The 65,741-nt window shown below is 44.5% G+C and overlaps 1 pseudogene; it reads left to right on the top strand.

Moving 5' to 3' along the window:
* The first annotated feature begins 30,057 nt into the window (after window positions 1–30,057).
* On the top strand, window positions 30,058–51,326 carry LOC137308991 (probable G-protein coupled receptor 139; annotated as a pseudogene).
* The last annotated feature ends 14,415 nt before the right edge of the window (window positions 51,327–65,741 follow it).

Consider the following 65,741-nt stretch of genomic DNA (forward strand, 5'->3'; position numbering starts at 1 on the left):
GAGATCGGTATCCGACCGACACCGGGTCTCTCGGATTGCGAGAGCCTGAAGTAGCAGCCTCAACAACAGCACAGGATCCCCGCTCTCTAATCCAGCCACTGACAATGGAGAGCTGCCGGTCCCGGCCTGAGCCGTGTCTGGGAGCTGCCTGTCGGTCTCTCTTTACTGAACGGGGCCGATTCTGGTGCAGCTCACACACAAACTCAGGAATCCCACTCCTGACAGATTCACTTCTTTAAACGTTGTTTAGATTCAGTGAATTGGGATTTAATTCAATCCTCATCTGCCCTCTGCTCTGTCAGTTCCGGACTTTATTCAAACCGATACTTGGAGCCAGTTGCTTCAACTGATCCACAGCAGCCCTGCGTCACCTCACAGCATTCCCAGGGGCTGCATTGATTCGGCCCGTGCGTGCATTTTATAAACGGAAAAAGAGACATCTGCAGCTTGTGATCGAATTTCACTTCATAGACTTGGAAATCTTCAGTCTATCGCTCTCCCAACTGAGCTATTTTGGGATTTGGTACAGGCATGTGTACATGAACACATCAGGGTAGATGGCAGCTCCCTCTCGATGAACGAGGCACCTCGGAGCAATGGGACCGAACAAACCCTGGATCCCATCCTTAACACAGCCAGGTAGATCCATATAGTACTTCGGTAAAAGGGAGGGTAATGGCTTCTTAGAAGTTATCAGGGAGTCTAATGGCTTCTTAGTGGCGATCCCGTAGAGCAAGAGGAACGCAGAGAGTGGAAGGGACAGTCAGGGGCTATCAGACAGTGTAAGGGAATCTCAGAGAGGGGAAGTGACTATCTGGGGGTATCAGACAGTGTAAGGGAATCTCAGAGAGGGGAAGTGACTATCTGGGGGTATCAGACAGTGTAAGGGAATCTCAGAGAGGGGAAGTGACTATCTGGGGGTATCAGAGATTGTAAGGGGATCTCAGAGAGGGGAAGTGACTATCTGGGGGTATCAGAGAGTGTAAGGGAATCTCAGAGAGGGGAAGTGACTATCTGGGGGTATCAGAGATTGTAAGGGAATCTCAGAGAGGGGAAGTGACTATCTGGGGGTATCAGAGATTGTAAGGGGATCTCAGAGAGGGGAAGTGACTATCTGGGGGTATCAGAGATTGTAAGGGGATCTCAGAGAGGGGAAGTGACTATCTGGGGGTATCAGAGATTGTAAGGGGATCTCAGAGAGGGGAAGTGACTATCTGGGGGTATCAGACAGTGTAAGGGAATCTCAGAGAGGGAAATGACTATCTGGGGGTATCAGAGATTGTAAGGGAATCTCAGAGAGGGGATGGGACAGTCAGAGAGTATCAGAGAGTGTAAGGGGATCTCAGAGAGGGGGTGGGACAGTCAGAGAATATCAGAGAGTGTAAGGGGATCTCAGAGAGGGGGTGGGATAGTCAGAGAGTATCAGAGAGTGTAAGGGGATCTCAGAGAGGGAAATGGACTGTCAGAGGGTATCAGAGAGTGTAAGGGGATCTCAGAGATTATCAGAAAGTGTAAGGGGGCTCAGGGCGTATCCATCGGTGAGGGACATTCAGCGGGTTTTAGAAAACGTAAAGAGCGCTGAAAAGGTTGAAAGAAGATAATGGACTCTCTGCGGATGTCAGAGAAGGTAAGAGACAGAGCACCACAGAGAACATAAGAATCTCAGGGAGAATAAAATATGGTAAGGGAGCTCAGGAGGGATCAGAGAGGCTGATGGATCCAGTGTTGTCATCTTCTAAATATTTGTCACCCAGTGTGAGATATAAAACGTAAACCACCGTTGAGTTCGCACCCATGACCGCCAAATTAAGAATCACACGCTCGACCAAATATGCCAGCCCGGCCTGTCGCAAACGTACCTCCCTGTCTATTATTGCAGTGAGGCAGATGTTGCTTTGCTTCAGGCGCTCAGTTTGCCATCTAATCCCAGGGGAACCGCCTTTTCACCTCCCGCTTTTCATTCTGGAGTCAGTACGATGTCTTTTACCTGTCATTCAGCCCTACGCTGAGCAGTATAGGAACATCGGGACAGGAGAAGACCATTCAGCCCATCGAACCTGCTACTCCATTCAATTAGATCATGGGTGATTTGTACATCAAATCTATTTACCCGCCTTGGACACATATCCCTTGGTACCCTTGCGGAACAAAGATCGACAGGTATCAGTCTTGAAAATTTGAATTGACCCAGAATCCTCAGCCTTTCGCACGAGTGATTCCTGATTTCTTGCCTGAATGGTCCAGCTCCAATTTTAAGATTAAGCCCCCTCATTATGGATTCCACCAAGAGAGAGAGAGAGAGATGACAACAAAAACCGGGATTGCACCAAGAACTTTTAGATTTTCAGTCTCGCGCTCTCCCAACTGAGCTATTTCTGCATTCTGTACATGCATTGTTTATTTTACATTGAAAAACACGTAAACGGAGATCTGATTTCCCTCTTGAAGAACGTAGCACAAGGAGGAATAGAACATAGGAATATAGGTACAGGAGTTGGCCATTCAGCCCCTTGAGCCCGCTCCGCCATTTGATAAGGTCATGGCTGATCTGTGATCTAACTCCATATACCTGCCTTTGACCCATATCCCTTAATGCCTTTGGTTGGCAAAAAGCTATCTATCTCAGGTTTAAAATTAGCAATTGAGCTAGCATTAATTGCCGTTTGCGGAAGAGAGTTCCAAACTTCTACCACCCTTTGTGTGTAGAAATGTTTTCTAATCTCACTCCTGAAAGGTCTGGCTCTATTTTTTAGACTGTGCCCCCTACTCCTAGAATCCACAACCAGCGGAAATATTTCTCTCTATCCACCCTATCTGTTCCCCTTAATATCTTATAAACTTCGATCAGATCACCACTTAACCTTCTAAACTCTAAAGAATACAATCACAATTTGTGTGATCTCTCCTCGTAACTTAACCCTTAAAGTCCGGGTATCATTCTAGTAAACCTACGCTGCACTCCCTCCAAGGCCAATATGTCCTTCCGAAGGCGCGGTGCCCAGAACTGCTCACAGTACTCCAGGTGCGGTGTAACCAGTGTTTTGTATAGCTGCAGCATAACTTCTACCCTCTTGTACTCCAGTCCTCTAGATATAAAGGCCAGCATTCCATTAGCCTTATTGATTATTTTCTGCACCTGTTCATGAAAATTCAATGATCTATGTACCTGAAACCCTAAGTCCCTTTGGACATCTACTGCTTTTAACGTTTTACTCCACTAGTCACATCCTACGAATGTGAATATCTACGCATTATCCTTAATCTATGTAGCCTTTCACTCAGCCAACTTCCTAACCAAGTCCGTTTAGAAAGCACCTTGTTCTATCCATTTTGGACCAAAATGGATGACCTCACATTTGCCAACGTTGAATTCCATTTTCCACAGTTTTGCCCATTCACCTAATCTATCAATATCGCTTTGTAATTTTATGTTTTCTTCTACACTGCTTACAATGCCACTCAACATTGTGTCATCGGCAAACTTAGATATGAGACTTCCTATTCCTTCATCTACGTCGTTAATAAATATCGTGAATAATTGAAGCCCAAAGACAGACTCCACTGATCACATCCTGCCAATATGAATACCTCCCCATTATCCCTACTCTATGTCACCTTTCGCTCAGCCAACTTCCTAACCAAGTCCGTACTTTTCCTTCGATCCCATGGACTTCTATCTTAGCTAACAGTCTCTTATGTGGGACTTTATCAAATGCCTTCTGGAAGTCCATATAAATAACATCCATTGACATTCACCTGTCCACTATGTTAGTCACCTCTTCAAAAAATTCAATCCTGTTTGTCAGGCACGACCTAACTTTCACAAATCCATGCTGCCTCTCTCTAATGAAATGTAAATTTTCGAGGTGTTCAGTCACCCTATCCTTAATTCTAGACTCCAGCATTTTCCCCACAACAGATGTTAGGTCAACTGATCTATAATTCCATGGTTTCCCTCTCTCTCCTTTCTTAAAAAGCGGAGTATCATGTGCAATTTTCCAATCTAAAGGGACGGTTCCTGAATCTAGAGAACTTTGAAAGATTATAGTTAGGGCATCTGCAATGTGTTCACCTACTTCCTTTAAAACCGTGGGATGGAAACCATCTGGTCCTGGGGATTTGTCACTCTTTCGTGCTATTATTTTCTTCATTACTGTTGTTTTACTTATGTTAATTTTATTGAGTCCCTTTTCCCAATTCAATATTAGTTTTCTTGGGATTTCCGGCATGCTATCCTCTTTTTCTACTGTAAATACTGACACAAAGTAATTATTCAACATGTTCGCCATTTCCCCATTGTCAATGACAATATCCCCACTTTCAGTTTTTAAGTGGCCAACACTGTTCCTGACCGCCCTCTTTTTCCTAATATAACTATAAAAGTTATTTGTTTTGGTTTTGATATCCCTTGCAAGTTTCTTTTCATATTCTCTTTTTGTAGCCCTTACTATCTGTTTTGTGACCCTTTGTTGATCTTTGTATCTTTCCCATTTGCCAGGATCTGTGCCATTTTTTGCCTTTTTGTATGCCCTTTCCTTATGTCTTATCTGTCCCTTACCTCTTTAGTTGTCCATGGCTGTTTTTTTATGGCAAGTAGAGCTCTTGCCCCTCAGGGGTATAAACCGGTTCTGTATCACGTCAAATGTTTCATTAAACATTTCCCACTGATCATCCGCCGTTTTACCCATTAACAGATTTGTCCAGTTTACTGTGGACAGTCTCTTTCTCATCCCATTGAAGTCCGCCTTACCCAAGTCTAGAATCGTAGCAGCTGATTCATTTTTTTTCTCTTTCAAACACTACCTTGAACTCAATCATGTTGTAATCGTTATTGGATAGATGTACACGCACAGTTAAGCTGTTAACTAAATCTGGTTCATTACACATTACTAAATCTAGCATGGCTTGCCCCCTTGTTGCCTCTAGGTTATACAGCTGGAGAAAACTATCCCGGACACACTCAAGAAATTCACTACCTTTCTAACAGTTGCTAGTCTGCTTTTCCCTATATATGTGAAAGTTAAAGTCCCTCATTGAGACAACTATGCCTTTGTTACACGTTGTCTAATCTCAGCATGTATACAATCTATCATTTCACTGCTGCTGCCAGGGGCCCTATACGTAATTCCCACTATAGTCTTAGATCCTTTCCTATTTCTCAATTCAACCCATAAGGTCTGTTGGCTGCTTACCTCGGATTATATCCGCCTTTATCATTGAAGTAATTTCATCCTTAATCATGAAGGCTACTCCTGCCCATCTTCCATTTTCCCTATCTCTCTTGTAGACCTTACACCCTGGTATATTTAGTTCCCAATCCTGACCATGCTGCATCCTGGGACCGAACAAACTATGGATCTGATTCTTAACACAGACTGTAGATACACGTGTAATTAAATCGCACTTGGCTACCAGACAGTTTAATGGCTTCTAAGAATGTATCACTGAGTCTACATGTTTCTTACTGCCGGTCCGGTGGGACAAGGGGATCGCAGAGGCTGCAAGGGGATCAACGGGCGCCTCATGGGTTTTCAAGAAGTTTGAAGGCTCTACGGGGTATCAAAGAGTTTACGACACAGTCAGAAGTTATCAGACAGGAACTGTCAGAGATTATCACAGAGAGTTGGACGGCTCGGGGCAAGGGGCACTCGGAGGGTATCAGAGAATGTGAAGGGCACGGAGAAGTTTCAAGACAACAGAGAGGGAGAGAAAATGCTGCTGAAACCCGGAATTGAATTCTTTAGAACTTCAATCTAATGCTGTCCCAACTGAGCTATTTCGGCGCTGCGAACATCCCCGCAATTCTCCTGGAGGACAGTGGGAATCGCAATGCAACCCTTCCCACAATCGCATCCTCGAAACCTCCATCCAGGTTTTTTCACTGTTGCAAGTTTCATCAACTTGTGCTACTTTTTAATTTGTTTTCAGCAGCAACTGAACACATTCTTTGCTTGGCCCACGACACAATGTGAAGAAAAACTGTCTATTGCACCCAGAGCGAAGCGGAGGACACTTTGCACTGGTATAAAATCATCGGGCGTGAAAGAGACGGTTTCAGCACGATGACACCAGGCCACAGTTAAGGTCAGTTAACGATTGCCGAGTGGTTCGAGGTTGGATTTGGAACTTCTGTACGTCTGCATTGCGTATTTTACAGATCTGCTTGGACAGCCACTCCCTTCAATTCTTCACTTACAGGGACAATTCGAATCCCAGTTCTTGTTTTCTCCTGGCGCTCTTCTGGGATTTAAACAAATGAATCGATGATATCAACCTGAACCTCCTCACGGACACGATATCGACTCAATGCTCAGCACATCTCAAACGTGCGGTCTAACCAAAGTTCTATGCAAGCTTAACGTTACGTTTTTGCTTTTGATTTCTGTCCCTTTAAAAATGAACCCCAGTGCTTGATTGGCCTTTTTATGGACTTATTAAATTTGTGTAGCTACTTTTAGTGATTATTGTATCTGGACCCCTAACTCCCTTTGCTCCATTATCCTGTTTATTCTTATATTATCCAAGTAGTATGTAGCCTCCTTATTCTACCGACCAAAATGCACCAGCTCACACTTACCTCAACTGAAATTCATTTGCCAATTACATGCTCATTTTGTCAGTTTATTTATGTCCTCTTCCAATTTGACGCATTCTTCCTTTGTATTAAGCGGCCGGGAATCATAGCTCACCCTCAAACCCTTCATACACAGACCCCCGTCTGCCACCCCGCTTGATCCAAGAGAAAATGCAATTAATTACATTCTTTACTAACAATGAAAGCTGAAACATCAGGGGAGTTCACAGAGTGATCGACACAGAGAGAAATACACTAAAGAGTTTATAAAATGTTACAGCAAAAACACGTGTATCTGTCTCTCTTTGTCATCCCCGGCCTGTGCTGTGTTCCTTGATAATGTGTGATACTGAGTCATACACAGAACGGGAAGAGCCAAGTCTCAGTCTCCCGCCTGTTCTGTGATACCTGATCTCAGCCAGTACGATACTGTGTTCCACACAGAATGGGAATGGACCATGTCCCAGGCCTGATCTGTGTTACCTGATCTTAACCACTGTGATACCAGAAACACTTGAACGCATTTCACTCTGGACTCTCTGTGTCTTACATTGTGACGTCTCCCTGGTGTGTCACGTTCCGTGTTTATAAATAATTCAATGTATTCCACTCCGTGTCCAACACTGTGAGGCCTCCCCTACCGTGTCAGCTTTCTGTGTTTATTAACGTCTCAATGTGTTTTCCTCCGTGTCCAACAGTCTTGATAATACAAATGAGAAACAGGCTGAATATACAATTTTCAGAGGGAGAGTGAAAGAGGAAATAAGAGTGGCAAAGAGAGAGTATGAGAATAGACTGTTGGCTAATAGGAATCCAAAAGTCTTCTATAGTCATATAAATAGCAAACCGGCAATAAGAGGATAGGGGACCAAAAAGAAGATCTCCGCATGGAGCCAGGGGGCATGGCTGAGGTATCAAAGGAGAATTTTGCATCTGTCTTTACCAAGGAGGAAGATGCTGTCAGAGACTCAGTAAAGGAAGGTGTAAGTGAGATAATGGATGGGCTAAAATTGATAAAGAGGATGTACTAGAAAGACTAGCTGTACTTCAAGTAGATAAGTCACCTTGTCCGAATGGGATCCATTCTAGGTAGCAGAGGGAAGTAAGGTGGAAATTGAGGAGGTGCTGGCCATGTTCTTGCAATAATCCTTAGATACGGGGGTGGTGCCAGAGGATTGGAGAATTGCAAACATGACACCCTTGTTTAGAAGCGTGTAAGGATAAACCGAGCAACTACAGGCCAGTCAGCTTAACCTCGGAGGTGGGAAAACTTTTAGAAACAATAATCAGGAACACAATTAACAGTCATTTGGACAAGTATGAAATAATTAAGGAAAGCCAGCACGGATTCATTAAAGGCAAATCGTGTTTAACTAGCTTGATTGAGCTTTTTGATAAGTTAACAGTGAGGGTTGATGAGGCCAATGCGGTTGATGTGGTGTATACCGACTTCCAAAGGGTGTTTGATAAAGTGCAACATAATAGGCTTGTCAACAAAATTGAAGCCCATGGAATAAAAGGGGCAGTGGCAGCATGGATAAGAAGTTGGCTCAGTGAAAGAAAACAAAGAGTTGTGGTGAATGGAGTTTTTCTGACTGGAGGAAGGTACACATTGGTGTCCTCCAGGGTTCGGTACTAGGGTCACTGCTTTTCTTGATATATTTTAATGACTTGGACTTGGGTGTACAGGGCATAATTTCCAATTTTGCAGATGATATAAAATTTGGAAGTGTAGTGAAGAGTGAGGAGGATAGTGATAGACTTCAAGAGGACAGAGACAGGCGGGTGGAATGAGCAGACACGTGGCAGATCAAGTTTAACTCAGAAGAGTTCTAACTGATACATTTTGGTAGAAAGAACGAGGAGAGGAATTAGAAACTAAAGGGTATAATTCTAAAGGGGGTGCAAGAACTGAGAGACCTGGGGATATATGTGGACAAATCATTGAAGGTGGTAGGACAGTTTTAGAAAGCGGTTAAAAAGACATACGGCATACTCGGGTTTATAAATAGAGGCACAGAGTACAAAGGCTAGGGAGTTATGATGAACCTTTATAAAACACTGGTTCGGCCACAATTAGAGTATTGTGTCCAATCCTGGGCACGACACTTTGGGAAGGATGTGAAGGCCTCAGAGCGGGCGCAGAAAAGACTTACTAGAACTGTTCCAGGGATGAAGGAATTCAGTTACATGGGTAGACTGGAGATGCTGGGGTTGTTCTCCTTAAAGCAGAGACGGTTGGAAGGAGATTTAATAGAGATATTCAAAATGCTGAAAGGTCTCGACAGAATAGATAGAGAGAAACTGTTTCCAATGGTGAAAGGTCAAGAACCAGAGGACATAGATTTAACGTGATTGGCAAAAGAATCAATGACGACATGAGGAAGAACTTCTTCACTCAGCAAGTGTTTATGATCTGGAATGCACTGCCTGAGGGGGTGGTGATTCTAACACTGTGAGGTCTCCCCCGATGTGTGATATTTCACTGTTTATAACAAGTGTAATTTATTGAACAGTCTCTTGGATCACATGGATCGTCAGACGGGGTCTGTGTGCAGAGGGTTTGAGGATGAGCTCTGATTCCCGCCCCCTTCTGGATTGAAAGGAGGAAAGAATAAACGAGAGAGAGACGCGATGTGAGAGATGGGATGATGGAACAATGTGTCCATGAACCTGGTTGGAGTGGCCAAACACAAGATTTCATCAGCCGAATATTAACATATTCTGAGCTCCGAGATCTGGGCGGGTCCCATTCTCCCGAAGTTAAGAATGAGCGGAAGGAGAAATTCCAGCCGGTTTCAATTTCCTTCGAAGCGATGTCACAAAATCCAAATTGAGATGGGGCCGAAATAGCTCGGTTGGGGCAGCCGAGTTCTTCAGATCGCTCAATCAACGCCCGGTCTCAGCAAAATGTGGTTATTTTCTTGTTTTTTGGGGCGATTCTCGCATTTAATTACACAGAAATTTTAAACGGCACTGGAGGCTCGGGGAAGGAATAGAGAGGTAGCAAGAATGAGAAATATTGTTAGTTTAATTACCTTTATTTCTCGATTTCCTTCTGCCCTTTTCACCGAATTTGTCTCTCTCGGTGCCAGGTCAACATTTGATTTGAAGCATTTTTCCTGAACTGATGCATTTTCCACATCTCGGGGCGGTCAGTCTGTCTGTTACTGCTTGTGATCATTATCCTGAACAAGCCGAGAGTTAAACCTTTATCATCAAACCGACAGAGAAATAACACAATGGGAAAAAAACTTGTCTCACATTGTTAGATACTGAGTGACACAGGTTGTAATGTGTATCAGTAAACATACCCGGATACTGAGTGACACAGGTTGTAATGAGTGTCAGTAAACATACCCGGATACTGAGTGACACAGGTTGTAATGTGTGTCAGTAAACATACCCGGATACTGAATGACACAGGTTGTAATGTGTGTCAGTAAACATACCCGGATACTGAGTGACACAGGTTGTAATGTGTGTCAGTAAACATACCCGGATACTGAGTGACACAGGTTGTAATGTGTGTCAGTAAACATACCCGGATACTGAGTGACACAGATTGTAATGTGTGTCAGTAAACATACCCGGATACTGAGTGACACAGGTTGTAATGAGTGTCAGTAAACATACCCGGATACTGAGTGACACAGGTTGTAATGTGTGTCAGTAAACATACCCGGATACTGAGTGACACAGGTTGTAATGTGTGTCAGTAAACATACCCGGATACTGAGTGACACAGTCATAGGGTCATAGGGTCATAGAGTTATACAGCACGGATAGAGGCCCTTCGGCCCATCGTGTCCGCGTCGGCCATCAAGCCCTGTCTACTCTAATCCCATATTCCAGCATTTGGTCCGTAGCCTTGTATGCCTTGGCATTTCAAGTGCTCATCCAAATGCTTCTTGAATGTTGTGAGGGTTCCTGCCTCCACAACCCTTTCAGGCAGTGAGTTCCAGACTCCAACCGCCCTCTGGGTGAAAAAGTTCTTTCTGAAATCCCCTCTAAACCTCCCGCCTTTTACCTTGAATCTATGTCCCCTTGTTATAGAACCCTCAACGAAGGGAAAAAGTTCCTTAGTATCCATCCTATCTGTGCCCCTCATAATTTTGTACACCTCAATCATGTCCCCCAACAGCCTCCTCTGCTCCAAGGAAAACAAACCCAATCTTCCCAGTCTCTCTTCATTGCTGAAGCACTCCAGCCCTGGTAACATCCTGGTGAATCTCCTCTGCACCCTCTCCAAAGCGATCACATCCTTCCTGTAGTGTGGCGACCAGAACTGCACACAGTACTCCAGCTGTGGCCTAACCAGTGTTTTATACAGCTCCATCATAACCTCCTTGCTCTTATATTCTATGCCTCGGCTAATAATGGCAAGTATCCCATATGCCTTCTTTACCACCTTATCTACCTGTTCCGCCGCCTTCAGGGATCTGTGAACTTGCGCACCAAGATCCCTCTGACCCTCTGTCTTGCCTAGGGTCCTCCCATTCATTGTGTATTCCCTTGCCTTGTTAGTCCCTCCAAAGTGCATCACCTCGCACTTTTCCAGGTTAAATTCCATTTGCCACTGTTCCGCCCATCTGACCAACCCATCTATATCGTCCTGCAGACTGAGGCTATCCTCCTCGCTATTTACCATCCTACCAATTTTTGTATCATCAGCGAACTTACTGATCATACCTTTTACGTTCATATCCAAGTCGTTAATGTAGACCACAAACAGCAAGGGACCCAGCACCGATCCCTGCGGTACCCCACTGGCCACAGGCTTCCAGTCACAAAAACAACCTTCGACCATCACCCTCTGCCTTCTGCCACTAAGCCAGTTTTGTATCCAAAGTGCCAAGGCACCCTGGATTCCATGGGCTCGTACCTTCTTGACCAGTCTCCTGTGCGGGACTTTATCGAAGGCCTTACTGAAATCCATGTATACCACATCCATTGTGTTACCCTCATCCACACGCCTAGTCACCCCCTCAAAAAATTCAATCAAATTAGTCAGACATGATCTTCCCTTGACAAAGCCATGTTGACTATCCCTGATTAATCCTTGCTTCTCCAAGTGGAGACTAATTTTGTCCTTCAGAATTTTTTCCAATAATTTTCCTACCACTGATGTTAGGCTCACTGGCCTGTAGTTCCCCGGTTTTTCCCTACTCCCCTTCTTGAATAATGGCACTACATTAGCGGTTCTCCAGTCCTCTGGCACATCCCCTGTGGCCAGAGAGGTTCTGAATATATGTGTTATAGCCCCTGCAATCTCCTCCTTTGCCTCACACAGTAGCCTGGGATACATTTCGTCCGGGCCTGGGGATTTATCCATTTTTAGGCCTGCTAAAACCGCCAATACCTCCTCCCGCTCGATGTTAATATGTTCGAGTATATCACAGTCCCCCTGCCATAGTGAAAACAGATGCAAAAAATTCAATTAGAACCCCTCCTACATCTGCCGGCTCCACACACAGATTGGCATTTTTGTCCCTAATGGGCCCTATTTTTTCCCTAGTCATCCTCTTACCCTTAATATACTTATAAAACATCTTAGGATTTTCCTTTATTTTGCTCGCCAGTGTTATTTCATGGCCCCTCCTTGATCTCCTAATTTCTTTTTTAAGTATCCCCCTGCACTTTTTGTACTCCTCTAGGGCTTCCTCCGTCTTTAGCCTTTTGTATCTGCCAAAAGCCCTCCTTTTTTTCCTAATCCATTCTCGTATATCCCCTGACATCCAAGGTTTCCTGGAGTTCTTGGAACCACCCTTGACCTTTACGGGAACATGTTGCCATTGTATGGTCTCAATCTCCCTTCTGAAAGACTCCCATTGCTCCAATGCGGATTTTCCTACAAGCAGCTGATCCCAGTCCATTTTGGCCAGATATCCTATTAAAATCGGCCTTCCCCCAATTTAGAACCTTTATTTCCGGCCCCTCCCTGTCCTTTTCCATGACCACCTTAAATCTCACCGAATTATGGTCACTGTCACCAAAGTGCTCACCTACTAGCACTTCTTCCAGTTGGCCGGCCACATTCCCTAGAATTAGGTCCAGTACCGCCCCCTCTCTTGTAGGACTTTCTGCATGCTGGCTCAAAAAGCTCTCCTGGATGCACGTTAAGAATTTTGTACCCTCTAAGCCTTTTACACTCTGAGTATCCCAGTTAATATTGGGGAAGTTGAAATCCCCCACTATTATTACCCTATTATTTGCACAATTTTCTGAGATTTGCCTACATATCTGTTCCTCTATCTCCCCCTGACTGTTTGGGGGTCTATAGTACACTCCCATCAAAGTGCTTGCCCCCTTTTTGTTTTTAAGCTCCACCCATATGGCCTCATTAGAGGAACCTGCTAATATATCATCCCTCCTTATGGCAGTAATTGATTCTTTAATTAATATTGCGACCCCGCTCCTCTTATACCTCCTCCTCTGTCTCGCCTGAAGATTTTGTACCCCGGAATATTGATCTGCCAGTCTTGCCCCTCCCTCAACCATGTCTCTGTGACAGCAACAATATCATACTCCCATGTGTTTATCAACACCTTCAGTTCATCCACCTTATTCGCAAGACTCCTTGCATTAAAATAGATGCCATCCAGCCTTGCCCTTACATATTTGCCCTGTCTTCCAAGCTGACTTGTTTTTTTCTCTATATTTGGCTGCACATCACCCCCTATTGTAGCTCCACTCTGTATCCCATCCCCCTGCCAAGTTAGTTTAAACCCCCCCCAACAGTGCTTGCAAACCTCCCCGCAAGGATATTTGTCCCACTCTGGTTCAGGTGCAACCCGTCCGACTTGTACAAGTCCCACCTTCCCCAGAAGCAGGCCCAGTGATCCAGGAAACTGAAACCCTCCCTCCTGCACCAACTCTTTAGCCACGCATTCATCTGTTCTATCCTCCTATTTCTATACTCACTAGCCCGTGGCACTGGGAGTAATCCAGAGATTACAACCTTTGAGGTCCTGCTCTTTAATCTGCTACCTAGCTCCCTAAATTCTTGGTGCAGGACCTCATCTCCCTTCCTACCTATGTCGTTGGTCCCAATGTGGACCACGACCTCTGCCTGCTCACCCTCCCCCTTGAGAATGCCCTGTAGCCGCTCAGTGACATCCATGACCCTGGCACCAGGGAGGCAACAAACCATCCTGGAGTCACGTTTACGGCCACAGAAACGCCTGTCTGTTCCCCTTCCGATAGAATGCCCTACCACTATAGCTCTTCCACTCTTTTTCCTCCCAGCCTGTGCAGCAGAGCTACCCCTGGTGCCAGGAAGTTGGCTGCTGCTGCCTTCCCCTGATAAGTCATCCCCCTCAACAATATCCAAAGCGGTATATTTGTTTGAGAGGGGGACGGCCACAGAGGACCCCTGCACTGCCTGCCTGCTCCTCTTACTCTGCCTGGTGGTCACCCAATTACTTCCTGCCTGTACAACCTTTACCTGCGGTGTGACCATCTCACTAAACGTGCTGTCCACGACGTTCTCAGCATCACGAATGCTCCATAATGAATCCATCCGCAGCTCCAGTGCCGCAATGCGGTTTGTCAGTATCTGCAGCTGGATACATTTCCCGCACACATGGTCGTCAGGGACACCGGAAGGGTCCCTGATTTCCCACATAGAGCAGGAAGAGCATAACAGGGGGCTGGGCTGTCCTGACATGACTTACCCTTTAACTAATTAATTCAAATTAAATGAATCCCACCAATTTCACTTCAATTAAAAGGTATACTCAAGGGTTGTAATGTGTGTCAGTAAACATACCCGGACACTGAGTGACACAGGTTGTAATGTGTGTCAGTAAACATACCCAGATACTGATTGACACAAGTTGTAATGTGTGTCAGTAAACATACCCGGATACTGAGTGATACATGTTGTAATGTGTGTCAGTAAACATACCCGGATACTGAGTGACACAGGTTGTAATGTGTGTCAGTAAACATACCCAGATACTGAGTGACACAGGTTGTAATGTGTGTCAGTAAACATACCCGGATACTGAGTGACACAGGTTGTAATGTGTGTCAGTAAACATACCCGGATACTGAGTGACACAGGTTGTAATGTGTGTCAGTAAACATACCCGGATACTGAGTGACACAGGTTGTAATGTGTGTCAGTAAACATACCCGGATACTGAGTGACACAGGTTGTAATGTGTGTCAGTAAACATACCCGGATACTGAGTGACACAGGTTGTAATGTGTGTCAGTAAACATACCCGGATACTGAGTGACACAGGTTGTAATGTGTGTCAGTAAACATACCTGGATACTGAGTGATACAGATTGTAATGTGTGTCAGCAAACATACCCGGATACTGATTGACACAGGTTGTAATGTGTGTCAGTAAACATACCCGGATACTGATTGACACAGGTTGTAATGTGTGTCAGTAAACATACCCGGACACTGAGTGACACAGATTGTAATGTGTGTCAGTAAACATACCCAGATACTGATTGACACAGGTTGTAATGTGTGTCAGTAAACATACCCGGATACTGAGTGACACAGGTTGTAATGTGTGTCAGTAAACATACCCGGATACTGAGTGACACAGGGTGTAATGTGTGTCAGTAAACATACCCGGATACTGAGTGACACAGGTTGTAATCTGTGTCAGTAAACATACCCGGATACTGAGTGATACAGATTGCAATGTGTGTCAGTAAACATACCCGGATACTGATTGACACAGGTTGTAATGTGTGTCAGTAAACATATCCGGACACTGAGTGACACAGATTGTAATGTGTGTCAGTAAACATACCCAGATACTGATTGACACAGGTTGTAATGTGTGTCAGTAAACATACCCGGATACTGAGTGACACAGGTTGTAATGTGTGTCAGTAAACATACCCGGATACTGAGTGACACAGGGTGTAATGTGTGTCAGTAAACATACCCGGATACTGAGTGACACTGATTGTAATGTGTGTCATTAAACATACCCGGATACTGAGTGACACAGATTGTAATGTGTGTCAGTAAACATACCCGGATACTGAGTGACACAGATTGTAATGTGTGTCAGTAAACATACCCGGATACTGAGTGACACAGATTGTAATGTGTGTCAGTAAACATACCATGATACTGAGTGACACAGGTTGTAATGTGTGTCAGTAAACATACCCGGACACTGAGTGATACAGGGTGTAATGAGTGTCAGTAAACATACCCGGACACTGAGTGACACAGATTGTAATGTGTGTCAGTAAACATACCCAGAAAAATGATTCTCGAAAAGGAAAGAAATAAAGAGATGGAAAAAGAGAGAAAAGAGACAGATTGAAAGAAATGGACACACCGAAATGTAAGTGAGAAAGGAAGGAAAAAATAATAATAAAAATAAAGATGTGTTTTTCCGCTACAGGGGCAAATATTTATCAAACATTGCAGCGCATGTTATTCAAAAAATAATCCCCGTGACTTTTTGTGTGAACTTGTTTGTTTGTAAAGTCTGAATTTTAAAAGTTGATAAAACCCGACAAATGAACAGTTGCTCTGAGGATTGAAACCGCGATCGTGACGTTAAAAACACCGTGCTCTGACCAACTGAGCTCAGTCGCCGCTGGTCAAGCAGCTGATCCCCGCGTTAGACAGTCTGTGTTTTACTTCTCACATTGGGTGACAGAGTTATTGCACAAACATTGAACAAACCACATCCCTTAAACATCGTTACTTGTTTCTCTGTAAAACTCGTTAGGGTGTAAATCAAAGGTAACAGATAAAGAGCACTTTATGCAATCATACGGCACAGAAGGAGGCCACTCGGCCCTTCCTGCGTACGCCGGCTCTCTGCAAGAGTAATCCAGCTCGTCCCGCTGCTCCGCTCTTTCCCCGTAGCAGTGCACATTTTTTTCCGTCAGGTATCTATCTAATTCATTTTAGAAAGCCACGTTTGACCCTGCTTCTACCATCGTTTCAGGCAGTGCATTCCAGATCCTAACCGCTCGCTGCGTAAAAAGGTTTTTCTTCATGGCGCCTTTGGTTCTTTTGCCAATCACCTTAAAACTGGTTGTAATGTGTGTCTCTGGTTCGCAACACTTCCGCCAGTGAGAACAGTTTTATTTTATTTACTTTGTCTAGACCCTTAATTATTTTGAACACCTCTATCAATTCTCATCTCAACCTTCCCTGCTCGAAGGAGAATATTCCCAGCTTCTCCAGTCAATCCACGTAACTGAGGTCTCCCAATCCTGGAACCATTCTAGTAAATCTTTTCTGCACCCTCTCTAAGGACTTCCCATCCTTCCTAAAGTGTGGTGATCAGAATTGGACACAATGCTCCAGTTGTGGGTGAACCAGTATTTTATAAAGGTTCAACATAACATCCTCGCTTTTGTACTCTGTGCCTCTGTTTGTGAAGCCCATGATACCGTATGCTTTCTTAAACGCTTTTTCAACTTGTCCTGCCAATATCACCGACCTGCGTACATTTACCCCCGACCTCTCTGTTCCAGCACCCCTTTTAAAATTGTACCCTATCGTTTATACTGCCTCTCCTCGTTCTTCCTAACAAAATATTTCACTTCACACTTCTCAGCGTTACATTTCATCTGCCACTTATTCACCTATTCCACCAGCCTGTCTATGTCCTCATGAAGCCTATTACTATCCTCCTCACTATCTACTACATTTCCAAGTTTTGTGTCATCTGCAGATTTTGAAATTGTGCCCTGTGCACCCAAGTTCAAGTCATGAATCTATATCAAAAAAAGCAGTGGTCCCAGTACTGACCCCTGGGGAACAGCAGTGTACAGCTCCCTCCAGTCTGAAAAACAACCGTTCACCGCACTGTTTCCTATTACTGATCCAACTTCAAATCCATATTGCCCCTTTTATTCCGTGGGCTTCAATTTTATTGACAAGCCTATTATGTAGCACTTTATGAAAAGCCTTTTGGAAGTCCATATCCACAACATCAACTGTATTGCCCTCAATACACAATCTGTTAGCTCATCAAAAAACTCAATCAAGTTAGTCAAAGCACGATTTGCCTGTAACAAATCCGTGCTGGCTTTCCCTTATTAATCCAAAGTTGTCCAAGTGAACACCTCTGTTAAATCTCCCCTTAACCTTCTCTGCTCTCACGAGAACAACGTGGAGTGTCTCCATGTAACTGAAGCCTTGATGCCTGATTCCATTCTAGTAAATCTCTTCTGCTCCATCTCAAAGGCATTGACATCTTTCCTAAAGTGTGGAGCCCAGAATTGGAAACAATTCTCCAGCTGGGGGTAACTATTGATTTATAATGGTTTAGCACAACTTCCTTGTTTCTGTTTTCTATTCCTCTATTTGTAAAGCCAAAGAACCCGTGTGCTACAGTTGTCTAAAGCTCAGCTCAGACTGCATCTGGAGTACTGCTGTCAATTCTGGGCCCCATACCTGAGCAAGGATGTATAGGCCTTGGAGGGGTTCAGCCCAGATTCAACCGAATGATACTGGGGCTAAAAGGGTTACCTGATGAGAACATGTTGAACAGGCTGGGCTTCCATTCCCTTGATTAGAGAAGATTAAGTGATGATCTAATTGATGTGTTTAAGATGATGATTTGATAGGGTACGTGGAGCAAAGTTATTTCCTCTGGCGGAGCAGTCCAGCATAACCTTAAAATTAGAGCTAGGCCGTTCAGGGCTGAAGTCAGTTTGCACTGTATTCACACAAAAGGCAGTAGAAGCCTGGAATTATTTCCTCTAAAAGGAATTGAAGCTAGGTCAACTGAAAATGTCAAAACTGAGATTGGTTATTTTTTGTTCGGCAAGGGCATTAAGGGTTACAGAACCAACGCGAATAAATGGAGTTAAGATACAGATCAGTCACAATCTTATTGAATGGCGGAAAATGTTTGATGGACTGATGGGCCTACTCCTGCACCTAAGTCCTCTGTTGTTTTCTCTATTTGTTTGTCTTTCCCTTTTTCTGTGTTGTTCTCTTTCTTTCTCTTTGTTTAACTCCCTTTGTTTCTTTCTTCCCCTGTTCCTATCTCCCCCTGTTCCTACCTGTCTCTCTCTAAATTGCCTTTTCTCTCTCTCCTGTCTCACTCCCTTTGTCTCTCGGTCTCTCTTTCTCTCACTCTCTATACTTCTCTCTCTCCTTTTAGATGGAGTGCACCCGTTCTGATCAGGCCCATGGCTGTGACTGTGATTGGCAAGTTTGCCCATTTTGACGTAGGTGTAGGGCAGCCATTTAGTTGAACACTAGCTGAGGTCTTTAATGCCGCATTTTTGAGAAAGAAATCTTGTGTCATCTGCAGAGCAATTCCTGCCTTAATAGGTCAGATTATCAATAAAATGTAACATCAGAATCAGATTTAAGACCATTTAGTGGCTCTGTGCTGCTAATGTAAATTGTACTTTCTGTCCCCTGCGAAGTGTAGGGATGGAGTATGAAGAGATTCAGTTCTTGTGCTTGAAACCGTTCAGCTCTTTCTATGACTTAATTAATTTAACAATTACTTTCAGTGGGTATTTCACAATGCGCTTCAGTTCCTCTCTGAATTTAGTCTGGGTCAGGACATAAATACAAGTGTTTGTGCAGGAACTGAGAAGCTGCAACATTGCAGTTGTGGATTGTGTGATATAAACATGGTCAGTGTAGGTGTAATAATACCGATTGTCGGTAATTCGCGCATAAATGTTATATACAACCCGGCCCACCCATAATAATATAAAAGTGCCCGATATACTGAAGAGTAAAATGATGGATTTCTTTCGGTTCTCCAACTCTGGATCCTTGTGATTATCTCCGATACAGCTGCCCCGAAGTCCCCTGCGGACTCGACTGGCCGCTAAAATGCGCCTGACCGTCAAAACATTGAGCAGCAAAATCAGAATGAACGGTAGACAAGGGGTTAAAATGCGATGAAAGGTGTCAAATGTGGCCCATGCGGGGGAAGTAAAGAAGCTCGGTTTCAGGATACAAAACCAGGGAACATTGTCAATTATCTTCTCAGGTTGATATGGAAAGTACCAGGGGAGACTCTCTAAACAGCTCAGCACACTCACTGTTCCCAGGACCACTGTCGCCGTTCTCTCGGTGCAAAATTTTGTTTTCATCTTCTCACAACAAATGGTCACAAATCGATCAAAGGTGAAAGCGACTGTGAGCCAGACAGAAACTTCTATGGTTGCAAAAACCAGGAAGTAAATGAAACTACACACTGGAGTAATGTCCAGGAACGACACTGGGAAATACATCTCATTAATCCGTCTCAATATCGGATCAGAAATAACGACCATGAGGTCGGCCGCTGCCATTCCCATCAGGTAGCGAGTGATACATTTGGAGAGACCGCACTTTCCTCGGGACAGGATCACAATCGCCATCAAGTTGACTGTAAAAGAGAGAAAAGGAAGCAGAGAAATTATTGATTGGACCTGGAGCCAAACCAGCAGCTTGACGTGATCTGGGGTGAAATTTCCAGCTTTGTAGCTGCATCGAACGGTGGAAAGTTCTTCATTCACCTGGCCAGTGCTTTCAGGCAGAGAGATGTTTTTAAACACAATGATCAATAAAGAATTGGGAGATGGATACAGAAAGTGAATAAAGTGAGCACCGGATCGACTGGAAGGGATAAGTGAGAACGCAGTGCCTGTGGGCAAGCGAGAAGTTTTATCGAGTGGGAATACAAAGGATAAAAGACGGATTTGGACTTCAGATGGATGGGATAGACAGCGAAGGGTCGGAAGATGAGGGAACAGGGGGAGGTGCTACTCGTTTGTTGCTGTCGGTTAAGAGAGCCGACAGGGGCTGGCACTAAACGGGAAAGGCAGCAGGAGACCGAGCCAGTGAGTGAGATTTGGAGGGAGACAAGGAAAAGGACATGCAGGAGCTGGAGGGGAGTCAGGAGCAGACGGTTTGGGAAAACGGACAAACTGAAGCAAGGGCTGAGGAGACAGAGGATTCAATGGAGTGGGAGGGGAAGTGATTCACAGGTCGAGATTGTGACAGAGTGTTAGAGCAAAACTTATCTATAGGTCCCACTAACACAATCCAGGTAAAACATTCAGCAGTTCATTTCTGTTGTTATTGTTGTCAGGGTAGTTTTCAATAGATTTACTTTGCACGTTACAATTATGTTAAAATGTATTGATTAAATCATCCTCGTTCTTTATTGAATTAAACTGACATATAGCTTTTAGAATACAGCATCCTAATAATTCATTACGATCAAGAAATCATTAATTCTATTCTTTAAATACATATCAATTATATTTATATATTCAGTCAGTAAACAAATAAAAGGAACATTCACCTAAACGGACTGAGGACCTGATAGCGATAAACACTCCCGGCGAGGGTGCAATAAAACCCTCACAATCTGACAACATCGTAATATCAAGTCAAGTCATATGTCCTCCTCATAATTGTACTGGATATTTCAGCCGTCTGTTCCGATCAATTATTCACGCCGCTTTCTCTCCCTCTCTCTGCGTCTGTCTCTCTCTGGCTGCCGCCCTCTTTCTTCTCGTGTTCCTTCTCCTCTCCCTCCCGTTTTGCTTCTCAGTCGCATTCTCTATGGGTCCTCTCTACCTCTCCGGACGGTTTCTACTCCCGTTCTCAATGCCCCTTTTCACATCTGATTAAATCCTATCACCCTGTGCCTGCATTCTGTTCACCAGCCCGGTGTTCCACCGTTCCTATTCTCAGTGTCAGTTTATTAAATGCTGAAATCTCTGTAAATAATTTAATATTTCTACAGATCACCCAATCGCCATCTGTTCATCTACACTCTCCACATCCTTTACAAATCATGGAATAAACAGATTCGAATGCCTCTTCCAGGCAGGTCTCAAAATATTTGAAATTATTATTTATTATGAACAGCATTAGATGTTAAATTAACAAAACGCCAACATAACCGGTGTTACTTATAATCTACAGATAAATAGAAGGACTCGTGATTCCAACAGATAAGGTACAAACTGATACAACATTACCTCAAAATATTGTATTGTTCATTGAATTCATCCACAATGCAGCAGAGAAGGAGATGTTAAAGAATCAACAACAAACTCAGTTCAGGAGCCACACCTCTGAAGTTGCGTCAGGTACACACATAATGAAATAATATTTCTTAATAGTGATAACCAATGAATACATTGAAGTCCCAAGTAAACGGAACCAAGTTATTGTTAGAGAGGGCATTACCTATTTGTGACAATGAGACCGTGAGCTGTCTCATCAATCACTGAAAACACATTTATGAAAAATTATTCCAGAACAGGTTCGTTCCACAATATGGAACTGTTAACAGCTTCTGGTGGTCTGTTCCCAGCTCTTAGTCGAGACACCTGGTTCCAATGTATTCAGCATGGAGAATAATCCAGTTACAATACCAGAGTTAGATTATAAAGATCATTACAAATGATAATGCAGCTACTACCAGACCGAATGTTTAGAAGTTATGGACATACCATTATTGAACAGTAAATTCTGTACAGAGAATAATCCTGTAACAATGCCATGGTCAGCTTACAAGGAGCATCACAGATATAATGCTGTTCCTACAAGACCAGAAGAGCAGGACTTCAGACATTTCATCATTCGACTGATAAAATAGAACAGGTGGCTGTGTAAAAGATTCAGGGAGAACTAAAATACCAATTACAACTGCAGAGTTAACATGGATTTACAACAGGAACAGCTAAGATAATGGCTTACCAGATACTCCAACGGCTGCAAGGACAGGATAGTAAATATCTTCTATCTGATAGATTACTGGATATTCCAATTCTCTGAGAATCAGTGACTTCTGTTGCTCAGGAAACCACAACTCCGGCAAGCACTCTGAGCTGATCCATTGGAATAAGCCCTGATTTATACAGGGGATAATTCTCCACTGAGTTGGTTATACTTCTGATCATTGTTATATTTCTATTACTTACAGTCACTTGAACAAACACATTGCATCAGCAGCTTTGAGTCCGATCGAAACATTGTACTGGATATAACAAAAACACCTGAAATCCCAGGACATTATCTTAATCGGATCTCTCTCAGGAATAAGAGTGAAAGCTGTGCTCATACAGGACTGATGCAAAGGTGAGTGGTATCATTTACAGTTTTCATATAATTGTTTGACCATATTTACTCCTGGCGATTCATTTATAAATGTTGCCGAGTTCTCCGTGTGTAGACAGAACCCAGGGACAGAAACAAACCCGTTCCATTCTGTTCCTGCAGTTTCCCAGTTAAAAATATAAATTTTGAGTCTCTTACACGAGGACAGTTAAAGGGCAGGTTGAGGATTGCAGCCTAGAAATGTGAGTGAGTGATATTAGGGGACGGAGTCTGAACGTGCCCCATTGACATTCCTCTCTCCGCTATACTACTGCAGTATTTTACCTGTTTATTCTACATTGGTTACCAGCTTCAATAAAATTGTTCCCCCGTAACACTGAGCTGAGCTCATGACCCGAACTGAGCTTCATCACAAAAGCGCAGTGCTTCCCTCACCGTCCTCCATTCCCTTCTCAGCCCATTGACATTGAAACACGCATCAAAACTTCTGTGCCCTCCAGACTCCAATCCTCCAATGCACTCTTGGCCTGCCGCCTATTCTCTAACTTCCAACCTGCCCGGCCTCAGCGACACTCACTGGCTACCAGTTCCCGATCGCGTTCAATTTAAAATTCTAATCCTTGGGTTTAAATCCCTCCATGGCCCAACCCTCCTTATTTCCGTACCTGCAGATAACCCACCCGTGACATCCTCATTCATCGGACACTGACCTCTTGTGGTGGGTCTCCCCTCGCTGGGTTTCACTCACCTCTCTGACCAGAGCCAGGTGAAGCTTCTCTTCCCACCCTATCACCGTTATCTCTGATGTCTCGAAAAGTTCAATCCTTGGTTCCCTCCTCTTCCTCATCTACATCCTGCCCTTTCGTAACATATTCCGCAGATATGGACCAGCTTTCAGATGAATGCTGACAAAACCAACGTCTCTCTTTACCTTTCCAATGTCTTTGTGTCGTCAAATCGATATTCTGTTCGAGATGAGCCACAATTTCCTCCGGTTAGAAATTGGGACGTCATGATCTTTGAACCCACAATCTCCACATCCTTGACACTGAGTCCAACCTCATGACTCGATTTGACCTTCATCACAAAGGCCACCTGCTTCCCTCACGTGAGGCAGTTCCCTTGACTGAGGCTGAACCTGACTGTTCGCAACTTGGACACTATTTTCAAACCCGATCTGAGTTTCTGGCCCCATATCCACTCCATCGCAAAGACCACCAACTTCCGCATCGGTAAAAGAATATAAGAACATAAGAAATAGGAGCAGGAGTAGGCCAATCGGCCCCTCGAGCCTGCTCCGCCATTCAATAAGATCATGGCTGATCTGATCCTAACCTCAAATCTAAATTCATGTCCAATTTCCTGCCCGCTCCCCGTAACCCCTAATTCCCTTTACTTCTAGGAAACTGTCTATTTCTGTTTTAAATTTATTTAATGATGTAGCTTCCACAGCTTCCTGGGGCAGCAAATTCCACAGACCTACTACCCTCTGAGTGAAGAAGTTTCTCCTCATCTCAGTTTTGTAAAAGCAGCCCCTTATTCTAAGATTATGCCCCCTAGTTCTAGTTTCACCCATCCTTGGGAACATCCTTACCGCATCCACCCGATCAAGCCCCTTCACAATCTTATATGTTTCAATAAGATCGCCGCTCATTCTTCTGAACTCCAATGAGTAGAGTCGCAATCTACTCAACCTCTCCTCATATGTCCACCCCCTCATCCCCAGGATTAACCGAGTGAACCTTCTTTGTACTGCCTCGAGAGCAAGTATGTCTTTCCTTAAGTATGGAGAACAAAACTGTATGCAGTATTCCAGGTGCGGTCTCACCAATACCTTATATAACTGCAGCAATACCTCCCTGTTTTTATATTCTATCCCCCTAGCAATAAAAGCCAACATTCCGTTGGCCTTCTTGATCACCTGCTGCACCTGCAAACTAACTTTTTGATTTTCTTGCACTAGGACCCCTAGATCCCTTTGTACTGCAGTACTTTCCAATTTCTCGCCATTAAGATAATAACTTGCTCTCTGATTTTTCCTGCCAAAGTGCATAACCTCACATTTTCTAATATTGTATTGCATCTGCCAAATCTCCGCCCACTCACCCAGCCTGTCTATATCCCCTTGTAGGTTTTTTATGTCCTCCTCATTCTCTACTTTCTCTCCCATCTTTGTATCATCTGCAAACTTTGATATGTTACACTCGGTCCCCTCCTCCAAATCGTTAATATAGATTGTAAAGAGTTGGGGACCCAGCACCGACCCCTGCGGAACACCACTGGCTACTGGTTGCCAGTCCAAGAATGAACCATTTATCCCAACTCTCTGCTTCCTGTAAGATAACCAATCCTCCACCCATGCCAGAATATTACCCCCAATCCAGTGATTCTTTATCTTGAGCAATAATCTTTTATGTGGCACCTTGTCGAATGCCTTCTGGAAGTCCAAATACACTACGTCCACTGGTTCCCCGTTATCCACCCTGTACATTATAGCCTCAAAGAACTCAAGCAAATTTGTCAGACATGACTTCCCCTTCGTAAAGCCATGCTGACTTTGTCCTATTAAATTATGTTTATCCAAATGTTCCGCTACTGTCTCCTTAATAATAGACTCCAAAATTTAACCCACCACAGATGTTAGGCTAACTGGTCTATAATTTCCAGCCTTCTGCCTTCTACCCTTTTTAAATAAGGGTGTTACATTGGCAGTTTTCCAATCTGCCGGGACCTTTGCCGAGTCCAGAGAATTTTGGAAAATTATTACTAAAGCATCCACAATCCCTGCTGTCACTTCCCTCAAGACCCTGGGATGTAAGCCATCAGGTCCAGGGGATTTATCCGCCTTGAGTCCCATTAATTTACTGAGTACCAATTCCTTAGTGATTTTAATCGTATTTAGCTCCTCCCCCGCTAGAGCCCCCTGTTTGTCCAGTGTTGGGATACTCTTAGTGTCCTCTACGGTAAAGACTGAAACAAAATATTTGTTCAGCATTTTTGCCATCTCCATGTTTCCGACCATTAATTTCACGGTCTCATCCTCTAAGGGACCTACGTTTGCCTTCGCCACCCTTTTTCTTTTTATATAACTGTAGAAACTCTTGCTATCTGTTTTTATATTTTTTGCTAATTTATTTTCATAATCTATCTTCCCTTTCTTCATCAATCCTTTCGTTACTTTTTGCTGTCTTTTGAAGACTTCCCAATCTTCTATCCTCCCACTAAGTTTGGCTACCTTATATGTCCTTGATTTTAGTCGGATACTATCCTTAATTTCTTTACTTAGCCATGGATTGCTGTCATTTCTTTTACACCCTTTTTTCCTCAGCGGAATATATATTTTTTGAATTTTTTAAAATAACTCCTTAAATGAACACCACTGTTCATGTACCGTCTTACCCTTTAAACTATTTTCCCAGTCCACTTTAATCAATTCCGCTCTCATACCATCATTGTCTCCTTTATTCCAGCTCAATACGCTTGTTTGACAACCAACATTCTCACCCTCTAATTGGATATGGAATGTAACCATGTTATGATCACTCATTCCAAGGGGATCCTTAAAAGTACTGGCCCTAGCCTGTTGCTGCCCCTATCCTCTGCTACTGAAACCCTCTATGGCCTTTGATCTCTCCGGCCTTTGGTCCTCCACCTTCTGTAAACTTCAGGTCATCCAAATCTCTTCTCTCCGTGTCCTATCCCGCACTAAGTTTCTCACTAATCACCAAAGTCCTTACTGAACAGCATTGGATTTCTGTCTCCAAAGCCTTTAGTTTATTTTTTTATGTTCTATGCTTGAATCCATCACGGCCTCACTACCCCCAAACTCGATAACCTCCTCCATCCCTGCAGCACCTTCTCAACTTTCTGCTCCTCCGCCTCTGACCAATTTTATTCCCTCTTCCCTGGTTTTGACAGCAGTGCCTCCAGAATGCTCTCCCTAAGCGCCTCCATCTCCCTCTACCCATTTCCGGTGTCTTCCGTAGCTCGGTGGTCGCAGTCTCACCAATAAGTTAGAAGGTTGTGGTTTCAAATCCCGCTCCAGAAACCTAAGTACATGATCCATGTTGACATTTCAGCGCAGTACTGATGGAGTGCTGCACTGTCAGAGGGGCAGGACTGCATTTATGGAGGCGCCGTCGTTTGCATGAGACGTTAAACCGAGGACCCGTCTGATATCTCAGTTGTATGTAAAGATGCCATGGCACTATTCGAACTAAAGCTGGCGAGTTCTCCCAGGTTTCTTGGCCAATATTTATCCCTCATCCAACATTACTAAAACAGAATATCTGGTCATTATCTCATTCATGTTTGTGATACCTTATTATGAATACATTTCTGCGGTTCCTTCATTACAACCGTGATCACACTTCAAAAAGGACTTCATTGACTGTAAAGCGTTTTGGGGCATCCTGAGTTCTTTTTTTCTGTCAGACATTCCATGAAACACATCTCTTGCTCAAACCTTCTGTCATCCTTCCTAATGTTTCCTTCATATGCCGAGGGTCCATTTCTGTCTGCTCATACCTCTGTGAAGTGCCTTCGGAACTTTATCTATGTTAAAAGCGCTATATGAACAAGAGTAGTTCTTGTTTTATTTTACCATCCTCCACTATTTTCACCCACTAACGGTGGTCATTCCTTCAGACAACTAAACACTACACTCAAGATCCCTTCTTCCCCCACCCAATCCTCCGTCTCTCCATTTACATCTCTTCGGTTACACTCTCCGAGACCCACTCCTTGACCGAGGTTCTCATCACACCTCCTGACATCTTCTTATTCCTTTTGTGCCCGTTGTTCTTCAATCCTCCCTGAAGCCCCTTGGGAATCTTTATTACATTAAAGGCGGTCTGTGAATACAAGTTCTTGTTGATCTTCATTGGAATGTGTTCATTATCTGCCACTACATGAGAAAATGTAATTTTTGGGCTAACGTTCTTGTACCAGAAAGAAATTCATGTCATAGATTGACTTGTTGAGATAAATTAACATTGTCAACAGGGAGTTGATGAGACCTGTTAAAATGGGTAGAATGAAGCTTTATCCGTTATTTGTATTTTTTTCTCTTCGGTTATAGCCCGTTTTACTGCTCTCTGGGTCTGATGATCAGAATGAAACGTTATTAGTTATTATATTCGGTTAGGGACTGTTTCATTTTTTGCCATCAATCTGTGATATGATTGCTCCCTGGGGCTGATTGATAAAGACCCAGTACGTTCTGACATTGTGCTGTCTCGGCATCAAATTAGATTTTTTTTATCATGGGACGGAGAGAGAAAACCATTGGATATTTATAGACAAGTGGCCCTAACCGTGGTTGTGGAGAAACCATCTTCGAATCCATCATTCAATCGAAAACTGTGGAGCATGTCGCAATGCTCGGGTAAATCTGCCAAACTGCACTAAGTCGCACGTTTTGTGGAGATGATTTGGACTTAGTCCGATGGAGCATAAGCTCTAAATTTGAAATATCAGGATTATATCCGCAGGAACAGAGAGGAGGTGAATTACATTTCAAATTATGAAGGAGTTTGATAGAATAAAAGAGAATAACTGTATCCTCTGGTTGTGAAGATCAGCGATGGAATAATAGAGAATTACTGCATCTTCTGATTGAGGGGATCAGTGTTAGAGTAATAGAGAATGACTTTATCCTCTGGTTTTGAGGATCAGTGATAGAGTAATAGACAATTATTGTATCCTCTGGTTGTGAGGGTCTAGTGATGAAGTAATAGAGAATTACTGAGGATCAGTGATAGAGTAATAGAGAATTACTTCAACCCCTGGTTGTGAGGATCAGTGACAAGGTGTCATGAATCTCAACTCAGCAGGAAAGAGTCTAAGTGAAAATTCATCACACAGAGTTGTTTTTGGAGCATAGACTGTTTTACCACAGGGAATGGGAATAACTGAAAAGAGACAATTACATATTTTACCATTGCTTCTTTTAAAAGAAATTGGAATACATTTTTGAAATTGATGAAGATAAAGGGAATTTGTAAGAAAGTTTGGAATAGCCTACGTTTTGAATTGCTTCAATCATGAACTGGCACTGACGCGATGGACCAAATGGCCTCACCCTGCTCTGTAAACCTCGATGCTTCATCTTTCTTCTAGATTGAGATTTATAATGTGCTTGAATGATCCTAATGTTCGGCAATGTCCCACATCTAACAATATGACAGTGTAACCTAGGGATGTAATAATAGTTGCCTTTATAATCTGAACTGGATATCGTGTTCTGCGCTACCCAATATCTAACAATACGATAGAGTAACCCAGGGATGTAACAATAGTTCCCCCTTATAATCTGAACTGGATATTCATGTTATATATTAGTCATTGATCGTCAGATATGGCTGGACCACTTAAAACATTATAACCTCCTGCTCTCCTCGGCCAAAACTGCTCACTATTCCAGGATCACCCTGGAATGCAACAATAACCCCCAGCTTATCTTCTCCTCTATGATCTCCTCTTCTTAACCCCTCTCCCCAGCCCTGTCCTCACCTACCGCCAACGAAAAGTGCGAGAAGCACATGGACTTTTTTGTCACTAAGATTGAGACCATCCGTTCAGCTGCCTCTGCCGCTTCAGTCCCTTCCCCTAGCCCAGCAAGCCAAACTTCCCCAAAGATAACGGCCTGCCCTAGCTCTGAACTTGCATTGTCCTGCCTTGGCGTTGTCGCTTCCTGAAAGATGTAACATCAGCAAAAAGGTGTTTTCGGAGCTTGATGCAAGACATTTGAATAATGATGCAGGTTTTGACTGTCTAATTGAATTCTTGGACAAAATTTACAAGAAAGATAATCTGTTCAGTGCCTGTGAGGCCTGGTCAGAATTTGATCGATTTTGGAGTGCGAACGGTCATTCTATGGAATAGTATATTATGGACTTTAAGAAATTTGTTCCAAAGTTTGACTAAGTACAAATGGAAATCCTTAATCGGTAATGTGTTTAAATTATTAGATTGTGCTAAAGTGTCTAATTTGGACAGATAGTTGGTCCAAACTGACATTCAGCTCTCGGAAAGAGAGACTCTGTTAGTTCAAATAGTTGCTGCTTCAAAAAAAATCCTGGCCAAACAATCATCCCCTTCAGCCTCCATGGAGTACATGGGGCCCCCCATTGTGCGACAAAGAATGGAAAGTTCAGTGGTTGCCAGGTTTCGAGATGAAATAGATTCTGAATGCAGATGCCAAAAGGGGTTTCGGAATTTTCAAAAAACCGGACGGCAGCGGACAAAGTAAAGGCAAACAGACTGGTGTTGAAAGCAAGTATAGTATATCCGGTTATATCGACAGACAACAACATTGGGATCGGAAAAACAGGCGAAAAAATTCAAGAATGCCCAAGGACAAATCAGCAGATGCTTTTGATGCGACTCTCCAACATCATGCGATGAATTGCCCAGAGCGAAAATCAGGGACTTTGAAATGGCTCTTGAAGAAAGTAGTTCTGAGGCGGACGATGAAGGTAATGATGAATGTGAACAGTTTACACTTGTCACAAGGTGTATTAATCCTGTGATTAAAGTATTAGTCGCGGATTCATTTAATTGTGCGGTGCTTGATAGTGCATGTACTTCAATTGTATGTGAGGAAGATTGGTTAAAATGTTATCATGATACATTAAGCAGTGAATATCGATGCAAGGTTATAGGATATAAAAGTTCTACATGCTTTCGATTTGTCGAAGACCCCACCTTGAGGTCACTCCAGAGTGGTAATTCCATGTAATATAGATGGAGCAAGCCATTTTATAAGTCTGGATATAGTTGCTCGTGAGATACCTGTGATTTTGGGTAAACCATCCATGAAAAGGGCGAAAATGAAACTTGCCATAAAACACGATAAGGCAATTATGTCTGGAAAATCAGTTGATCTGCAGTTTGTCAGTCAGGGAATTATTGTATCTCCTTAATAAAACCTGACATTTCTCATCAGCGTGTTAGACAAGTATTAATGGCATCAGGCGTTAAGGTTGTGCGTGAAAAAAAAACAAATTGTCTTAAAGCTACATCGACAACTTACCCACCCGACTTGTCAACGTTCAAAACCGTTGCTAAAAGATGCACGTGTTGTTGATAAGGAGCGTACGAGGCTAGTAGGAGAGATTAGTGAGACCTGTGACATCTGTAAAAAGTTTAGACGGAAGCCCCCATGCCCTATTGTAAGTGTTCTATTGGCACGGGACTTTAATGAGGTCGTTGCCATGGATCTTAAATTTGGGACAAATCCACAAATGTTTTTATCCTACATTTTATTAACCTAGCTTAAGATTTAGTATTTCTACACCACATCATAGTAAGGACAATGTTATTCTCGATAAATTATGGAAAAGTGGATAAGGACTGGACTTGGGACACCAGCCAAATTTTTGACTGATAATGGAGGTGAATTCTCGAATGTGGAGTTCAGAGATGTGTGAGAATATTAATATAATTGCCATGAATACAGCGTCTGAGAGCCCTTTTAGTTATGGTCTTTGTGAAAGAAATCATGCTGTGATTGATAACATGGTGCATAAAATGTTGGCTGATCAACCAGTGTGTAAATTGTCAACTGCCCTGGCACAGGCAATTCGCACAAAGAATTCTCTTCAGATGATTGGCGGATATTCCTCACCAACTAGTCTATGGGTGTTATCCCAAATTACCTTCTGTTTTCAGTGATGATCCTCCTGCTGTAGAAGGTAGTACGATTAGTGCCGTTTTTCTGAGCAGGGAGACAGACTTTTACAAGGCTGAGGTATCAGGGAAAATTCGAAGAGCACTGAGTCATCGTATTAGACCACCTGAGACAGAGTTCAATTCAGGAGATTTGGTAAACTACGAAAGAGAGGGTCTTGGGGAGTGGAAAGGACCTGGAAAGTTTATAGTTCGTGATGATAAGACAGCACTTGTCCAAAATGGCAATAAAACTGTTAAGTTTCATTCCTCCTGTTAAATTGAATTCAATTGTAGAATCTTGGAATCCGAGCAGCTGATCGAAGTAAACGAGGCAAATTGTACCTCAAACGTTGATAGTTTTTTTTTGATGACGTTCCTGAGGTACAGACTGAGGTAGATCCAGGGCTGGACAATGGTAATGTGATTGATCATGAAATACATGGCAGGTCCATCGTATTCACAGAACAATTACCCAAAGTGGGTACACAGGTGACATGTGTTCCAGAAGGGACGAATGAATGAAGAGACGTGACAATTTTGGGACGTGCAAGAAAAGCTCGTGATAAGTTTAAGTTTTAGTTGAATGTTCAGGATGATGGCCAAGAAGCGCGGTCCATGGACTGGCAGAATGGGGTAAAAGAGTGGGGAGTGAGAAAGCGGAGTGCAAGTAGCGGTATGGAGTCCATATGTTAATCTCACGTGAGAAAACGATCACGAAGTAGAGAAAGAGCCTTTGATGGTGAAAGAGGGAGATATCGGAGTAGCAGTGCCTATGGACATAGAAGGGCGAGTAGAGGACGTAGCATACATAGGTCCCGCAACGACACAAAGAAAACAGAAGTTACTTAACAGAACCCGAAGAAGAAGTCCACATGATCGTGATGTTTTGATGGTTGCCAATAAACTTGAAGATAAACGAGTAAGGGAAGCAAAACAAAGGGAGTTAGATAGTTGCAAAGAATTTGGAGTTTATTCTGAGGTAACAGATAAGGGTCAGCCAACTTTGTCTCATAGTTTGATTTGTACTGAAAACGTCCTTGCCAATGGGACTTATAAGGCTAAAGTGACGTTGGTAGCTTGGGGTTTAGAAGAGAAACTGGGTGATACGTTTATTAGAGTGGATTCTCCCACTGCTGGAAAGGTAGTCTTGAATCTTTTTGGCTCTTTTAGCAACATATTCGTGGGCGTGTAGGTCCATTGACATAAACGCTCCTTGTCTGCAGGCCCATACTTTTCAGAGAAGTGTTTCTGAAACCGCAAATAGAGGCAGCAGATGCAGAAGGAAAACTATGGAAACTAAAAAAAATGTGACTATGGCCTGAATGATGCTTCCAAGGTATGGTATTTTTCGGTGCGATCTGTTTTGCTGAGAATTGTTTGTGTTCAGCTAAAATCAGATCCCACAATGTTTTATTGGTGCCATAACGGAAAACTTGCATGTTCATTATTTATGTTGATGACTTCTTATTGGGTGGTACTGCGGAAATTGAGAAATTCGTCATTAATAAAATTAGAGTGAAATTTGAAATTGAGAGTCAGGCTTGTGGGGCTTTTAAATATGTTATTTCAGATATCAAGCAAAGTGGGACAGGTATAACTTTACATAAACAGTCCAATTTAGAGAGTGTTACTCCCATTCCAGTTAATCATACTAGGTCATCAGGGAAAGGTGATGATATATCTAAAGAAGAGACAGAGCAATTACGAGGTTTGATTGGTCATTTTAACTGGTTGTGCACTCAGACTAGACCAGATGTTAGTTTTGATGTGTTGAGTTAAGTACTTCAATGAAACTCCCCATAGTAGAGAATGTTTTAAGGGCAAATAAAACATTACAGAAAATAAATATCGATAAATGTGTACTTAAGTTCCGGACTTTAGATGACCCAAAGGAAACAAAGCTAGTTATCTTTAGCGATGCTTCACATCCTATTCTTCCTGATGGTATTCTCCTGCAACTGGTTTCATAGTGTTTCTTATTGGTGAGAATGCGAAATATTGTCCTTTAGCTTGGGAAGATAAGAGAATAAAAAGGGTTGTTAAAAGTACTCTAGCTGCAGAATCATTGGCTCTTGTAGACATTATGGATAGCTGAGTCTATTTAGCAAATATCTTGAGCGAATCCTGTACAATGGGAGTACTGAAGATAGTATACCCAGTGAATGTTATGTAGACAGTCATTCACTGTGGGATAATGGACACTCTACAAAATATGTGAATGAGGAAAGATTACAGATTGACCTTGCTGGCTCGAAACAAATGCTGGAGAGAAAAGATATCCCTGAAATTAAATGAATAGATTCAAACCATCAACTGTCTGATTCTTTTACTAAAAGAGGTGCATGTACAAAGAAGCTATTCTGGATCCTGGAGAAGGGTCGCCTCAAAATCTAGTGCATTATATGGTGTAAGAATTTTGTTTGTACCATATACATATATATATATATATAGATAGATATAAATTTTCATTTCAAAAGCCAGAAGGTAATCTGTTAATTGTTTAATTATGAAATTTGTAACAATTGATGTTAATTGTGTTCAGTTGCATGTAACAATTGGGAACTCTGTTCGGGTCACTTATAAGGGACCAAGCTTGGGAAGAGGGTGCTTTTAGTTAAGCGATGCGTGGTGTGTGATGTGCACTTCTGTAAATATAAACCTGTGAACAACAGAAGACTTGGTTTCCTGTATTCAATCCTTCACCGCCTGGCTATTCGAATATAAACACTCCTTTCCTCAGTTCGGCCTAATTCTGAAACAAACCCCCAGATGTTATAGGTTTGGTGGGAGCTATGCTGAGACTGAGAGGGAAGAATGGGAGCACGGTTGGTTCGATAGTATACTGAAAGAATGGAGAGAACATGTTCTGGTTTGTGATACACTCATAGCGAGACTTCTGCAGGTTCAAGTGTTTGCACTCAGACCAGCTGAGAAATGCAGTACCAGCTGCGATTCTATAAATCTGATTGGCCTGAATGACGATGTTTAAACCTCTAACTTATTTACTGTGACCTGTTTCTGCCGCTTATCAATTGGCTGCTGCCGGATTCTAGTTATAAAAGCTACGAACTGCACTTTCAGATTTTTTGTTCAAGGGCCCTCGTGGTAATTTTTTGGACTTGTGTGACAACATCTACCTCATTGGTTTGATGAACCGGATTCTTTTACCTTCAGTCTGGTTCAGCAAACACTGAGTCGAATACACCTTTAAAGTTCAACACGACTTTATTAGCAGGACTTAGTCTGCAGCTTCGATTCAGACTCCTGAGGGAGTCTGGTCGATTCTGACAGAGTAAGAAGGAAGAACAAAGACCACAGAAATCCACACGTTTATACAGATCAATAGGGGTTGGAACATTGTTAACACGAGGGTCAACACCAATCATAAGCCAGGCATAGGTTGGCCATGAGGGATAACCTGATTGCAGGCCAATCACAGATAATAAACTTGGCTGATCACGCCGCAGTCTCCTCATCTCCCAGCTTGGAATGTTTCTCCTGTCCATCCCACATCCTTATCTATTAACTTGGGATGTTTATGGCTTCGCTCAGCTCATTATTTCTATTGATCAACCAGCTGTACAGAGCTGTACAGAGACCCCCCACACCAGACTCCCGAACCGATGAGCATAAGCAGACCTCTACATCTAACAAGCTACTCACACCACTATTAGCCTTGAAGGGGCCCATTGTTCGAACCTAAGCAGGCTTCTAATTAACCCTTTCTTGATCACATTACTATGTCTTCTACTTTGCCACTTAGGCATTTTACTATTTTACTGAAAACTGACTATATAGGCATTTTCATTAAAGGGGCACTACGTAGGCATTCTCAGGTTCGGAGCCCTGACACTGTAACTTGCCAGCAAATCAGGAATTTTCGTGATGCTGGGAAATTTGCGTTTCCACAGTCAATATCCTAACAAGCCTGTTAATGATTATCCGAGTTTTAAAAAATGTTTAATATTTCTGTGACAACTGAAAATGTTTGGTTAGTGTGTTTCCTCCTGATTTACTGATGTGAATAAACTTTGAATATTTAAATAATCCCTTAATCCCGTTGATCCCATCTACCTGCCATTGGGATTTTCACTGGTAAAACCTTTTCTTTAAAAAAAACTCTGGCCTGGTCATTACCTCTCCGGTTTGAATCTCAAATTCTCGATTGTATTTAAAAAGGTTAACTCCCATTGGTGCGCTTTTAGCTACCTTGTTGTCGTGCACACTGTTCTGAAGAGAGATTAAAGATGATTATGGAAGCGGTGGGTCTGTACGTGTAATAAATAACTCGAAGCCTGTTAATGAGGCTGCTGGTGTGGCTCAGTCCCAGGGCTGAAGGAGAACCGTTGTTTTCTGAAGGAATTCCAAAGCAATTTTAAAGTGTTTTGAAAAATCACTTAAAATAGTTTCTGGTACATAATGGATCTTTGGGGAGAATGGTTGATTAAATCTGTTTGTTTAACTGTATGTGACTAATATCTTTGATGGAGCACTCCAGCTAATTTTCCCAGTGGAGAATCTCCCCTAGTATAATTAGGGTCTCCTTTGACCGAATTCACACTTTTCATTCAGAGCCTCGTGTCCAGCGCCACAAACATCGCTCCTTCACACAGAACATGGATTATCTAATCTTCTTTCAAATAGAACGTATTTACTACCCCGTTCTTGCAACCGTTGGTATTACGGGTAAGGAAATGGAACTGATTACTGTGGAACCAATGTATAGCAGTTGCTGCTCTTGTTACTTGTCTTGTACTGTAACCTATTGGTATTGATATGTGTTGATATATATATATATCACAGATTAACGTAAGATTTGTCAGAGATGGAATGTATGTTTGTCAGAGAGACGGAGACTGATAGAGAGAAAGATAGATACATATAACAAGGCTGAACGGATAGTTCTTTCAACCATCAGGCACAGGCACGCTGGGCCGAACGGCCTTCTTCTGTGTTGTATCATTCTTTGTTTCTATGATTATAGGTTTTGATAAACAGCCAAGGAACAACAAAGCATTTTTCAATCGAAATGTAATCAGCACAGTCCAGACCATTATTTACTAGTTCACAAGGTTCAAGATTCCAGATAATAATAGTTCGCTATTGTCGGTATTGAATTGACTACAGTCTTTACATTGATTGAAAATAAATCTTTGCCACTGTCAAAGGTTGACTATCTGCGCAATATCAATGAATGTTCTTTGGTCTGTTATAATTTACTGCCTTTTTTCCAGTTTAGTTGCGGAGATAGTCTCGGGCCATCTAGGGTTAACCGACGCTCTGTCTTCGACTTGTGAGAAGTGTACAGGACGAGTGATTGGCTCGTAGCCTCTTTGAAGGTGAGCGCGGTGGCCAGAAGTCACCTATGCAGGAATTCGATTGAATGTCACGTAGCGCTCTGGTCGGTTTACTTCAGCCTTGCAACCAGAAATTTAACTGTTTCAACTGGATGGAATGACCAAGCAATGGGAGATTTATCTACAAAAATAAAAGGAATTTTAAAAATATGATCAGGCAGAAAACGAAGGATGTCTCTATTGATTGTTGATGGAGGAGACATTCAGCATGGCAAGGCATTGCAGGTCATTGTTTGGTTTCTAAACAGACTGAACAACCGTAACAGATGCGTTTGTGTAAAATGTGAATACTTTGTATAAGGATTCCAATTTAAATGGAAAAGTCTGGACATTGCGTCAACGGAAATGTGCGTGATGAGCAATGTGAATTCAACAATCGCCAATCCTAGATTTTCCTAATAATTGGGGAAATAAATCGCGGGCTGGCGAGTGTAAATCCCGTCAGTATGTTTGGGATCTCAGTATCCAACAGACCGAATGATACAGCATTGATTGAAGCTCAGAGAGAGCAGAGGACTGCAGAGTTGTGGAAAGAGACAGCCTTGATTGGGGGTCAGAGAGAGAGCCGGGGACTGCAGAGCTGGGAAATGAGACAGCGTTGATTGAGTCTCAGAGAAAGCCGGGGAGTGCAGAACTGGGAAATTAGACCTCAATGATTGAGAGATCCGGGGACTGCAGAGCTGGGCTATGAGAGAGTATTGATTGGGGGTCAGAGAGAGCCGGGGACTGCAGAGTTGGGAAATGAGACAGCATTGATTGTTGATCAGAGAAACCTGGGGACTGCAGAACTGGGCTATGAGAGAGTATTGATTGAGACTCATAGAGAACTGGGGACTGCAGAGCTGGGAAATGAGACAGCGTTGATTGAGGCTTGGAGAGAGCCGGAAAATGCAGATTTGGAAATGAAGAAGCATTGATTGAGGCACAGAGAGACCCGGGGATTGCTAAATTGAGTGAACGAAACTTAAGTAGACGGCGACAGAAATGGACAAAAAAGGAAAATGAGACCAGGGATTTTGCAAGAATTTAACCATTTCCTTCTATTCATCCCTCTTCAAGTAATAAAAACATTCTACCAGTTCTGTGTAATTTTACATGTCCCACTCTGAGTTACCACACCATGGATTCTCTAACTCTCCGAGTAATTTATTTTTTTACCGAGTCTCACTCCATGTTGTGTCACTCGGCTGTGGAGTTTGTCTCACAATCCAGCGTGGTTGAGAACATAAGGAATTTCGGACACACTCCCCTCTCGCACCACCACTCCCGCTCTCCGCATCAGAATTCGACTTAACTGGTTGGTTTCAGCAGGTCTGATGATTCAATGTACTTTCACCTTCTCAGGTCGGTAACGTGACTCTGACCTCCCCGGTCGAGTGGAAGTCGGTGTCTCATTCAATGCATCTTTTGAGATTTAAGGACTGAGGGCAGAATGAACATTTCCACACAGAGCGTACATAAGGACATAAGATATAGGAGCAGGAGTAGGCCACACGGCACCTCAAGCTTGTTCCACCATTCAATTAGATCATGACTGATATTCTACCTAAACTCCACTTTCCCCACAGGATCAAAATATTCCTTAATTCCCTTAAAGCCCAAAAATTTATCGATCTCAGCCTTGAATATACCCAACGACTGAGCATCCACAGCCCACTGGGGTAACGAATTCCGTAGATTTACAACCATCCGAGTGAAGAAATTGTCCTCATCTCAGTCCTAAATGGCTGACTCCTTAGCCTGAGATTATACCCCCTAGTTCTAGACTCTCCAGCCAGGGGAAACAGCCTCTCAGAATCTACCCCGTGAAGCCCTCTCAAAATCTTATATGCTTCAATGAGATCACCTCTCATTCTTCTGAACTCTGGAGAGTATAGGCCGATTCTACTCAATCTCTCCTCATGGGACAACCCTCTCATCCCAGGAATCAATCTAGTGAACCTTTGTTTCCCGGCCTCTAACATCCTTCCTTATGTTAGGAGATCAAAACTGTACACAATACTCCAGGTGTGGTCTCACCAATACCCTGTACAGTTGCAGCAAAACCTCCCTACTCTTGTACTCCAACCCACTTGCAATGAAGGCTAACATAACATTTGCCTTCCTAATTGCTTGCTGTACCTGCATGCTAACTTTATGTGTTTCGTGTACAAGACTCAAGTCCCTCTGTATAACAACATTTAACAGTTTCTCATAATTTAAAAATAATCTATTTTTCTATTCTTCGTACCAAAGCGAATAACCTCACATTTCCCCATATTATACGCCATTTACTAAACCTCACATTTCCCCATTTATACGCCATTGCCCACTCACTTAACCTGTCTATACCCCTTTGCAAACTCTTTGTGTCCACCTCACAGCTCACTTTCCCACCTAGATTTGTATCGTCAGCAAGCTTGGGTACATTGCACACGGTCCCCTCGTCTAAGTTATTAATGTAGACTGTAAATAGCTAATGCCCGAGGACTGATTCTTGCAAAACATCCTGTTAACCTGAAAATCACCTGTTCATCCCTACACTCTGTTTTCTCTCCTTTTACCGATTCTCTATCCATGCTAACATATTACTGTCAATTCAATGAGTCCTTGCATTGCGTAACAACCTAACGAATGCCTTCTGAAAATCCAAATATACTACAAGGTTCCCCTTTATCTACCCTGCTAGTTACACCCGCAAAAAACTCGAATAGATTTCTCAAACACTGTTTCTCTTTCATAAAACCATGTTGACTCTGTCTAATCATATTATGATTTTCTAAATGCCCTGTTACCACTTCCTTAATAATGGATTCCAGCTTTTCCCCGAACGTAGCGAAGCTGTTGGAATCAGTTATGTTAACATTGAAGATTAAATTGGAAAGGTGGATGAAGTAGAACAGTGAAGTGGTTATGGGAGCAGGGTTGTTAAATATCGGTGGAACTATCTGTTCACGTGGAGGGTAAACCCGAATAAGGAGTAGTTGGGCCTTTGTCCGTGTTGTAATTTCAGTGAACTTTTATGTGTTACCGCTTCCTCCAGTATTCACAATCTATTCTTTATTTCATTGCTCGTTATTCCTGCCTTTTGTCCATTGTGTTGCTTTGTTTCTCCTTTTGTTGCAACCTTTAACTTCATTAGTAATCTTATTGTTGTCTCTTACCGTTAATTTCACATTTTTTTAAAATTTAGTTGATCTTTATTCCAGATCACTGTGCACCCCCAAATTATTTGAAACTTGCCTGCTTTTATTCATCCTTGATGTAATCTATTACTGATGAAATTTACTTCATTTTTCATTCAACGCAATCTGCCAACTTTATGGTGTTTTATTCCCCCGCCTCCGCTATTTTGTAAACTCTTATCTTACTCTGCTTCTGTAAGATTTCAATCGATACTACAAAATGGTGCGGTACAGAGGGATCTGGGTCCTCGTACATGAAACACAAGAAGTCAACATACAGGTGCAGCAGGTAACCCGGAAGGCAAACGCAATATTGGCCTTTGTTTCTAGGGGGAAGGAGTATAAAAGCAGGGAAGTCATGTTACAACTGTACAGGGTGCTGGGGAGACCACACCTGGAGTACTGCGTACAGTTCTGGTGCCCTTATTTAAGGAAGGACACACTTGCATTGGAGGCAGTTCAGAGAAGGTCACTAGGTTGATTCCGGGTATGGACGGGTTTTCTTATGAGGAATGATTGAACAGGTTGGGTCTATACTCAATGGAGTTTAGAAGAATGAGAGGAGATCTTATTGAAACATACAAGATTCTGAGGAGAATCGACAGGGTAAATGCTGAGAGGGTGTCACCCCTCATGGGGGAATCTAGAACCAGGAGGCATCGTCTCAGAATAAGGGGTCGCCCGTTTAAGACGGAAATGAGGAGGAATTTCTTCTCCCTGAGGGTCGTGAATCTTTGGAATTCCTTATCCCAAAAAGCTGTGGAGGCTGAGTCGTTGAATCATAGAATCATAGAAGTTTAAAACATGGAAAGAGGCCCTTCGGCCCAACATGTCCATGGAGCCCAGTTTATACCACGAAGCTAGTCCCTATTGCCTGCACTTGGCCCATATCCCTCCATACCCATCTTACCCATGTAACTGTCCAAATGCTTTTTAAAAGACAAAATTGTACCCGCCTCTACTGCTGCCTCTGGCAGCTCGTTCCAGACACTCACCACACTTTGAGTGAAAAAATTGCCCCTCTGGACCCTTTTGTATCTCTCCCCTCTCACCTTAAATCTATGTCCCCTCGTTCTAGACTCCGCTATCTTTGGGAATAGATTTTGACTATCTACCTTATCTATGATCCTCATTATTTTATAGACTTGAATAAGATCACCCCTCAACCTCCTACTCTCCAGGGAAAAAAGTCCCAGTCTATCTAACCTCTCCCGATAAGTCAAACCATCAAGTCCCGGCAGCATCCTAGTAAATCTTTTCTGCACTCTTTCTAGTTTAATAATATCCTTTCTATAATAGGGTGACCAGAACTGTACACAGTATTCCAAGTGTGGCCTAACTAATGTCTTGTACAACTTCAACAAGACATCCCAACTCCTGTATTCAATGTTCTGACCGATGAAACCAAGCAAGCTGAATGCCTTCTTCACCACCCTATCCACCTGTGACTCCACTTTCAAGGAGCTATGAACCTGTACTCCTAGATCTCTTTGTTCTATAACTCTCCCCAACGCCCTACCATTAACGGAGTAGGTCCTGGCCCGATTCGATCTACCAAAATGCATCACCTCACATTTATCTAAATTAAACTCCATCTGCCATTCATTGGCCCACTGGCCCAATTTATCAAGATCCCGTTGCAATCCTAGATAACCTTCTTCACTGTCCACGATGCCACCAATCTTGGTGTCTTGTGCAAACTTACTAACCATGCCTCCTAAATTCTCATCCAAATCATTAATATAAATAACAAATAACAGCGGACCCGGCACCGATCCCTGAGGCACACCGCTGGTCACAGGCCTCCAATTTGAAAAACAACCCTCTACAACCACCCTCTGTCTTCTGTCGTCAAGCCAATGTTGTATCCAATTGGCTACCTCACCTTGGATCCCGTGAGATTTAACCTTATGTAACAACCTACCATGTGGTACCTTGTCAAATGCTTTGCTGAAGTCCATGTAGACCACGTCTACTGCACAGCCCTCATCTATCTTCTTAGTCACCCCTTCAAAAAACTCAATCAAATTCGTGAGACATGATTTTCCTCTCACAAAACCATGCTGACTGTTCCTAATCAGTCCCTGCCTCTCCAAATGCCCGTAGATCCTGTCTCTCAGAATACCCTCTAACAACTTACCCACTACAGATGTCAGGCTCACCGGTCTGTAGTTCCCAGGCTTTTCCCTGCCGCCCTTCTTAAACAAAGGCACAACATTTGCTGCCATCCAATCTTCATGCACCTCACCTGTAGCGGTGGATGATTCAAATATCTCTGCTAGGGGACCCGCAATTTCCTCCCTAACCTCCCATAACGTCCTGGGATACATTTCATCAGGTCCCGGAGATTTATCTACCTTGATGCGCGTTAAGACTTCCAGCACCTCCCTCTCTGTAATATGTACACTCCTCAAGACATCACGATTTATTTCCCCAAGTTCCCTAACATCCATGCCTTTCTCAACCGTAAATACCGATGCGAAATATTCATTTAGGATCTCACCCATCTCTTGTGGTTCCGCACATAGATGAACTTGTTGATCTTCAGTGGCGCTACTTTCTCCCTAGTTACTCTTTTGCCCTTTATGTATTTGTAGAAGCTCTTTGGATTCACCTTTGCCTTATCTGCCAAAGCAATCTCATGTCCCCTTTTTGCCCTCCTGATTTCTCTCTTAACTCTACTCCTGCAATCTCTATACTCTTCAAGGGATCCACTTGATCCCAGCTGCCTATGCATGTCATATGCCTCCTTCTTCTTTCTGACTTGGGCCTCAATCTCCCGAGTCATCCAAGGTTCCCTACTTCTACCAGCCTTGCCCTTTACTATATAAGTAATGTGCTTACCCTGAACCCTGGTTAACACATTTTTGAAGGACTCCCACTTACCAGACGTCCCTTTACCTGCCAACAGACTCTCCCAATCAACTTCTGAAAGTTCCTGTCTAATACCATCAAAATTGGCCTTTCCCCAATTTAGAATTTTAACTTTTGTGCCAGACCTATCATTCTCCATAGCTATCTTAAAACTAATGGAATTACGATTACTGGTCCCAAAGTGATCCCTCACTAACACTTCTGTCACCTGCCCTTCCTTATTTCCCAAGAGGAGGTCAAGTTTTGCCCCCTCTCTCGTCGGGCCATCCACATACTGAATGAGAAATTCCTCCTGAATACACTCAACAAATTTCTCCCCATCCAAGCCCCTAATGCTATGGCTGTCCCAGTCAATGTTGGGAAAGTTAAAGTCCCCTACTATTATCACCCTATTTTTCTTGCAGCTGTCTGTAATCTCCTTACATATTTGCTCCTCAATTTCCCGTTGACTATTTGGGGGTCTGTAGTACAATCCTATCAACGTGATCTCTCCCTTCTTATTTTTCAGTTCTACCCATATCGACTCCGTGGGCGAACCCTCGGATATATCCTTTCTCACTACTGCCATGATGTTCTCCCTAATCAAGAACGCAACTCCCCCTCCTCTCTTACCTCCTGCTCTATCTTTCCTATAGCATCTGTACCCTGGAATATTTAGCTGCCAGTCCTGCCCCTCCCTTAGCCATGTTTCAGTAATAGCTATAACATCCCAGTCCCATGTACCCATCCATGCCCTGAGTTCATCTGCCTTGCCCATCAGACTTCTTGCATTGAAATAAATGCAGTTTAATCCAGACTTTCCTTGGTCTTTGCCGTGCTTTCTCAGACCATCTGTCCGGTCATGTTTTGTACACTCTCCCTTACTGCCTTTTGTTTCTGTCACCACTTTACTTCCCACTGACTTCCTGCATCGATTCCCATCCCCCTGCCACTTTAGTTTAAACCCTCCCCAACAGCACTAGCAAACACTCCCCCTAGGACATTGGTTCCAGTCCTGCCCAGATGCAGACCGTCCAATTTGTACTGGTCCCACCTCCCCCAGAACCGGTTCCAATGTCCCAGGAATTTGAATCCCTCCCTCTTGCACCATCTCTCAAGCCACGTATTCATCCTAGCTATCCTGTCATTCCTACTCTGACTCGCCCGTGGCACTTGTAGCAATCCTGAGATTACTACCTTTGACGTCCTACTTTTTAGTTTAACTCCTAACTCCCTAAATTCAGCTTGTAGGACTTCATCCCGTTTTTTACCTATATCGTTGGTACCTATATGCACCACGACAACTGGCTGTTCACCCTCCCCCTCCAGAATGTTCTGCAGCCGCTCCGAGACATCCCTGACCCTTGCACCAGGGAGGCAACATACCATCCTGGAGTCTCGGTTGCGTCCGCAGAAACGCCTGTCTATTCCCCTTACAATCGAGTCCCCTATCACTATAGCTCTGCTACTGTTTTTCCTGCCCTCCTGTGCAGCAGAGCCAGCCACGGTGCCATGAACCTGGCCACTGCCACCTTCCCCTGGTGAGCCATCTCCCACAACAGTAGCCAAAACGGTATACCTGTTTGAGAGGGGGATGGCCACAGGGGACCCCTGCACTACCTGCCTGCACCTCTTACTCTTCCTGGTGGTCACCCATTCACTTCCTGCCTGTACTGCCTTTACCTGTGGTGTGACCAACTCGCTAAACGTGCTATCCTCGAGGTTCTCTGCATCGCGGATGCTCCACAGTGAATCCACCCGCAGCTCCAGCTCCGAGATACGATCGGTCAGTAGCTGCAGGTGGACACACTTCCTGCACACATGGTCGGCAGGGACACTGGTAGTGTCCATGACTTCCCACATCTTGCAGGAGGGGCATATCACGGGTGCGAGGTCTGCTGCCATGACTTGCCTTAGCTTAGTTACCCCTTTTAAATTACGTTGAAATTTGAAAATGTTAACTATACCAGGGACCTAGGTTCACTAAAAATAAAACTACCTACTATAAGAGCTGCTTAGTTTCCCAGCTCTTAGTTTAAACCAATGCCCTAATTTAGAGAAGAAAAACAAACAGTAATACTCACCAACCAATCACTTACCTGCTGTCCTGTGACGTCACTCCTTGGTTTTCTGTTGTTGTTTTTGATCCGCTCTGGTCTCGGGCCTCGGGTCTCGGGCCTCGGGCCGCCGCTCTGGTCTCGGGCCTCGGGTCTCGGGCCTCGGGCCGCCGCTCTGGTCTCGGGCCTCGGGTCTCGGGCCTCGGGCCGCCGCTCTGGTCTCGGGCCTCGGGCCGCCGCTCTGGTCTCGGGCCTCGGGTCTCGGGCCTCGGGCCGCCGCTCTGGTCTCGGGCCTCGGGTCTCGGGCCTCGGGCCGCCGCTCTGGTCTCGGGCCTCGGGCCGCCGCTCTGGTCTCGGGCCTCGGGCCGCCGCTCTGGTCTCGGGTCTCGGGCCTCGGGCCGCCGCTCTGGTATCGGGCCTCGGGCCGCCGCTCTGGTCTCGGGCCTCGGGTCTCGGGCCTCGGGCCGCCGCTCTGGTCTCGGGCCTCGGGTCTCGGGCCTCGGGCCGCCGCTCTGGTCTCGGGCCTCGGGCCGCCGCTCTGGTCTCGGGCCTCGGGCCGCCGCTCTGGTCTCGGGCCTCGGGTCTCGGGTCTCGGGCCTCGGGTCTCAGGCCTCGGGCCTCGGGCCGCCGCTCTGGTCTCGGGCCTCGGGTCTCGGGCCTCGGGCCGCCGCTCTGGTCTCGGGCCTCGGGTCTCGGGCCTCGGGCCGCCGCTCTGGTCTCGGGTCTCGGGCCTCGGGCCGCCGCTCTGGTCTCGGGCCTCGGGCCGCCGCTCTGGTCTCGGGCCTCGGGTCTCGGGCCTCGGGCCGCCGCTCTGGTCTCGGGCCTCGGGTCTCGGGCCTCGGGCCGCCGCTCTGGTCTCGGGCCTCGGGCCGCCGCTCTGGTCTCGGGCCTCGGGTCTCGGGCCTCGGGCCGCCGCTCTGGTCTCGGGTCTCGGGCCTCGGGCCGCCGCTCTGGTCTCGGGCCTCGGGCCGCCGCTCTGGTCTCGGGCCTCGGGTCTCGGGCCTCGGGCCGCCGCTCTGGTCTCGGGTCTCGGGCCGCCGCTCTGGTCTCGGGTCTCGGGCCTCGGGCCGCCGCTCTGGTCTCGGGCCTCGGGCCGCCGCTCTGGTCTCGGGTCTCGGGCCTCGGGCCTCGGGCCGCCGCTCTGGTCTCGGGTCTCGGGCCTCGGGCCTCGGGCCGCCGCTCTGGTCTCGGGTCTCGGGCCTCGGGCCTCGGGCCGCCGCTCTGGTCTCGGGTCTCGGGCCTCAGGCCTCGGGCCGCCGCTCTGGTCTCGGGCCTCGGGTTGCCGCTCTGGTCTCGGGTCTCGGGCCTCAGGCCTCGGGCCGCCGCTCTGGTCTCGGGTCTCGGGCCTCGGGCCGCCGCTCTGGTCTCGGGCCTCGGGCCTCGGGCCGCCGCTCTGGTCTCGGGCCTCGGGCCGCCGCTCTGGTCTCGGGCCTCGGGCCGCCGCTCTGGTCTCGGGCCTCGGGCCGCCGCTCTGGTCTCGGGCCTCGGGCCGCCGCTCTGGTCTCGGGCCTCGGGCCGCCGCTCTGGTCTCGGGTCTCGGGCCTCGGGCCTCGGGCCTCGGGCCGCCGCTCTGGTCTCGGGCCTCGGGCCTCGGGCCGCCGCTCTGGTCTCGGGCCTCGGGCCTCGGGCCGCCGCTCTGGTCTCGGGCCTCGGGCCTCGGGCCGCCGCTCTGGTCTCGGGCCTCGGGCCTCGGGCCGCCGCTCTGGTCTCGGGCCTCGGGCCGCCGGTCTTTTATCCCCGCTCTCGGTCTCTCTCCTCTGCTCCCGATCAGGTCCGCCGCCGCTCTGGTTGAGTTAGAGAATTTTCCGATCAGCAAGGGTGTCAAAGGATATGGGGAAAAGGTGGGAAAGTGGAGTTGAGGTAAAAATCAGATCAGCCGTGATCTCATTGAATGGCCTGCTCCTGCTCGTATCTCATATAGTCTTATGGTCTTATAGTCGATGCTGATATGTTGATTATTTTAATTACCCTCATTGCAACTCCACAGTTAATTATTGTGTACAGAACCAGTTACAATTAATACAAGGAAGAAAGAGCCTGGAAACAGCCTGCAGACTTCAGTGGGACTGGCTAATTTTGGGACAGCCTGGTAACAATTTTTTTCTTTCTCTCTTACAGTCAATTTGGTGGCGATTGTGATCCTGAGCCGAGGAAAATGCGGTCTCTCCAAATGCATCACCCTCTACCTGGTAGCAATGGCAGTGGCTGATCTAACGGTGGTGATCATTGAAGTTATACTGAAGCGAATTAACAACATTTACTTGCCAGTAAATTTTTTGTTCATCACTCCGATATGCGCCCTTAAACTTGTCACGAAGATTGCGGCTCTGGACTGTTCTGTTTGGTTCACGGTCGCTTTCACCTTCGATCGCTTTGTAGCCATTTGCTGTCAGAATCTAAAACCAAAGTTTTGTACCCAGAGGACGGCGAGCGTGGTTGTAGCGAGCGTGTGTGTGCTGGGCTGTTTGAGGAGCATCCCCTTTTACTTTGTGTACGAACCGAAAAATATAATTAACAATGTCCCGTATTTCTGCATTTTCACCACTGTCTATTACAACTCGCCCTTGTGGGCGGCGTATGAGTGGTTCGACACAATTTTAACCCCTTTACTGCCCATCTTTTTCATCCTGTTGTTCAATGCTCTCACCGTCAAGCATATTATAATGTCCAATATAGTCCGCAGGGCACTGCTGAGCAACGGCGATAATCACGATGATCCAGAGACCGAGAACCGAAAGAAATCCATGATTTTACTCTTCACTCTATCTGGCAATTTCATTCTACTCTGGCTGACGTATGTTGTACATTCCTTAAGTTGGCGGGTGAAGAACTACAATTATACAGACAAATAGTACAGTAACCCGATATACATCAATCAGCAAACGGGGTACATACTGCAGCTTCTCAGCTCCTGCACCAACACGTGTATCTATGGACTGACACAGAGGAAATTCAGAGAGGAGTTGAAGAATGGGGTGAAATACCTGTTTACACTGAATGGCATATTATGTAAATAACAAACATAAAGCTGCAGCAGGCTTTGTAAATTTACAACACAGTCCCCTCTTCTATTCAATAACACCACGCTGGCAGGAGATAGGAAGAGAGAGACTGTCAGTCTTGAGAGGGAGTTGGCCAATTATATAAATAGGCAGAAGAAACCAAGTTGGATTTTGACGTGGATTGATTGCCCAGCAAGAAAGGGACGCCTGGGAAGTTAGTCAGTTGATTGGTGGGGTAAGCAACATTAATCCCACTAGGATACTCTTAATTGCCTTCCATAAATTATCAGCGATGGATATATTAACACATTAATGGAATACTTTTACACATTAAATAAATTACCACAAAATCAAAATCTCTTTTAAAATATATCTGATCAATGTGACGCATTTAATAATAATGCGCAGTGGACACTGAAATCTGGTCAATGTGAAGCATTTAATAAAAATACAGACTTGACACTGGGCCATATATGATCATGGTGAACTGTTTAATAATAATGAGCACTGGACAATGGACAACATCTGGTCAAAATGAAGCATTTAATAATAATCTGCACTCGGCATTGGACCACATCTGGTCAATGTAAAGTACTTAATAATATTGGGCACTGGACATTGGGCCATATATGGTCAAGGCGAAACAATTAAGAATAATGCACACTGGACACTGGACCATATCTGGTCAATATGAAGCACGTAATAATAATAATGTACAATGGAAAATGGGCCAAATCCAGTCAATGTGAAGCATTTAATAATAATGCAAACTGGATACTGGGTCATATATGGTCAAGGTGAAGCATTTAATAATAATACAAACTGCATTCTGGACTACATGTGCTCAAAGTGAAATATTTAATAATAATGCACACTGGACGACATTCGTTCACTATGAAGCATTTAATAATAAAAGACGCTGGACCATATCTTGTCAATGTCAAGCATTTAACAATAATGTACACTGGAACTGGAGTAGATCTGGTCAAAGTGAAGCATTTAATAATAATGTGCACCAAACACTGGGTCATCTGTGGTCCAGGTGATCTATTTAATAATAATGCGCACTGACTACTGAACCACGTCTGGTCAATGTGAAGTGTTTAATAATAATACACACGAGACACTGGATCTCATCTCATCAATCTACGGTAGCATAGTGGTGATGTTACTAGACTAATAATCCAGCAAGCCTAAACTAATAATCTCGGAGTTCCAATCCCACCAATGGACAGCTGGGGAATCTAAATTCAATTAATTAAATAAAATCTGGAATAAAGAAAATTAGTAATGGTAACTACTAGACTGTTGTTAAAAATCCACCTGGTTCACGAATGACCCATTAGAGACGAAAACCTGCTGCACTTACCCGGTCTTGCCTATATGTGACTCCAGACGCACAGCAATGTGGTTGATTCTTATTTGCCTTCTGAAATGGCCCAGCAAGCCACTCAGTTATATAATCTCGCTACAAAAAGTCATAATAAGAAAAAGGGCAGCAGGTACATAGGAACAACACCAACTGCACGTTCCCCTCCAAGTCACACACCATCCCGACTTGGAAATATATCGCCGTTCCTTCATCGTCGCTCGATCAAAATCCTGGAACTCCCTTCCTAACAGCACTGTATGGAGAACCTTCACTACACTGACTGCAGCATTTCAAGAAGGCGGCTCACCACCACCTTCTCAAGAGCAATTAGGGATGGGCAATAAATGCTGACCTTGCCAGTGAACGAATAAAAATATATATATAGTCAAGTTGAACCGTTCAATAATAATGCACATCGGATACTGGAGCACATCTGGCCAATGTGAAACATAAAGTACACTGGACACTAGACCACATGTCGTCAATGTGAAGAATTTAATAACAACGTACACATGAAAACATATGGTCAACGTGAAGCATTTAAAATAATGCGCAGTTGACAGTCTGTCTTATATGGGTAATGTGAAGCAGTTAATAATATTGTACACAATGGACACTGGACCACGTCTGGTCAATATGAAGCATTTCACAATAATAAAAAAGAAAGCTGTGTTTCTCCGCCCCAGGGGCAAAGATATATCAAACATTATAATGGATGTTATTCAAAAACATATTCCCCGTGATATTTTATGTGGATTTGTTTGTTTATAAATTCTGGATTTTAAAAGTTACTAAAACCCGAAAAATGATTCGAACCCGCGAATACTTGATGTCTTTTATCTCCACGCTTTAACCAACGGAGCCAAATGGCCATAACTATATTCCAACCGCGTGGGCTCGATCCACGGGTTGGGCAGGCTGTGTTTTACTTCCAACACGAGGTGACAGAGTTATTGCGCAAACTTTGAACAAACAACATCCTTTAAACTTTGTTACTTGTTTCTGTATAAAACTGGCGAGGGTGTGAATCGAAATTAACAGAGAAAGAGCACTTTAATCTGTCAAAGTTAATTCTGCCCCACTATAAAACCAATCGGCAGGACCCTGAGCCGCTGTGAAAATGCTGTAAACCCACTGGGTAACAAGCTGCACTGAGTCATTGGCCTGTGTTACAGACCGGCTCGTTAGGCCTGCTCATTTCGTCTCTTTTGGTTGTCAGCAAACGGGAAATTACTGAAATTGAGGCTGGTGAATAACAGCTCCAAATACCAATCCTCTCTACCACTGGGGACTGAGTCTTCCAACATACAGGGATTTTCACTCGTGCAAGTTTCATCCAGGTTTTCTGCTCTTCATTTCTCCGATCTGTTTTGTTGCGCCTTTCCCTTCAATTCATGACTTAAAATAAAAACTCGATTCTACCGTCAATGTTCGGGTCACATGGTGAGATTTCAAATTTTTGAAATCGACGCTGATCAACCCCAATATTGTCACCTACACATTTGACAAATGTAAAGCAACATCCATCGCGCTTTTGCTGCAAAACGCGTTCAAAGATACTGTCGGTTATTGGAGGGTCTTTTAAGTCATGACACGAACATAACAGTTCGCACTGACATTTTCCCCAAGACACTTCAGATCCATATAGAATGATTTCGGTCTGGCGGTTAAATCCGTTCCCTCTTTACAAATCTGCATTTGAACCCGTGTCTTTTAGTATTTTTGATAACCGATGACAAACCGGTTTCCACTGTACATTACGTTAATTTTTAAATATTACAGATAAGCAGAGCACTTGAGCTGTCAGAGCTGTAACTTTGACTTTTCTCCCACATCTCTAGATCTCCCCGGCAACTGCCACTGACCACAATCTCCTGTCACACTACTCCATGAGAAAGTTCCGATCCTCAGTTTTCTAATGAAATACCGCCCAATTCTTGAGTCAGCGACAGCTGAAAGAGAGTTTCGTAGTTTCAGCTCCCACTTTCCCCAAATCCTCCTTAAATTAACATTTGAAAAAAATGTCATTAAGCTAATAATATTATGAATAAAAGTTCTTATCTTCTGGGGTTTTGTTTCAGATCCCACGGCTTTCAGAGGTCACTACGGATGTTTAACGAAGCGCCTCCCAGTTGCAGGTTTCTGTTTGAGAAAGAGCACGAAGTGATAATTGAGAGATCGAAAATTAAGCTGTTTGTTTGGATCACTGGTGCCATGAATCGGATGTGAATCCGGTGGCGTAATCAGTCAGCGCGTGATACTTCTATGATGCTATCGGCTTTGTCGATTGTAGGTTCGAGTTTCACCTAACACAACGATGTTTTTGCGACTCAAGTGGCGCAATCGGTCAGCGCGTCGTATTCCTATGATAGTCTCGCCATGAGATTTGTTGTGATTTCGAGCTTCACCTAAGATGGTTGAAATTTTTGCTTCTGAACATTTCGACCAGAGCTTAAGGTACAAACGGTATGTTCTATAACACAGTGAGTTCTTAGTGTTCTCATGTGAGCACTTGGGTTTATCTGGCCTACCGTATTGCAATAACATGTGCGAGTTTACTTGTATATTGGAGGAAAAGGGGGATATTGGTGACAGCTGATGCAGCAAAGGGGCCGGAACAAGATTTTCAACTCTAAAGAACCAAAGAGACAATTCTTCTTTTCGTGAAACAAGCATTCATCAAGTTGAAGTGTCGTGTACGGAAAATTCGGAAGGGAAATCTGCTGCCTGGTGTCACGACATAACGGGTGGAATTATTCAGCTTTCAGTTGTTGATCCGCTGAAAGGTCGAGAGGCCTTTTACAGCTCCCGTGTGGTAAGAAGTTTAGCTTTGTAGCTTATTTGGGTAGATCTGGTTACTTTCTTCGAACAAGTTTTATACTTTTTAACCCCCATCCCCTCCTTGCTAACACTTCCAGCACCATCGACGTGGGTGGTAGAATGCAGAGACATTCAGCGCTACAAATCATTCTGAGCTCTCTCCTACCGAAGCCCGGACTCTGAGATACAGCTGTCGCCAATTTTATCTCTGGTGATTTTACAATCACTGAAGTTCAATTCACTTTCACAAAAGTCTCGGAGGATTCTGGGCTGGAGGAGGTTAGAGAAAGGGAGGGCCGAGGCCATGGAGGGATTTGAAAACAAGGAGGAGAATTTTAAAATCCAGTCGTTCCCGGACCGGGAGCCAATGTAGGTCAGCGAGCACAGGGGTAATGGTTGAAGGGGACTTGGTGCGAGTTAGGATACAGGCAGCAGAGTTTAGGATGAGCTCAAGATTCTAATGGTGATGCTGGAAGGCCGGCCAGGAGATCATTGGAAAAGCCAAGTCTGGAGATAACATGGGCATGAATGAGGGTTTCAGCAGCAGATGAGGCAGAGGCAGAGATGGGCGATGTTACGGAGATCGAAGTAGGCAGCCTTGGTGATGGAGCGGATATATGTTTGGTGATGGAGCGGATATATGTTTGGAAGAAAGAAGCTCAGCTCAGAGTAAAATACGACGTCAAGTTTGCGAACGGTCTGGTTGAGACTCAGACAGTAGCTAGGGAGAGGAATGGAATCAATGGCTAGGGAACAGAGTTTGCACTGCGGGCCTAAGACAGTGGCATCAATCTATCCAATATTTAGTTGGAAGAAATTTCTGCACATCCAATACTGGATGTTGGACAAGCAGTGAGCAAATTGGACACAGTGGAGGGGACGAGAGAGCTGGCGGTGAGACAGAGCTGGGTGTCGTGAGCGTACATGTGGAACATGAAGTGTTTTTGGATGATATCTCCGAGGGCCAACATGGAATAGATACAGAGAAAGCTTCTCGCATCAAACACTCGCAGGTCAGGTGAAGCACGGGTTAGATACAGAGTAAAGCTCCATCTACAATGTTCCATCAAAAAATCCCAGATCAACGACGGGTTAGATTCCGAGTAAAACTCTCTCTAATCTCTCCGGCCAAACACTCCCAAGAAAAGTACAGCCGGAATGGATACAGAGTAAAGCTCCATCTACATTGTTCCGTCGAACACTCGGAGGGCAATTACAGTGCGGGTTATATAAAGAATTTAGTTCGCTCCATATTGTCCCAGTAAACTCTCCCAGGGCTGGTACAACACGGGTTACATACTGAGTAAAACTCCATCGACACTGCCCCATCATACACTCCCAGGACAGGTCAACTACGAGTTAGATTCCGAGTAAAGGCCTCTCTGCACTATCTGGCCAAACACTCCCAAGGCAGGTGCAGCACGGGTTAGATACAGAATGAAACGCCCTCTACTCTGTTCCATCCAATATTCCCAGGACATGTACAGCACGGGTTAGGTACAGATTAAAGCTCCATCTACACTATTCCGTCAAACACTCCGAGAGCATGTATAGCAGAGTTTAGATACAGAGTAAAGCTCCCTCTACTGTCAGGCCAAACACTCCCAGGGCAAATACAGTAAGGGGTTATATACAGAGTGTAGCTCCCTCTACCTTGTCCCATCAAACACTCCCAGGACAGGTACAGCACGTGTTAGATACAGAGCAAAGCTCCATCTACACTGTCCCGTCAAACACTCCCAGGGCAGGTATAACACGGATTAGATACAAAGAAAAGTTCCCTCCACACTGCCCCGTACTGCTAACAAAGGCATGCATGAGGGTTTCAGCACAGATGAGCTGAGGCAGGGGAGGAAACGGACGATGTTACGGAGGTGGAAGTGGGCGGCCTTGGTGATGGAGTGAATATGTGGTCGGGATCTTTCATACGTTTTTTGTGTTTTGCTTGTGTTGAATTGTCACCCGTTCTTATTTTGCAGACGGTATTTTAGCAATTGGTTAAAAGTCTGCAGGGCTTATGACACCTGGAATCTGCTGCAGCCTTTGTTAAATTCCCCGCCTCACGAACACAAAAGGGCAACTACTGCTGCACTCTATTATACAACCCCAGCTAGTGCTCCTCAATGAAAGTACCTTAACTAGTGCCTCCCCGCCACCCCCCACCCGCCCCCCCACACACACACTATTACACATTCGGAAGTGTGTATATACAAAGTGTGAGTGTGTTTGTTTGACTGTGATGTTTTTGAAACAGCAGCTGCCATTCACTGTGTCTATGGAAAGTTTGTCAGCGAGGAGAATCGAATCCCACCCTGATAATAGTGGAGCATCAATGTCCGGGTTCAGGCCACTCGACCGTCCTCCATGCCAGTGTTTTCCAATAGTAATTGCTGACTAGCCACCGGTGTGGCTGTGCCAATACCGTGTTAGCCACCTGAACGGATTTTAGTAGAAAACAATACAGGGAGATGTACTTCACATGTGTATATTTCATAACAAACGTCGAATAACATTGGCCAAGGAGAGGGGTGGAATCGATAGCTGGGAATCGGAGTTTGTGGCGGGGACCAAAGAAAATGACACTATTCTTTCCAATATTTAGTTGGAAGAAATTTCGGTATATCCAATGGTGGATCTCTGACAAGCAGTGTGACAAATTGGTCACACTGCGGGGTGGGGGAGAGTCAAAAGAGGTGGTGGTGAGGTGCAGTTGGGTGTCGACAGCGTACGGAACCTGACGTTGTATTTTTGGATGATGTCGCGGAGGGGCAGCTTAGGTTAGACACAGAGTTAGCCTCTCACATCAGAAACTCACAGGACAAGTGCAGCACGGATTAGATGCAGGGTAAAGCTCCCTCGACACTGTCCCATCAAACACTCACAGGGCAAATACAGTATGGGTTAGATATAGAGTGAAGCTCCCTCTACATTGTCCCACCAAGCACTCCCGGGGCAGGTATAGCACGGGTTAGATATAGAGTAAAACTCCCTCTGCATCGGCCCATCAAACATTCATAGGGCAGGTTCAGCACGGGTTGGATACGGAGAAAAGCTTCCTCTACACTGTTCCATCAAATACTCCCAGGGCAGGTATAGCATGGTTTAGATAGAAAGTAAGGCCCCCTCTACACTGTCCCATCCAAAGCTAACACAGGCATGCATGAGGGTTTCAGCAGCAGATGAGCTGAGGCAGGGGGCGGGAGAAGGGCAATGGGAGGGACTAGGCGACCTTGCTAATGTGGTCGGAAGCTCATCTCAGGGTCAAATAGGATGCCAAGGTTGTGAAAGGTCTGATGCAGCCTCAGACAGTGGCCAGGGGGAGGGTTGGAGTTGATGGCTTGGGAATGGAGTTTGTGGCAGGGACGAAAGAAAATGGCTTCGGTCTTCCCAATATTTAGTTGCACTACCTTCATCAACACTCTCTGTTACATTCTCAAATAACTCAATCAGGTTAGTTAGACAAGATTTAGCTTTAACAAGTCTGTGCTGGCTGTCCCTTATTAACACATGTTTCTCGAAGTGAGAATTCATTTTGCCCTGGACAATGGTCTCTAGTAGTTTTCCCACCACTGAAGTTAGGCTGATGGCCCATAGTTATCAGTTTTCTTCCTCTCCTTTTTTTGAACAGGGATACAACATTTGCAATCCTCCAGTCCTATTAGAAATATCAAAGGCCGAAAAAAGTGGTGGGAGTATTTTATAGGCCCCATAAAGTATTAATACCGTTGGACAGATTATTTACAATGAAATATTGGGAGCTTCTAACAAAGGAAATGCAGTCATTATGGGGGACTTTAATCTGGACATAGACTGGGCAATTCAAATTTGCAACGGTAGTTTGGAAGACGAGTTCATGGAATGTGTTCGAGACGGTTTCCTGGAGCAATACATAATGCAACCTACCAGGGAACAGATTATTTCAGATCTTGTATTATATAATTAGGTAGGGTTAATTAGTAATCTCGTAGTAAAAGAACCTCTGGGGAAGAGTGATCACTAATATGATAGCATTTCACATTGAGTTTGAAAGTAATGTATTGAGTCAGAAATTAGAGTCTTACTCTTAAATAAAGCCCCTTACATAGGTATGAGGGGCGAGTTGTCAAAGGTAGTTGGGAAATTAAATTAAAAGGTTTGACCGTTCAGAAGCAAATGCAAACATTTTAAGAAATATTTCAATATTCTCAACAAGTATACATTCCATTGAGAAATAAAAACTCCACGGGAAAAGCGATCCACCCGTGGCTACCTGAAGATGTTAAGGAGAGTATTCGATTGAAAGAAGAGGCCGATAATATTGCCAAGAAAGCAATAAGCGTGGGGATTGGGAGAGTTTTAGAAACCAACGAAGGACGACCAAAAATTGACAAAAAGGAAGAAAATAGAATATCATAGAATCATAGAATCATAGAAGTTACAACATGGAAACAGGCCCTTCGGCCCAACATGTCCATGTCGCCCAGTTTATACCACTAAGCTAGTCCCAATTGCCTGCACTTGGCCCATATCCCTCGATACCCATCTTCCCCATGTAACTGTCCAAATGCTTTTTAAAAGACAAAATTGTACCCGCCTCTACTACTGCCTCTGGCAGCTCGTTCCAGACACTCACCACCCTTTGAGTGAAAAAATTGCCCCTCTGGATCCTTTTGTATCTCTCCCCTCTCACCTTAAATCTGTGCCCCCTCGTTATAGACTCCCCTACCTTTGGGAAAAGATTTTGACTATCGACCTTATCTATGCCCCTCATTATTTTATAGACTTCTATAAGATCACCCCTTAACCTCCTACTCTCAAGGGAATAAAGTCCCAGTCTGTCTAACCTCTCCCTGTAAGTCAAACCATCAAGTCCCGGTAGCATCCTAGTAAATCTTTTCTGCACTCTTTCTAGTTTAATAATATCCTTTCTATAATAGGGTGACCAGAACTGTACACAGTACTCCAAGTGTGGCCTCACCAATGCCCTGTACAACTTCAACAAGACATCCCAACTCCTGCATTCAATGTTCTGACCAATGAAACCAAGCATGCTGAATGCCTTCTTCACCACCCTATCCACCTGTGACTCCACTTTCAAGGAGCTATGAATCTGTACTCCTAGATCTCTTTGTTCTATAACTCTCCCCAACGCCCTACCATTAACGGAGTAGGTCCTGGCCCGATTCGATCTACCAAAATGCATCACCTCACATTTATCTAAATTAAACTCCATCTGCCATTCATCGGCCCACTGGCCCAATTTATCAAGATCCCGTTGCAATCCTAGATAACCTTCTTCACTGTCCACAATGCCACCAATCTTGGTGTCATCTGCAAACTTACTAACCATGCCTCCTAAATTCTCATCCAAATCATTAATATAAATAACAAATAACAGCGGACCCAGCACCGATCCCTGAGGCACACCGCTGGACACAGGCATCCAGTTTGAAAAACAACCCTCGACAACCACCCTCTGTCTTCTGTCGTCAAGCTAATTTTGTATCCAATTGGCTACCTCACCTTGGATCCCATGAGATTTAACCTTATGTAACAACCTACCATGCGGTACCTTGTCAAATGCTTTGCTGAAGTCCATGTAGACCACGTCTACTGCACAGCCCTCATCTATCTTCTTGGTTACCCCTTCAAAAAACTCAATCAAATTCGTGAGACATGATTTTCCTCTCACAAAACCATGCTGACTGTTCCTAATTAGTCCCTGAAAGTAAACTCTCAAGAAATATTAAAAAGGAATTTTAAAAGCTTCTACAAATATGTAAAAAGGAAGAGAGAAGCAAAAGTAAACTTTGGTCCCTTAGAGACAGGAGAAATTATAATAGAGAATCAGGAAATTGCAGATGTGTTAAACAAATATTTTGTATAAGTCTTCACAGTAGAAGACACAAAAAGCATACCAAAGATAGTGGCGAGCCAAGAGCTAAATGAGAGTGAGGAATCGAATATAATTAATATCGCTAGAGAAAAAGCACTGGACAAACTAATGGGACTAAATGACGACAAATCCCCTGGAACTGATGGCTTATATCATATGGTTCTAAAAGAGGTGGGTGCAGAGATAATAGATGCATTGGTTATGATATTCCAAAACCCTCTAGATTCTGGAATGGTCCCAGTGGACTGGAAGGTAATAAGTGTTACCCCACTATTCAAGAAGAGAGGGAGAGAGGAATCAGGGGACTACAGGCCAGTTAGCCCGACTTCGGTGGTCGGGAAAATGTTGCAATCCATTATTAGGAAAGTGGTAACAGGGCACTTAGAAAATCTTAATATGATTAGGCAAAGTCAACATGGTTTTATGAAAGAGAAATCGTGTTTCACAAATGTATTAGAGTTTTTTGAGGATATAACTAGCAGGGTCGATAAACGGGAACCAGTGGATGTAGTGTATTTGAATTTTCAAAAGGCATTCGATAAGATGCCACATAAAAGGCTGTTTGGGGTTGAGGGTAATATATTAATATGGATAAATGATTGGTTAAAGGAGAGAAAACAGAGAGTAGGGATAAATGGGTCATTCTCAGGTTGACAGGCTGTAACTCGTGGGGTGCCGCAAGGATTGGTGCTTGGACCTCCGCTATTTACAATCTGTATTAATGTCTTGGATGAAGGGACCGAGTGTAATGTATCCAAGTTTGCTGATGATACAAAGATAGGTAGAAAATTAAGCTGTGAGGAGGACACAAAGAGCTTGCAAAGGGATATAGATAGATTAAATGAGTGGGCAGGAAGGCGGCAGATGGGGTATAACGTGGGGAAATGTGAAGTTATTCACTTTGGTAGGAAGAATAGAAAAGCAGAATAGTTTTTAAATGATGAAAAGCTATTAAATGTTGATGTTCAGAGATTTTGCTGTCCTGAGACAAGAAACACAGCATTTAGTATGCAGGTACAGCAGGCAATTAAGAAAGCAAATGACATGTTGGCCTTTATTGCAAGGGGGTTGGAGTACAAGAGTAAGGAAGTCTTACTATGGTTGTACAGGGCTATAGTGAGTCCTCACCTGGGGTACTGAATACAGTTTTGGTCCCCTTATCTAAGGAAGGATATACTTGCCTTAGAGGCAGTGCAACCGAGGTACACTAGATTAATTCCTGGGATGAGATGGTTGTCCTATGAGGAGAGGTTGAATAGAATGGACCTATACTCTCTGGAGTTTAGAAGAATGAGAGGTGATTTCATTGAAACATATAAGATTCAGAGAGGGCTTGACAGGATAGACGCTGAGAGGTTCTTTCCCTGGCTGGAGAGTCTAGAACTAGGGGGCATAATCTCAGGATATTCTGTCGAGACTTTTAATCCATTTTACATACACAGATTTTTAAAAAAAACACTCTTGGGATATGGGCGTCGCTAACAAGGCCAGTTCATATTACCAATTTCTAGTTGCCAATTGAGAAGATGCTGCTTGGCCGGCCTTTTGCACCGCTGCAGTCCTTGTGGTGAACATACTTCCACAATAAAAGGAGTTCCAGGAATTTGACCCAACGATGATGAAGGAGAAGTGATATATGTCCAAGTCGGGAAGGTGTGTGACTTGGAGGGGAACTTGGAGGTGATGGTGTTCCCATGCATCTACTGCCCTTGTCCTAGGTGGTGAAGGTTTCGGGTTGGAGAGGTTCATGTCAAAGAAGCCTTGCCGAGTTGCAGATATATAAATCCCTCTTTTCTTACCCCCTCTCTTCCCCTTCCCTTCTCTTCCTCTCCTCCCATAGAGGCCAGAGTCATGTGTAGGCCCAGACTGGGTAGCAGGTTCCCTTCCTTCTAGGACAACTGTGAAATTACCAGATTCAATAAGCTCAATTTCACAATCTGCCTTTTTTTTGTGGGTTTTATCTCAAACTCCATTTTTCCTGTTTTAAATTAATTTTACAGGGTTTTAGAAGAGAGGATTTGCAGACAGGAAACTCAAACCAAACATCACATCGAGATCTGACAGTCACTCGATTCACCAGGACCTGAATATCTTCGTCCTTGGAATAGGGAAGCAAAAAGCAACAATCACAGCGGGGAGAAAATGTCCATGTATCCTGTGTGTGGTGGAGGTTTCAGCCGATCATCAGGCCTATCGAGACACAAGCGCAGTCACGCCGGGGAGAAACCGTGTAAATGTGGGGACTGTGGGAAAGATTCAAGTACCCATCTGAGCTGGAAACTCATCGACACAATCACACCGGTGAGCGACCGTTCACCTGCTCCATTTGTGGGAAGGGACTCACTCGTTCACCTGTCCTGCTGAAGCACAGGCGAGTTCACACCGACGAAAGGCCTTTAAGATGCCCGGATTGCGAGAACAGCTAAAAAGTGCCGGAGAACTAACGCATCAACGCATTCACACTGACCAGAGAACGTTCAGGTGCTTTCGCTGTAGGACTGGGATCAGGCAGTCATCCCAACTCCTGAGACACCAACGCACTGACACTGGGGAGAGGCCATTCACCTGCTCCCGTGTGTGAGAAGGGATTCACTCAATCAGAACACCTGCTGAGACACCAACGAGTTCACGTGTGACCGCAGGGGTTGGATTCGGCTGATATTGCTGCTGTTAATCACCTCCAGGACTGAACCATGTTCATTCTGGCAGTCGGGGTTTGCTTCTTCTGATGTTAATAAATTCTAGCCCAGTTTTAGAGGTTAGTATTCTGGATAAATATCAAATAAATCAATATTTTATTGAACACGCAGCGTGTAGACTCTTTTAAATGTATCTTAAGATAAGACAATTCCTTTTGAAGTGCAGTCCCTGTTTTTTTGTTTTAGGCCCCCCTTTTATAAGAAGGGGGTTAGGTTGTGTTAATGTGCAGTAAACCAATAAACCCAAAATATGTGTAAAATTATAATTTTATTATATCGGTCCAAGATGCACTCCAGTCCCTGCGGTGCCCACCGGTCGCGGAAAGCCTCAAGAGTACCGATAAATCCCTGTTGTTGCGGGGCAGCCAGTAACTGCACAGCAAGATCCCACAAACAGCAATGAGATGAGTGGCCGGATAATCACAGAAAATGCTGAAAATACACAACAAGACAGGCAGCATCTGTGGAGAAAGAAACAGAGTTAACGATTCAATTCAATGACCCTTCATCAGGACTGCAAGAAGTTGAAAATTAAACAGTTTTTAAACAACTACAGTGCCAGGGAAAGGAGGAAAGGGAGTGGAGGAAAGAACAAAGGGGAAGGTCTGTGATAGGGTGGATTAAATGACAAAAGGGATGTTGGTGTAGGCAAGGAGTGTGGTGATGTGACAAGTAAAGAAACAAAAGATGGGTCTAGAGGAGCTGTAATTGGCAACAGCAGAACGATTACCAGCACCTGCTGTCCGAAAAAATGGGACCAGTGGTTCTGATCTGAAGTTATTGAAATCAATGTTGAGTCCAGAAGGTTGTAAAGTGCCTAAACGAAAGATGAGCTACTTTCCTCGAGCTTACCTTGAGCTTCATTAGAATAATGTAAGAGGACGAGGACAGAGAGGTCAGAGTGGGAGTGGGACGGGGAATTAAAATGGCAAGGACAGCAGGTTAGGGTCACACTTGCGGACTGAGCGGAGGTGCTCAGCAAAGCAAATCCAATCTGCGTTTGGTCTCCCCAATGTAGAGGAGACCGCATTGGGAGCAGTGAATACATAATACTAACTTGAAAGATGTAAAAGTAAACCGTTGTTTCACCTGGAAGGAGTGTTTGGGGCCCTGGACGGTGGGAAGGAGGAGGTGAATGGGCAAGTGTCACATCTCCTGCACTCGCACAGGAAGGTGCCGTGGGGAGGAGAGCGGGTGTTGTGGGTGAAGGAAGAGTGGACCAGCGTGTCTTGGAGGGAGCTATCCTTTCGGAATGCTGAAAGGGGAGGGGAGGGGAAGATATGTTTAGTGGTGGGATCGTGCTGGAGGTGACGGAAATGGCGGAGGATGTTACATTGAATGTGAAGGATGTTGGGGTGGAAGGTGAGGACAAGGGGGTCCCTATCCTGGTTCCAGGCGGGAGGGGAAGGGGTGAGGGCAAAAGTACAGGTAATGGGACAGACACAGTCGAGGGCCCTGTCAACTACAGTGTAGGAAGCACTGGTGTGGAAGGTGGCATTATCAGAACAGAGGAGATGGAGACAGAGAAACTGGGAGAAGGGAATAGAGTCCTTACAGGAAGCAGAGTGGGAGGAAGTGTAATCAAGATAGCTGTGGGAGTCAGTGGGCTTATAATAGATATTGGTTGACAGTCTATCCCCAGAGATGGAGTTAGAGAAGTTGAGGAAGGGAAGGGAAGAGTCGGCGATGGACCATGTGAAGACGAGGGAATTTTGGAAATTGGAAGCAAAATTGATGAAATTTTCTAGTTCGGGGTGATAGCAGGAAACAGCACCAATAGAGTCATCAAAGTAACGGGAAAAGAGGTGAAGGAGGGGAACTGAGTAGGACTGGAACAAGAAATGTTCCGTGTTTCCCTTGATTCTCCGAAAGTCCAAAAATCTATCGATATAAGCCTTGACTATACTCAATTAGTCAGCACCAACGGTTCTCTGGGGTAGAGAATTCCAAAGATTCACAACCCTCTGAGTAAAGCAATTCCTCCTCATCTCAGTCCTAAATGGCCGATCCCTTACCCTGAGAATATGTCCCCTAGTTCTACACTCTCCAGACAGTGGACAGAGCCTCTCCCCATCTACACTGTCAAGCCGTCTTGAATCACACAGTGAGTGGGTGATTCAGCTCTGTGATCATTGATTCATTCATTTGGTGAGTGACATAACACTGTGATCATTGATTCACGCATTGTGAGGGTAGTACAGCACTGTGATCATAGATTCACGCAGTGGGTGGGTGACCCTGCACTGTGATCATTGATTCACACAATGGGTGTCTTTTTTAATTCGTTCTTGGGATGTGGGCATCGCTGGCAAGGCCAGAATTTGTTGCCCATCCCTAATTGCCCATGAGGAGGTCGTGATAAGCTGCCTTCTTGAACCGCTGCTGTCCGTGTGGTGACGGTTCTCCAACAGTGCTATTAGGTTGGCAGTACCAAGATTTTGACCCAGCGACGATGAAGGAACGGCGATATATTTCCAAGTCGGGATTGTGTGTGACTTCGACGGGAACGTGCAGGTGGTGTTGTTCCCATGTGCCTGCTGCCCTTGTCCTTGTAGGTGGAAGAGTTTGCGGGTTTGGGAGGTGCTGTCAAAGAAGCTTTGGCAAGTTGCTGCAGTGCATCCTTTGGACGATACACACTGCAGCCACGGTGCGCCGGTGGTGAAGGGAATGAATTTTATGGTGCTGGATGGGGTGCCAATGAAACGGGCTGCTTTGTATTGGATGGTGTCGAGCTTCTTGAGTGTTGTTGGAGCTGCACTCATCCAGGCAAGTGGAAAGTATTCCATCACACTCCTGATTTATGCCTTGTAGATGGTCGAAAGGCTTTGGGGAGTCAGGATGAGAGTCAATCGCCGCAGACTACCCAGCCTCTGACTTGTTCTTGTAGCCACAGTATTTATGTGGCTGGTCCAGTTTAGTTTCTGGTCAATGGTGACCCCCAGAATGTTGATGGTGGGAGATTCGGTGATGGTAATGCCGTTGAATGTAAAGGGGAGGTGGTTAGACTCTCTCTTGTTGGAGATGGTCATTGCCTGGCACTTGTCTGGCACGAATGTTACTTGCCACTTATCAGCCCAAGCCTGGATGTTGTCCAGGTCTTGCTGCATGTGGGCATGGATGCTTCATTATCTGAGGTGTTGCGAATGGAAATGAACACTGTGCAATCATCAGCGAACATCCCAATTTCTGAACTTATGATGGAGGCAAGGTCATTGATGAAGCAGCTGAAAATGGTTGGGCCTAGGACACTGCTCTGAGGAGCTCCTGCATCAATATCCTGGCTGAGATGATTGGCCTCCAATATCCACGACCATCGTCCATTGTGCTAAGTATGACTCCAGCCATTGGAGAATTCCCCCCAACCCGGCGATTCCCATTGACTTCAATTTTAATAGGGTTCCTTGGTGCCACACTCGGTCAAATGCTGCCTTGATGTCAAGGGCAGTCACTCTCATCTTACCTCTGCAAATCAGCTCTTTTGGCCATGTTTGTACCAATGCTGTAATGAGGTCTGGAGCCGAGTGGTCCTGGTGGAACCCAAACTGAGCATTGGTGAGCAGGTTATTGGTGAGTAAGTGTCCCTTTGCTGATGAATGAGATTGAACTGATGGGGCGGGAATTGGAGGATTGGATTTGTCCTGCTTTTTGTGGACAGGACATACCTGGCCAATTTTCGACACTTTCGGTCAGATGCCAGTTGTGTAGCTTACTGGAACAGTTTTACTAATGGCGCGGCTAATTTTCGAGCACAAGTCTTCAGCACTGCAGTCGGGATGTTGTCGGGGCCCATAGCTTTGTTGTATCCAGTGCACTCAACCGTTTCTTGATATCACGTGGAGTGAATCGAATTGGCTGGAGACTGGCTTATCTGATGGGTGGGGATATCGGGAGAAGGCCGAGATGCATCATCCACTCAGCACTTCTGGCTGAAGATGGTTGCAAATGCGTCAGCCTTGTCTTTTGCACTCACATGCTGGACTCTGCCATCATTGAGGATGGGGATGTTTACAGAGCCGCCACCTACCATTAGTTGTTTAATTGTCCACCACCATTCACGACTGGATGTGGCAGGACTGCAGAGCTTTGATCTGATCCGTTGGTTGTGGAATCGCTTAGCTCTGTCTATAAAATGTTGCTTTCTCTGTTTAGCATGCATGTAGTCCTGTGTTGTAGCTTCACCAGATTGGCACCTCATTTTTAGATACACCTGGTGCTGCTCCTGGCATGCTGTTCGACACTCCTCATTGAACCAGGGTTGATCCCCTGGCTTGTTGGTAATGGTAGAGTGAGGAATATGCCAGTCTATGAGGTTACAGATTGTGCTGGAATACAATTCTGCTGCTGCTGATACCCACAGTGCCTCATGGATGCCCAGTTTTGAGCTGCTAGATCTGTTCTGCATCTATCCCATTTAGCCTGGTGATATTGCCACACAACACGTTGGATGGTGTCCTTAATGGACAGTGCGGTGTTCACTCCTACCAATACTGTCATGCACAGATGCATCTGCAACAGGTAGATTGATGAGGACGAGGTCAAGCAGGTTTTCCCCTCACCACCTGCTACAGGCCCATTCTGGCAGCTATATCCTTTGGCCAGCAGTGGTGCTACCAAATGTCCCCACCCAGAGTACATTCTGTGCCCTTGCTACCAAAAGGTGCTCAACATGATGGAGGACTGATTCTTCAGCTGAAGGAGGGCGGTAGTTGGTAATCAGCAGCAGTTTTCCTTGCCCATGTTTGCTCTGATGCCATTAGATTTCATGGGGTCCAGAATCAATGTTGAGGACTCCCAGGGCCATTTCTTTCTAATTGTATATCACTGTACCGCCATCTCTTGTGGGTCAGTCCTGCTGGTGGGACACGACATACCCAGGGATGGTGATGGAAGAGTCTGGGACGTTGGCTGAAAGACATGATTCTGTGAGTATGGCTATGTCAGGCTGTTGCTTGACTAGTCTGTGGGACAGCTCTCCCAATTTTGGCACAAGTCCCCAGATGTTAGTAAGGAGGACTTTGCAGGGTCGACTGGGCTTGGTTTGCCTTTGTCGTGTCTGGTGCCAAGTGGTCTGTCCAGTTTTATTCTTATTGCGACCTTTTGTAGCGAAATTGTACAATTGAGTAACTTGCTAGATCATTTCAGAGGGCAAATAAGAATCGACCACATTGCTGTGGGTCTGGAGTCACGTAAAGGTCAGACCGGGTAAGGACGGTAGGTTTCCTTCCCTAAAGCACATTAGTGAACCAGACG

Source organism: Heptranchias perlo, chromosome 3, assembly GCF_035084215.1.
Source record: "Heptranchias perlo isolate sHepPer1 chromosome 3, sHepPer1.hap1, whole genome shotgun sequence".
Classification (NCBI taxonomy): domain Eukaryota; kingdom Metazoa; phylum Chordata; class Chondrichthyes; order Hexanchiformes; family Hexanchidae; genus Heptranchias; species Heptranchias perlo.